The 72,089-nt window shown below is 37.2% G+C and overlaps 2 protein-coding genes across 3 annotated transcripts; one reads left to right on the forward strand and one right to left on the reverse strand.

Moving 5' to 3' along the window:
* Nucleotides 1-19,311: 19,311 nt before the first annotated feature.
* LOC126709884 (protein trichome birefringence-like 6) lies at nt 19,312-22,039 on the forward strand. The gene is made up of 5 exons (XM_050410249.1): nt 19,312-20,281; nt 20,442-20,634; nt 20,726-20,916; nt 21,288-21,446; nt 21,538-22,039. The coding sequence occupies exons 1-5, from the start codon at nt 19,572-19,574 to the stop codon at nt 21,848-21,850; spliced, it is 1,566 nt and encodes a 521-aa protein (XP_050266206.1). The 5' UTR covers nt 19,312-19,571; the 3' UTR covers nt 21,851-22,039.
* Nucleotides 22,040-22,179: 140 nt separating this feature from the next.
* Nucleotides 22,180-32,970, reverse strand: LOC126709883 (histone-lysine N-methyltransferase EZA1). 2 transcript variants are annotated; one of them, XM_050410247.1, is made up of 17 exons: nt 32,828-32,970; nt 32,310-32,411; nt 31,395-31,666; nt 30,896-31,057; nt 30,291-30,375; nt 30,016-30,162; nt 29,841-29,888; nt 29,684-29,755; nt 28,251-28,945; nt 26,421-26,574; nt 25,488-25,708; nt 24,548-24,679; nt 23,971-24,058; nt 23,836-23,883; nt 23,583-23,711; nt 22,809-22,886; nt 22,180-22,737 (listed from the first exon to the last, which is right to left on the reverse strand). In XM_050410247.1, exons 1-17 carry the CDS (start codon nt 32,864-32,866, stop codon nt 22,546-22,548), a joined length of 2,664 nt encoding a protein of 887 aa, XP_050266204.1. In that variant the 5' UTR covers nt 32,867-32,970; the 3' UTR covers nt 22,180-22,545. The 2 variants fall into 2 exon arrangements, with proteins under 2 accessions (XP_050266204.1, XP_050266205.1); XM_050410248.1 differs by lacking the exons at nt 32,310-32,411; nt 32,828-32,970 and having other exon boundaries at nt 30,896-31,062; nt 31,395-31,543.
* Between the last annotated feature and the right edge of the window lie 39,119 nt (nt 32,971-72,089).

Genomic DNA, 72,089 nt, shown 5'->3' on the forward strand with positions numbered 1-72,089 from the left:
TCTTGGTAAATGCACTTTGGTGTTCTGTAATGATCTGAGGTAAAATCCTTTTCAACCTGTTAGCCAAAACTTTGGAAAATATTTTATATAAGACGTTACAGAGACTTATAGGACGAAATTTAGAAGCCACTTTAGGGTTAGAGACTTTAGGAATTAGTGTAATGAAAGTGTGATTGAGGTGTGGTGGGAGAGTGGCTGAATTAAGAAAATAAAGGACAGCTTGTGTGATATCATTACCTATCAAGTCCTAGTAGTTTTGGTAGAATAATGGGGGCATTTCATCTGGACCAAGAACTTTAAGAGGTGCCATTTGACTTATTGTTAATTTGATCTCCCATTCCATGAAATCTGCATTCAACTGTATGTTCATATCTTCAGTAAAAACCTTTTGGATGGTGGACAATGCTTTTGCAGGTTGACAGGTGCCTGAAGAAGTGAATAAGTTTTTGTAGAAATCAACCAAACAATCAGCAATTTCCTTAGGCCGGGAACACCACTGGCCCTCTGAATTTTTTATTCCTTTAATTTTATTCTTTCAGTGGCGTTGAGTGGCTCTACTATGGAAAAACTTGGAGTTCTTGTCACCATGAACCGCCCAAAGAGCCCTGGAACGTTGAAGCCACAATCTGGTTTCTTTGTCAAGTAAGTCGTTCACCTCCATTCTTAATTCTCTAACCCGATAGTTGGCTCCATTGAGTCAATGCCTTACCGCATCGATTAATTTTCTGAGTGACACCAAACCCTGCAATATCATTATCTTCTCTACACCATTCTACCTTCACCATATCAGAACATCCTTTGTCTGCCAACCACATTTCCTTGAAGCGAAAAGGTTGGGCGCTTCGAGGAGGTTCAATACCATCAGGCATGATCCATAAGGGAGAGTGATCCGATGTTGTGCACTAGAGGTGATGAAGTTTTGAACCCCCAAACTTAAGAACCCAATCTGTGTTAGCCAACGCTCTGTCTAGTCTTTCCCAAACCGAATGTCCATCTTTGAAGTGCTTCTGCCACATGAAAGGAGACCCCATGTATCCTAAATCCATGAAGCCACAGGCATCCAACGCCTCCCTGAATCTTTGCATTTGTGCATGGCTTCTATTATTTCCTCCTTTCTTCTCTGAATTCCTTACTATCTCATTAAAATCCTAGCCACCAGCCAAGGCAAATTAAAACGCCTATTGAGTGATTGTAAGAGCTCCCAAGATTCGTGTCTCATATGAGTAATTGGTTCCCCATAAAACCCCGTGAACCTCCATGCACCTTCAGACCCTTCTCCAATAATCGAGTCAATATGATTCTTTGAAGAAGTTTTCACCGAGACCTTGATTGAATTTTTTCAAAACAACACAAGTACCCCACCTCTGTTAACTCTTGGAACAACAAACATGTCATCAAAAAGAAGAGTAGTTTTTAGAACCTTTAGCCTTGCTTTATCCGCCCATGTCTCGACTATAAACACGACGGAGGGATCTTTTGCTTGGACTAACTCACCAAGCTCCTTCCCTGTACATAGGTTCCCAAGCCCATGACAGTTCCAAACAAGGAGACTCATTATGGGTGGCGAGGTTGACTGACAGCCTCCACCAATGGATTGGAATTTTCTTTATCACTCTTTGAAACCTACAATCTCTTGCTAGGTAACTCCAAGTGATCACTTTCTTCATCTCTGTTTTTTACCCGAATTGTTAGCTTGCATGGACTGGTCTGCACCACCTCTGTTTTGTACTATTCTTCCAGGTCCTTAAGTTAGCAGTATTAGTTACATCCTCCATAGGGTTTCCCACATTGTGCCCACTTGGATTATTGGGTTTACTTTCTCCCAAAATAATGGCATTTGATATGGAAATTAAGGGATTGAGAGTAAGTGAGATTGGTTTACCTATGCTGTTACTATTCACCCTATCAACAGTTGTCAAACTCTCATCCTCCTCCCGAAGACCTTCAGTCACACCAAACCTCAAATTATAGGAAGCAGAAATTTTGGGACTTACGTTATCCGTTGGATTTGAAAGATTAGTGATGGGTGGGGATTTGGTGAACTGCTCTGTAACTCCTGGGTTTTCCATAATTGGTTTTCCACAATTGGGTGCTCTATAGAGATCTTGAATATTAAATTAACAACAATATACACCTCCAATTGCATTGTCAAACTCTTCTACCTAGAAGTGTCATGATTGCCCTTAGCACTGCTTTTGTTACTCTCAATCTTGGCACTGGCAATGGTCAATGGATCGGTATATGAGAAAAAGAAGATTCAATCGGTGAGAGAGAGTGTGTGTGTGTTAGAGAGATGGGGAATATATATATATATATATATATATATGGTTTCTATTGATGAGAAATGTCTTAATACTAGTATTGAGGCACTGTTCACAAAATAATTCGGTCTGTAAATTGAGACACATGCAAATTGATTTTAGATGAATTTAGCTTTATCTACTAACTATATAAAAAGAGGCAATGCCCCTACGGTGCCCCTTTTGGTTTATTGAGTCTTTATTTTTTTTTATTTTTTTTTTAATACTTTTTCAAGTTTTGAACAGTTGCTACAGTGCCACTTTGGTTTGTTTAAGTGGCACTGTAGCTACAGTAGCTACAGCTTTTTATTTTTATTTTTTAAGTCTTCCGAATAGGCTCATAAATAGTGTTATGAACAGTAATTTTGGTTGGATTTTGCTAATGTGTGTCCTAAGGGCACATAATAATGAAACTAGACCCTTTTTGGTTTAGTGACTTGCCTTTTTCCTTTTCTTTTTTTTTTTTCCAAGAATCTTTATATTTTTACTTTGTACTTATAATATAAGCTGTGGGGCTAGAGAACTTGTGACCCCGGCCCATTTTACTTTAGGGCCCAAGGCCCGAGCTAAGGAGGGATATAGCCGAGGACATACAGTGAAAGTCCAAGTGGCCTAGAGATATAGCCGAGGATGATTTTGTCCTCGGCATCCCAACGCGCTCCTGAAAGAAAGGGCAAGTACGGTATATGAACAGTTTAAGAAAAAGCTAAACACCACCACATTGATGGAGAAAGGACCTCTGGACAATATGGCGACAAAGGACAAAGGAAAGGCTGCCATTACTGTAATTAAATACTCTGCGTCAGACAGAGCAGTACTTTTCAGCTTTTACAACCACCTCCAACCATTTTGGGTATGGGCTGATGGGACAAGTATCAGTCCTGGAACGCTAAACCTACACGTGGACGTTGGAGGAAGGGTAAAGTCTAGTATAAAAAGGAAAGAGAAGCAATTCAGAGTGGGGGACAAATCGTCTCCCAGACCAGGAAGCCCTAAAAAAGGAGAATAATAAGAACATGAAGCTCTTCGGACGAGGTCTAAGGACCGGAGCCACTCAGGACGTATCAAAAAAAAGTATTATTGGACACGCCTGGTTCACCCCGGTGCAAATTGCTATGGAAACCATGACGAACTACCGTCCGGTGACCAAGACCTAGCCTTTCAAGCCCATGCTCTACAAATTATATTGTTTGGGCCCTTAACGTACGAACCCAAGACCGGTTTGGGATCGTTACAAATTGAGTCCTTACAATTGGCGCCGTCTGTGGGAAAGGCTTGTGTGTTGGCACGGGCAGTGGATCGAGCTCCTGTCAAACAAGGGTCTGCAAAAGCCCCTCCATCACTTCCAGCAGCCCGTTATTTTTGCCCTAATATAAAGCTCCACTAGGGGCTACGCTTCGAAGCGCCAGTGGCGCGAACAGTTCTAAGGGCTTCCAATGCCATGTCAACGCCCCACACCTTGGCCGAGGGGCTAATCCCCAAAACTTAAAGAAAATCTAAGTTTTGGACAGAATCAAGGTATTGCATGGTCTTCGGACTCAAACCAATGGAGAAACCAACTATTTAAAGAAAATCTAAGTTTTGGACAGAACCAAGGTATTGCATGGTCCTCGGACTCAAACCCATGGGGAAACCAACTACTTAAAGAAAATCTAAGTTTTGGACAAAACCAAGGTATTGCATGGTCCTTAGACTCAAACCTATGGGGAAACCAACTACTTAAAGAAAACCTAAGTTTTGGACAGAACCAAGGTATTGCATGGTCTTCAGACTCAAACCTATGGGGAAACCAACTACTTAAAAAAAATCTAAGTTTTGGACAGAACCAAGGTATTGCATGGTCCTCGGACTCAAACTTATGGGGAAACCAATTACTTAAAGAAAATCTAAGTTTTGGACAGAATCAAGGTATTGCATGGTCCTCGGACTCCAACCTATGGGGAAACCAACAACTTAAAGAAAATCTAAGTTTTGGACAGAACCAAGGTATTGCATGGTCCTCGGACTCAAACCTATGGGGAAACCAACTACTTAAAGAAAATCTAAATTTTGGACAAAACCAAGGTATTGCGTGGTCCTCGGACTCCAACCTATGGGGAAACCAATTACTTAAAGAAAATCTAAGTTTTGGACAGAACCAAGGTATTGCATGGTCCTCGGACTCAAACCTATGGGAAAACCAACTACTTAAAGAAAATCTAAGTTTTGGACAGAACCAAGGTATTGCATGGTCCTCGAACTCAAACCCATGAGGAAACCAATTACTTAAAGAAAATCTAAGTTTTGGACAGAACCAAGGTATTGCATGGTCCTCGGACTCAAACCTATGGGGAAACCAACTATTTAAAAAAAATCTAAGTTTTGGACAGAACCAAGGTATTGCATGGTCCTCAGACTCAAACCTATGGGAAAACCAACTACTTAAAGAAAATCTAAGTTTTGGACAGAACCAAGGTATTGCATGGTCCTCGGAGTCAAACCTATGGGGAAACCAACTAGTTAAAAAAAATCTAAGTTTTGGACAGAACCAAGGTATTGCATGGTCCTTAGACTCAAACCTATGGGGAAACCAACTACTTAAAGAAAATCTAAGTTTTGGACAGAATCAAGGTATTGCATGGTCATCGGACTCAAACCTATGGGGAAACCAACTACTTAAAGAGAATCCAAGATTAGCCATTAGAAAATGGATTAAGTCCTAGACAGAATGGATGTCCCGACCTATCCTCGGATCCCCAGCTCTAAAGGGAAACTAATGTAAACGCGTGTTTAGGTTTGGTACAGTCATACCTCGGTCCTCGGACTGGATGCCAAAAATGGTTAAGGCTATGAATGTTGTTAGGAACGAGGCAAAACACCCTAGTACTCGGCAATCCTCTCGGATAGTTCATTTTGGGTTACCCATCCTCGGATGATCACCTCATACGCAATACAGAGCATTCAGCTGTTATCTCGGTTAGTTTTATATCTATAACCTTTTCAAGTCGGCATTATTGTGCCTGTTAGTCTCAATAAGTTCTAAATAATCGCTTTTTGTTAACAAGGGTGTCGGCCCTAAGTATCGTTCAGAATAAAAAAATATATATAGCACATCCATTCACAATATAGCTATTGTAGAAACGAAAGAATACTTAGGATTAAATAAAGCCATCTTTTATTAATACAAAGAAATAGTACAGCGTACAATGAAGGGCTTAAGCAAGCCTATACCAGAAGCTAACTACAAAGTAAAAAGAAAAGCAAAAAGGAAAAAAAAAATACAAGGGAACGATAAATCCTCTAAAATTTTGCTTTTATGGCGACTAAGCGTGTCAGGATGACCCCATTGATGGAAGGGGAGAAGAGGCAGAAGAAGAAGCAGAAGCACTAGGATGCCCCTAGTGATGGAAGAGAAGAAGAAGCAGAGGCAAAAGGAGGCACCAGAGAAGGAGGAGAGGAGGAAGCGAGGATGCCTAGTCCCCGCGCCAGCTCTAACTCCCATCAGGCCAGTGCCATGTTAGCAGCGCTCGAGAGAGAGCAGATGGTACCGACGATGAGCAACCCTAGTGCTATCGCACCAAAAATTTGATGCGACCAGCACCTTCTTCAGATTTTGGCTAAAGGAAGAAGAGGCTTCTTTCCCGCCTTGTCAAAGGGGAGAAATGTTTGAGTCTCTGTCTCCCTTGCCCTGACCGGGCCATCTTGAGTCTCGGAGAGACCCAGTACTTCTGGAGAGGGTGTGGTCCCTTCACCCCCATCTTCGCCCCAACCATATCACTCCCTAAGGCTTAATCCCACTGGCAGTGAGGACTTTGAGCGCAGCAGGTGGTTTAGGAATTTGAAAAGATTAAGGGGTCTGTACATAAAGGAAATGACCTCTTACCTTGCTTCTTATATGGAAAGCAAGTTTGGTGGCATTTAATCTGTGCAAATTTCCAAGAAAAGCTACAAACGAGATAATTCCCACTCAACTCCCAACGCCGTCTACAATCGTTGTACTGGTGTTGCCTCGTGAAGGGAACTTAGTAAAGACGCGCCTCATGTAATGAAACGGCAAAAGCACGACGTGAGTAAAACTCAAGGAATGTCTCATAACCAAGAGCATTTCCCAGGCAAATGAAGAGACACCGACATTAATGAAAGACAAAGCTTGGCAAGCCGTGATATAGGCCCGACGTCACCAAAACCCTCCTCTCCGTCCGAGGGGCCGAACAACAGGATTTTGAGGGGCTATTGTGGGGCCAGAGAACTTGTGACCCCGGCCCACTTTGCTTTAGGGCCCAAGGCCCGAGCCGAGGAGGGATATAGCCGAGGACATACAATGAAAGTCCAAGTGGCCTAGAGATATAGCCGAGGATGTTTCTGTCCTCAGCATCCTAACGCGCTCTTGAAAGAAAGGGCAAGTACGGTATAGGAACAGTTTAAGAAAAAGCTAACACACCACCATATTGATGGAGAAAGGACCTCTGGACAATATGGCGACAAAGGACAAAGGAAAGGCTGCCATTACTATAATTAAATACTCTGCGCCAGACAGAGCAGTGCTTTTCAGCTTTTACAACCACCCCCAACCACTTTGGGTATGGGCTGATGGGACAAGTATCAGTCCTAGAACGCCAAACCTACACGTGAACGTTGGAGGAAGGGTAAAGTCTAGTATAAAAAGGAAAGAAAAGTAATTCAGAGGGGGGGACAAATCGTCTCCCAGACCAGGAAGCCCTAAAAAAGGAGAATAATAAGAACATGAAACTCTTCGGACGAGGTCTAAGGACCGGAGCCACTCAGGACGTATCAAAAAAAAGTATTATTGGACACGCCTGGTTCACCCCTGTGCAAATTGCTATGGAAACCATAACGAACCACTGTCCGATAACCAAGGCCTAGCCTTTCAAGCCCACGCTCTACAAATTATATTGTTTGGACCCTTAACGTATGAACCCAAGACCGGTTTGGGATCGTTACAAATTGAGTCCTTACATAAGCTTACATTGTATACACAGAAAAAGTAACAAATATTATGTACATTTAATAAGCTTTACAGTACACATTTGGTTTATTAAGTCTTTTTTTTTTTTTTTTGTTCAAGTTTTGAATAGTTGCTACAGTGCCACTTTGATTTGTTCAAGTGGCACTGTTGCAACAACGCTTTTTTTTTTTTTTTTTTAAGTCTTCCGTTTGTGCTTTTTAAAAAAAATATATATATTTATAAGAACCCACATATATATTGTTATATTTATACAAAAAAATTCACAATATTTTTACAATTATTAAGGTATCAATTTCTTATAAGTCAAAAATAAAATAATAAAATATGAAATTATGATCAACCACAACTGAAAATAAATATTTTGTAAAAATGTGTAAAAGCTATAGTACTTTTGGTTTGTTCAATATGTACTGTTCATTTTTTTTTAATCATCGATTTGTGCTCTTTTTTCTATATATAAAAAGAACGAATAGGCTCATGAATAGTGTTATGAACAGTATTTTTGGTTTAGTGACTTGCCTTTTTCCTTTTTTTTTTCCTTCTTCAAGTTCACCAACTTTGTTTGAGCTTTATTTTTTTAAGGGATCTTTATATGTTTACTTTATACTTGTAATGTAAACTTACATTATATACACACAAAAGGTAGCAAATATTATTTACATTTAATAAACTCATAAACAGTGTTATGAACAGTAATTTTGGTTTAGTGAGTTGCCTCTTTCCTTTTTTATTTTATTTTTTTTTTTATTTCTTCAAGTTGACCAACTTGGTTTGAGCTTGTTTTTTTTCTTTTAAAGGATCTTTATATGTTTACTTTCTACTTGTAATGTAAGCTTACATTGTATACACACAAAAAGTAGCAAATATTATATACATTTGCAAAAAAAATTGTACAAATTTTGCAAATGTGTACAACATTTGCCAATTTTTATGTGTTTACAATGTAAATTTACATTGTAAGTGCAATGTATAGTTCTATATATATATATATATATATATATAAAGAGTGAATGAGAAAAGTTACTGTAATTTAGCTACAATAGTTTTGGTTTGTTCAACTTTCACTGTTTTGCTGGCCCTTTTTTTTTTTGTGAATGCATAAAGTTATAATATATTTGCCATATTATTTTTGGTTTGTCCAATTCACGCTATTTCACATTATAATAAAATATTAACAACACAATATTTTCACAATTGTTAAGGTGTTTGTGGGGGTGAAAGGCCAAGGGCCCAGTCCGAGGAAGAACTCCTCCTCGGCCAGGCAAGGCTGAGGACAAAGGGAACAGTCTGCCGTTGAGAATGACAGTCCGGATCATTCCATAGAAGAGGATAAGTATTAAGAAAGAACAGGACAAAGAAATGCATGGAAATATCTAAGAGAAAGCTATTACTATTGCATTAAATGCTCTGCAACTAAACCATACTTTTCAGCCGTTACAACCACTCCTAAAGACTTTGGGGAAGAGCTGATAGGATAAGTATCAACACTATCAATCTAAATCTACACGTGGATAGTGGAAATGAGAGGAAGATAGTATAAAATAGAGAAGAAGGGAAAAAAGAAAGGGGTGGGGGGGGGGGGGGGGAACAAATCTGGAGACCAGACATGTAACAAAGTATTACGAACAATATATTAAGAATCAACCTCCTCGGATAAAATCCAAGGACGCCTCTCCCCAGTAAACCTATGTTATCTTTCTTTATCATCAAGACCTATTGGTCGATTGTCTGATTCGCTAAAGTACAAGTTTCTAACCCATTATCTACAAATTCATTGTATTGGGCTCATTGTACCAAGACTTGGACATTTTGGGCTTGGGCCCCAAAATTGTGACCCTACAATTGGCGCTGTTTGTGGGAACCTAGTATTTTAGCCAGTTGAACGCTTAACCTACTGAGGCGATGTAGCGATATATTGACCATTGGTGGAGGAGACCATTTTGGTCGTGGCGCATGCCACGCAGAGGATTGCTCCGTATGGAACAATATTGGGGGCTTTTAGTATCAAATATATATCTCATGCCCCCGTCAAGGGCCAGGTTCTCACGAACCTGGTGGCCGAGGTCACTGAACCCTCGCCAATTGAAATGACAGAAGCATAGCACATAGATGGAAAATTAGTTGACACAGTCTCGTTGCGTGGGATCCTTTGTCCAGAATGGTACATGTTGTTGGCACTACAAATCAAAGGTGATCCAAAGTGGGGCTAGTTCTAAATATCTCTTTAAAGTGCTTAAACAGAACCTAGCGCATGCTTGAGTCCTCGGACCAGATGCTTGGGGAAAATTAATACTACAATATCTCTTCAAAGTGCTTAAACAGAATCTAGCGCATGCCTGAGTCCTTAGACAGATGCTTGGGGGAAGTTAACACTACAATATCTCTCTAAAGTGCTTAAACAGAACCTAGCGCATGCCTGAGTTCTTGGACCAAATGCTTAGGGGAAATTAACACTACAATATCTCTCTAAAGTGCTTAAACAGAATCTAGCGCATGCCTGAGTCTTCGAACTAGATGCTTTGGGGAAATTAACACTACAATATCTCTCTAAAGTGCTTAAACAGAACTTAGCGCATGCCTGAGTCCTCGAACCAGATGCTTAGGAGAAATTGACATTAAAATATCTTTCTATAGTGCTTAAACAGAACCTAGCGCATGCCTGAGTCCTTGGACCAGATGCTTGGGGGGAAATTAACACTACAATATCTCTCTAAAGTGCTTAAACAGAACCTAGCGCATGCTTGAGTTCTCGGACAAGATGCTTGGGGGAAATTAACACTATAATATCTCTTTAAAATACTTAAACAGAACCTAGCGCATGCCTGAGTTGTCGGACTAGATGCTTGAGGGAAAATCTCTCTAAAGTGCTCAAACAAAACCTAGTGCATGCCTGAGTCCTCAGACCAGATGCTTGGGGGAAATTAACACTACAATATCTCTCTAAAGTGCTTAAACAGAACTTAGCGCATGCCTGAGTCCTCGGACCAGATGCTTAGGGGAAATTAATAGTACAATATCTCTTTAAAGTGCTTAAACAGAACCTAGCACATGCTTGAGTCCTTGAACCAGACACTTAGGGGAATTAACGTTATGACATCATCATAAATGTTGAACAGAACCTTAGTACACGATGGTTCCCTTGGATCATTTACTTAAAAGTCCACATTTTTTTATAATTGCACTGTTCATAGTATGGAGCACACAGTTATTTTCCTGATTATTTCTACATAGTTAACTTATTTAAAGTTAGCAGTCGAGTGCCACTGTCAGTTTTGATAAAGTTAGGGTGACAACTTTTCGTTACCATCAACAGCATCAATTCTAAGTCTCATTTGAGGGAAAAATACCAACACACCCATTCATGAAATAATTATTGCAGAAAAGGAAAGATTCATAAAGTAAAAGTGCAGCCCTTTTTTTTTTATTAAATAAAGGAAAAGTACATCATATACAAAGTGGCCTAGGCAGACTTGTTTCAAAAGCTAGCTATAAAAGATAAAGCTCATAGGAATGGTAGATCCACAATCTTGTTCTAGCAATAATCGAGCTAGTATGGATGGTACCGGTGATGAGAAAGAAGAAGAGGTGGAAATGCTTGATGGACCCCCCTTCTCCTAACTACAAGATGTTCTGCTATCAAGGCTGAGAAATAGGTGAGACCCAGACTTTGTCGCACCAAAATTTTGATGTGATCTACACCTGCTTTGGGTCTTGGCCGAAGGAGGAGGGATTTCTTTCTTGCTCGGTTGAAAGAAAGGAACATCTTTGGCCTCTGCTTCCCTTGCCTTAATTGCGTTATCCTGGATTTTGGTGGCATCCTTGGTTTCCGAGGAGGGCTTGGTTTCCTTGCCTTCACCTTTATCCTTAGCCACCTCATTCCCTAGACTTTGATCACCATCTTGGTGGGGTCCTTGGGAATGCCTGAAGGGTTAAGAACTTGAGGTTCCTACAGAACTCAAGGATCTGTAAATGAGGAAGAATGATTCCCCCAAAGGTGTCTTATATAGAAGGAAAAATCTGGTGGAAATTAATTCGCCCGAGTTTCAAAGAAAAAGTCACGAGCGAGGTAAATCCCGCTCAATTTCCAAAGAAATCCTCAACTGTTGGATCTGCGCCACTTCGTAAAGACATTAATGAAGGCGCACCTCGTGTACTGAAAACGTCAGGAACGCAATTTGGATAAACTAAAAGATATCTTGTAATCAAAAGTGGTGTAAAATGGGCGCGAAGGGGCTACTATCACATCGAGATCCTTCTTTCCTCCCATGGAGAAGAAAAGGAGAATCCCGAGGGGCTATTGTGGGGGTGAAAGACCAGGGAGTTCATACCTATGTATATGTTGGGCCAAGGGCCCAGTTTGAGAAAGAACTCCTCCTCAGCCAGGCAAGGCCGAGGACAAAGGGAACGATCTACCATTGAGAATGACACTCTGAACCATTCAATGGAAGATGATAAGTATTAAGAAAGAACAAGACAAAGGAAGGCATGGAAACATCTAAAAGAGAGCTGCTACTATTGCATTAAATGCTCTGTAATTAAACCATGCTTTTCAACCCTTACAACCACTCCTAAAGACTTTGGGGAGGGGCTGATGGGACAAGTATCAACATTATCAATCTAAATTTACACGTGGACGGTGGAAATGAGAGGAAGATAGTATAAAATAGAGGAAAAGGGAAAAAAGAAGGGGGGGGGGGAATCTGGAGACTAGACTCGTAACAAAGTATTACGAACAATATATTAAGAATCAACCTCCTCAGATAAAATCTAAGGATGCCTCTCCCTAGTAAACCTATGTTGTCTTTCTTTCTTTATCATCAAGACCTATTGGTCAATTGTTTGATTCGTTAAGGTCCAAGTTTCCAACTCATTCTCTACAAATTCATTGTATTGAGTTTATTGGACCAAGACTCCATACATTTTGGGCTTGGACCCCAAAATGTGACCCTACAGTGTTAATTCATTATAGGACAAAATAAAATAATAAAATATCATACTAGAACCAGTTACAACTAAAAATAAAAAATATTGTGAAAAAGAAGTGCTATATCCACAATAATTTTCACAACACTTTCATAACAAATCAAATATGGTATATTGTTATTGGTTCTAATTTAAACTTACCAATGAAATTACTTTTTTGCCCACTAATAACAACTTGTAGTAACCTACTACTTATGATTTGTTTTGAAAATGTCATGAACATAACATTTTTTTGTGTGAAAAATGTTAAGACATCTTGATGTTGTCATAATATTTTCAAAACTGCTGAGCTGTCAATTCTTTACAAGTTAAAATAAAATATAACAAAATTATAAAAGTATTATGAAAATGTTGCGTTATTCTATTGTGTTTTTAGAAATTTTTTGTTGGTTTAATCAACTTTGTTGAGCCAAAATTTATTATTCCACATACAATTTTCTTGGGTTGACTTTTTGTATTTTTTTTTTCTTTACACATTATTTTAAGTAAAAACACATAGTTTTACACACAAAAACAAAAACAAAAACTTAGGAAAAACATTTTTGATCCTTTATGTTTTGGGTAGTTTACAATTCTTCCTTAAACTTTAAAATCAAGCAATTTTTCCCTTAATATTTTGGAAAAGAGCAAATATGTCATATTGTTATTCTCTCAGTTAAATCCTAATGAAAGCTTATGATTCTTAAAATATTTTATTGTGTAATGTCTAAACTATTTCTGCTAAATTTTAACATCCTAAAAATTTTCTTTACGTATTTTGAGTTTTAAATAATAAAAATTCTTAGAAAGTTAGAATGATGATATTAGATGTTTTATTTGTTATCTAAACAACGTTGATTTTCTAGGTTTAAATTTTCAAAACTTATAATTTATCTAATGAAAAATTTGACGACACATGCCTTTTGTTATCTTTTTTTTTTTTAATTTTTTTTTTAATAATTTTTTTATAGCAAAACTCAATTGTTTATTGTTGGAAGATGATGATATTCGTTATTATTCTTAGAAGTTTTTAGAGAGTAGATATATTGTCTTTAACAAGTAAGTACTAAAAAAACTATTATAGTTAAATAAATATTTATATGTTAAATAGCTACCCTAACTTTGTGGTTGATCAAAATTTTTAAGTGAATGAGATTAACATTTTACGATATAATTATCAAAATTCTTAAAATTAATGTCTATTTTGATTAATGTAAATCTCTATATACTTTAAAAAATAAATGATTCATATTTTTGCTTTGTGATACAAATAAAATTTAGAATTAACCTTAATTACAACTTTTTTCTTCCACGGCAAGCATGTGCTGTCCTAACTAGTTTTTGTAAAATTTTGGTTTGTTGAGCATGATACAATGCTCACTAACCATCCTACAAAATAACTAATAAAGAATTAATAATTTACTGAACAAGGGCCCCACCAAAAATTCCTTTGAATAAATTGTGCCGTCCTACCCATCTTAGAGTTTGATTTATTTCCCTTTTTTTTAATCTATTTATTTTGTATTTATATCATGACTACTGATTTTTTTTTTTTCAAACTTTATTTAAAAAATGGAAAGAATGATTCTTTATTAATCAGATTTTTTAATAGACTTTATTAATTAGTTTGATCTCAAGTATTTATTAACACTCTATGAACATCAATGTTGAAACTTGAGATCCTTCCTCACTCTATGGTAAAAGTTTCTCACAAATAACAAAAAGAAAAATAAAGAGGTAAATCAAATAAATGCGGAAAAATGAGTAATGCTAATGTAAGGACTCAATTTGTAACGATCCCAAACCGGTCTTGGGTTCGTACATTAAGGGCCCAAACAATATAACTTGTAGAGCGTGGGCTTGAAAGGCTAGGTCTTGGTCACCAGATGGTGGTTCGTCATGGTTTCCATAGCAATTTGCACAGGGGTGAACCAGGCGTGTCCAATAATACTTTTTTTTGATACGTTCTGAGTGGCTCCGGTCCTTAGACCTTGTCCGAAGAGCTTCATGTTCTTATTATTCTCCTTTTTTAGGGCTTCCTGGTCTGGGAGACGATTTGTCCCCCCCTTTGAATTGCTTCTCTTTCCTTTTTATATTAGACTTTACCCTTTCTCCAACGTCCATGTGTAGGTTTAGCGTTCCAAGACTGATACTTGTCCCATCAGCCCATACTCAAAGTGGTTGGGGGTGGTTGTAAAAACTGAAAAGCACTACTCTGTTTGGCGCAGAGTATTTAATTACAGTAATGGCAGCCTTTCCTTTGTCCTTTGTCGCCATATTGTCCAGAGGTCCTTTCTCCATCAATGTGGTGGTGTTTAGCTTTTTCTTAAACTGTTCCTATACCGTACTTGCCCTTTCTTTCAGGAGCGCGTTGGGATGCCGAGGACAGAATCATCCTCGGCTATATCTCTAGACCACTTGGACTTTCACTGTATGTCCTCGGCTCGGGCCTTAGGCCCTAAAGCAAAGTGAGCTGGGGTCACAAGTTCTCTGGTGACGTCAGGCCTATATCATGGCTTGCCAAGCTTTGTCCTTCATTAATGTTGGTGTCTCTTCATTTGCCTGAGAAATGCTCTTGGTTATGAGACATTCCTTGAGTTTTACTCACGTCGTGCTTTTGCCGTTTCATTACACGAGGCGTGTCTTTACTAAGTTCCCTTCACGAGGCAACACCAGTCCAACGATTGTAGATGGCATTGGGAGTTGAGTGGGAATTATCTCGTTTGTAGCTTTTCTTGGAAATCTGTACAGATTAAATGCCACCAAACTTGCCTTCCATATAAGAAGCAAGCTAGGAGGTCATTTCCTTTACGCACAAACCCCTCAATCTTTTCAAATTCCCAAACCACCTGCTGCGCTTAAAGTCCTCACTGCCAGTGGGATTAAGCCTTAGGGAATGATATGGTTGGGGCGAAGGGACCACACCCTCTCTAGAAGTACTGGGTCTCTTCGAGACTCAAGATGGCCCGGTCAAGGTAAGGGAGACAGAGACTCAAAAAATTTCTCCCCCTTGACAAGGCGGGAAAGAAGCCTCTTCTTCCTTTAGCCAAAATCCGAAGCAGGTGCTGGTCGCATCAGATTTTTGGTGCGATAGCACTGGGGTTGCTCATCGTCGGTACCATCCGCTCTCTCTCGAGCGCTGCTAACATGGCACTGGCTTGATGGGAGTTAGAGCTGGCGCGGGGACTAGGCATCCCCGCTTCCTCCTCTCCTCCTTCTCTGGTACCTCCTTTTACCTCCGCTTCTTCTTCTCTTCCATCACTAGGGGCATCCTGATGCTTCTGCTTCTTCTTCTGCCTCTTTTCCCCTACCATTAATGGGGTCATCCTGACACGCTTAGTCGCCATAAAAGCAAAATTTTGGAGGATTTATCGTTCCCTTGTATTTTTTTTTTTTTTTCCTTTTTGCTTTTCTTTCTACTTTGTAGTTAGCTTCTGGTATAGGCTTACTTAAGCCCTTCATTGTACGCAGTACTATTTCTTTGTATTAATAAAAGATGGCTTTATTTAATCCTAAGTATTCTTTCGTTTCTGCAATAGTTATATTGTGAATGGATGTGCTATATATATTTTTTTTATTCTGAACGATACTTAGGGCCGAAACCCTTATTAACAAAAAGCGATTATTTTGAACTTATTGAGACTAACAGGCACAATAATGCCGACCTGAAAAGGTTATACATATAAAACTAACCGAGATAACAGCTGAATGCTCTGTATTGCATATGAGGTGATCATCCGAGGATGGGTAACCCAAAATGAACTATCCGAGAGGATTGTCGAGTACTAGGGTGCTTTGCCTCGTTTCTAACAACATTTATAGCCTTAACCATTTTTGGCATCCGGTTCGAGGATCGAGGTATGACTGTACCAGACCTAAACACCCGTTTAAATTAGTTTCCCTTTAGAGCTGGGGATCCGAGGATAGGTCGGGACTTCCATTTTGTCTAGGACTTAATCCAATTTCTAATGGCTAATCTTGGATTCTCTTTAAGTAGTTGGTTTCCCTATAGGTTTGAGTCCGAGGACCATGCAATACCTTGGTTCTGTCTAAAACTTAGATTTTCTTTAAGTAGTTAGTTTCCCCATAGATTTGAGTTCGAGGACCATGCAATACCTTGGTTCTGTCCAAAACTTAGATTTTCTTTAAGTAGTTGGTTTCCCCATAGGTTGGAGTCCGAAGACCATGCAATACCTTGGTTCTGTCCAAAACTTAGATGTTCTTTAAGTAGTTGGTTTCCCCATAGGTTTGAGTCTGAGGACCATGCAATACCTTGGTTCTGTCCAAAACTTAGATTTTCTTTAAGTAGTTGGTTTCCCCATAGGTTGAAGTCCAAGGACCATGCAATACCTTGGTTCTGTCCAAAACTTAGATTTTCTTTAAGTAGTTGATTTCCGCATAGGTTTGAGTTTGAGGACCATGCAATACCTTGGTTCTATTCAAAACTTAGATTTTCTTTAAGTAGTTGGTTTCCCCATAAGTTGGAGTCCAAGGACCATGCAATACCTTGATTCTGTCCAAAACTTAGATTTTCTTTAAGTAGTTGGTTTCCCCATAGGTTTGAGTTCGAGAACCATGCAATACCTTGGTTCTGTTCAAAACTTAGATTTTCTTTAAGTAGTTGGTTTCCCCATGGGTTTGAGTCTGAGGACCATGCAATACCTTGGTTCTGTCCAAATCTTAGATTTTCTTTAAGTAGTTGGTTTCCCCATAGGTTTGAGTCTGAGGACCATGCAATACCTTGGTTCTGTCCAAAACTTAGATTTTCTTTAAGTAGTTGGTTTCCCCATAGGTTTGAGTCCGAGAACCATGCAATACCTTGGTTCTGTTCAAAACTTAGATTTTCTTTAAGTAGTTGGTTTCCCCATGGGTTTGAGTCTGAGGACCATGCAATACCTTGGTTCTGTCCAAAACTTAGATTTTCTTTAAGTAGTTGGTTTCCCCATAGGTTTGAGTCTGAGGACCATGCAATACCTTGGTTCAGTCCAAAACTTAGATTTTCTTTAAGTAGTAGTTGGTTTCCCCATAGGTTTGAGTCCGAGAACCATGCAATACCTTGGTTCTATCCAAAACTTAGATTTTCTTTAAGTAGTTGGTTTCCCCATAGATTTGAGTTCGACCATGCAATACCTTGGTTCTGTCCAAAACTTAGATTTTCTTTAAGTAGTTGGTTTCCCCATAGGTTGGAGTCTGAGGACCATGCAGTACCTTGATTCTGTCAAAAACTTAGATTTTCTTTAAGTAGTTGGTTTCCGCATAGGTTTGAGTCCGAGAACCATGCAATACTTTGGTTCTGTCCAAAACTTAGATTTTCTTTAAATAGTTGGTTTCCCCATAGGTTGGAGTCCGAGGACCATGCAATACCTTGATTCTGTCCAAAACTTAGATTTTGTTTAAGTAGTTGGTTTCCCCATAGGTTTGAGTCTGAGAACCATGTAATACCTTGGTTCTGTCCAAAACTTAGATTTTCTTTAAGTAGTTAGTTTCCCCATGGGTTTGAGTCTGAGGACCATGCAATACCTTGGTTCTGTCCAAAACTTAAATTTTCTTTAAGTAGTTAGTTTCCCCATGGGTTTGAGTCCGAGGACCATGCAATACCTTGGTTCTTTCCAAAACTTAGATTTTCTTTAAATAGTTGGTTTCCCCATAGGTTTGAGTCCGAGGACCATGCAATACCTTGGTTCTGTCCAAAACTTAGATTTTCTTTAAGTTTGGGGGATTAGCCCCTCGGCCAAGGTGTGGGGTGTTGACATGACGTTGGAAGCCCTTAGAACTGTCCGTGCCACTGGCGCTTCGAAGCGTAGCCCATAGTGGAACTTTATATTAGGGCAAAAATTACGGGCTGCTGAAAGTGATGGAGGGGCTTTCGCAAGCCATTGTTTGACAGGAGCTTGATCCACCGCCCGTGCCAACACACAAGCCTTTCCCACAGACGGCGCCAATTGTAAGGACTCAATTTGTAACGATTCCAAATTGGTCTGGGTTCGTACGTTAAGGGCCCAAACAATATAATTTGTGGAGCGTGGGCTTAAAAGGCTAAGTCTTGGTCACCGGACGGTGGTTCGTCACTGTTTCCATAGCAATTTGCACAGGGGTGAACCAGGCGTGTCCAATAATACTTTTTTTTTATACGTCCTAAGTGGCTCTAGTCCTTAGACCTCGTCCGAAGAGTTTCATGTTCTTATTATTCTCCTTTTTTTGTGCTTCCTAGTCTGGGAGACGATTTGTCCCCCCCTCTGAATTGCTTCTCTTTCCTTTTTATACTAGACTTTACACTTCCTCCAACGTCCACGTGTAGGTTTAGCGTTCCAGGACTGATACTTGTCCCATCAGCCCATACCCAAAGTGGTTGGGGGTGGTTGTAAAAGCTGAAAAACACTGCTCTGTCTGGCGCAGAGTATTTAATTACAGTAATGACAGCCTTTCCTTTTTCCTTTGTTGCCATATTGTCCAGAGGTCATTTCTTCATCAATGTGGTGGTGTTCGGCTTTTTCTTAAATTGTTCCTATACCGTACTTGCCCTTTCTTTTAAGAGCGTATTAGGATGCCGATGACAGAATCATCCTCGGCTACATCTCTAGGCCACTTGGACTTTCATTGTATGTACTCGGCTCGGGCCTTGGGCCCTAAAGCAAAGTGGGCCGGGGTCACAAGTTCTCTGGCCCCACAGCTAGGATAACAACTTTTTTTACAACTTGTTCATTTGGTATGTTGTAACTAGTGGAATTGTAAACTTATTATTTCTCCTTCAATTACAATTTGTCACATGAGAAAATTATGGCAAAAATTGTCTTCTATCATTTTTCTTAAAAAAAATATAATACCTTTAGAAACAACAGTTGAACAAGAACGAATAGTCTGCTTTGATCAACTCGAGAGCAATGAATAATGATACTCGCACATCACCGTTAAGGCATATTAACCCAAAAGTCTTTGCTTAGGTAGCTTTTCCATTTCTATACTCTATGATCCACGTGGAAAGAACAGAACAACAAAATATAAAAGGAAAAAAGAAAATTAAAAAGCTGGAGGATATGTTGGTCCCACACTTATGTTGGTCTCACACTTTCCCTGTTTCGCATCACCTGCTTCATGCTCAACCGGCTTCTAGAGCAAACAGGTCCCGTATGTTTTGCTGGCTCTTGGTTTTTTTAATTTTTTTTTATTCCTTCTTCAGCATCAATCACATGCATGCGTCCTAGCACAACCAAACCCTAATGTCTTGTCCTAAAAAAGCATTCTTATCGATTCTAAAAAAAAAAGCATTCTTATCTACTGTATGTCTATAATCCTTATATCACTCCAAGGTGAGAAACTAAACTAAACTAAACTAAAAGGCATATATGGAAAAACAGAGAAGTTTCTCCTTTAAACCCACAAGACTATTGGTCTTTTCTTTCACTATCTCTACCTCTGTCATCTTCTTCACCTTTTTTACCCTTTGGGTCATCAAAGCCACCCCTTCATTTCGCCAAGAGATCCATTTCCAGTACAATAAATCCTCCCTCAGTTTGGGTCTCAGACCCATAACTGTTCAGTCTTTATCTTCTCTCAGTGGAAATTTTTCAGTAACTGGTGAGAAAGATTCAACTTTGATAGATACCCATTATAGTAGTCTTGAAAATGCCTCTGGGTTTGCTTCGACTTCGGTTTTTAGTGGGTTACAGAGAGAGGAAGATGGGCCTGGAGTTCTAGTAGATGGAGAAAGCAAAAGTGATGGTGTAGATGGTAATTTGACAACACTGCAAGAGAGTATACCTGAGACTATTTCTGAGAAAATTGAAGTTCCAAGTAGTCAGATGAGTGAAGAGAAGAGCACTGTTGCAATTTCATCTGATAACGATGGAGTTTCAATTAGAGAGAAGGTTGGACTGAAGAGAGTAAAAGATTGTGATTTGACAAAAGGGAGGTGGGTTTATGATGAGAGCTATCCTTTGTACACAAATGGTTCATGTCCTTTCATAGATGAAGGTTTTAACTGTGAGGGTAATGGAAGATTGGACAAAAACTACATGAAGTGGAGATGGCAACCGCACGATTGTGAAATTCCAAGGTACTAACTTGTTTCTTCTTTTTTAGCCTTAACTGCAATTGTAATTTAGATGTAAATGAAATTAGGGTCAAGTTTATGTTTTTATCTAGAGTAGATGTACTTAAGACAAAAATAACTCAATTTTGAGGTAGTGGGTTCCTGGTGTGGGCTTGTGCTATAGGTTCAATGCAACAAAAATGCTGGAATTGATAAGAGGGAAGAGGCTAGTTTTTGTGGGCGATTCGATCAATAGGAATCAATGGGAATCCATGCTGTGTATGCTAATGGGAGCTATTAAAGATCCAAAGAGGGTCTATGAGACCCGTCGGCGGAGAATTACCAAAGAGAAGGGAGATTATAGTATCAAATTTATGGTAATTCTTCAGAACTTCTTTGATCTCTTACCTTTCTATTTGTGAGAATTTGGAGTACTTGATTTGAGGGTTTTTTTTTTTTTTTGGGCAGGATTATAGGTGTACGGTTGAATACTATGCGACACATTTTTTAGTTCATGAGGCCAAGGCTAGATTAGGCCATAAGAGGATACAGACCTTGAGAATTGATAGTATCGATCGTGGTACATCCAGATGGAGAGGAGCTGATATATTGGTTTTCAATACTGCACATTGGTGGACACATTACAAAACAAAAACAGGGTAAGTGCCATTCTTGTATTATTAGCCTTTTAAGACCTAGGCTGATATGTGCTGCATTTCGAGATTCAACCTTTCTAGTCATATGTATATATGTTTAAGAACCATTCATTCTTATCTTTTTATTTTAAAGAAAGCATAACTATGGCTATGCTTCATCGTTGAGATGATTTTCATGTGCATTCAACATTTAAGGATGGTTTAAATGTAAGATGCTGTTAATGGACTTCCACTGAATTTCTTGAAATTTTGTTTTCTTTATAGTTCGTTTGTTTCACTAAACTGATGCAAGTTGTAATCATGCGCATGTGAATTATAGAGGATGCTGTTTTCATGTCTATCATTGTTTGTAACATCTGTAAGTCTTATAATAGGATCAATTACTACCAGGAAGGGAATCAAGTTCATCCTAGGCTTGATGTTTCAACCGCTTTTAGGAGAGCTCTGATGACTTGGGCATCATGGGTTGATAGGCACATCAATCATCGAAAAACCCAAGTTTTTTTTCGAAGTTCGGCACCTTCGCATTTCAGGTTTGCCCTTATACACAGCTAGTAACATTGATGTTAGTTTTTGGATTCCTTCATGCCAGTTGCTGAGTAGTGTATGAATCAATGCAAATAGGGGAGGTGAATGGAATTCAGGTGGGCATTGTATGGAAGCTACTCAACCTCTCAATGGAACTCCAAGCATCAGTTATTCAGAGAAGAATATTATTGTAGAGGAGGTCATAAAGAAGATGAAAACTCCTGTTACTTTCTTGAATATTACTAATTTGTCAGGATATAGGATAGATGGCCATCCATCTATATATGGAGGAAAATCAGGGAAGCGCTCCTCTTCAAACATTCAAGATTGCAGTCATTGGTGTCTTCCGGGTGTTCCTGATACATGGAATGAGATTTTGTATTTTCTTTTGCGATCTAATCGATACTAATCCTGTCTTTATTTCTTACAATTTTTTACCCGTTTGGTCTTTGTTGGCTAGCTTGTATATTTTATGTATTTTTTAAAATTCTTCTGGGGTGTATTGTAGAAATGCAAACTGTCTTCATTGAGATTCATGTTATTGGAACAACGAAAATATCATCATTATATATAGAGCTGATCCTCTGCAATTTTGGCATATCCAGCTTATGAACCGCCCAATAATTACCGTTCCAAATAGGTACTACACATATACTTTTGATTTTGATATATTCGCCTTTTTTACCTATTGTGACCGCAATTCAAATCTGGAAATATCAATGCAACTAAAATCTATGGTAAACTGCATAATCTATAATCAACTTTATATGATGATGATCTTGAATATTAAATTAACAATAAAATAGACCTCCAATAGAATTGTCAAACTCTACCTATTGCGTGTAATGCTTAAACTGCTAGATCAACTTTAGCTTATTACCCGGACAATAACAATTTATCCTTATTCCTATGAAATCTTATTGCCCGACCTATGTCGTGTCTAATTCTAGAGCACATTAATATGTATAAATGCTTGCATAATTTCTTGGAGCCTCCTCATGCAGAGATTCTCTTTTCTTGGTAAGTGTCACAGATATAAAGAGACCTTTGACTGGTAACCAGAAAGATGACCAGTGATATGTACATCCTGATCCAGGCCAATGGCTAATGAGATTGGTATTTCTTTGCTCTGCCTTGAGAAACTGATGATTCATCCCTCTTGGAGCCCTCCGGCTTACGAGCCCATGCAGGTGCTTGGTCTGGCCCATAACGATAATCATAGAAGAGCTCCTCACTAGCTTCAATATGCTCCTTCGCAAAAATGCCTACTCGATGATCTCCCGCGACCAACATTACCTGTAAAAGCCAATGTATAAGCAAATCCAGCCGGAACTAATTCAACAGGGAAGTCAATAGAAGTCACATACCTTTGCATAGCAATTAGGGTTTGATGAATGGTTTGCAAATTTCAGCTTGTCTCCTTTGCGGTAAGCATCAAGGACAAACTGTGAACAAAGAGCAACTGCTTTGAGATTTAAGACATTATAAATTAAGAGTTTCAAGCTACAATGTCTTATATTTTGCTACACATGGCAAGTTTGATTATGAAGACACCAAGCAAAGCAAATAGAGAAAGAGGGAATGAGAGAATGAAACAGTATAAGGGCAGCACTTCAATTTTAATTCAGAGCTAAGTTGTTTTTTGTGTAAGGGGCATCTCTTGCACAAACCTCCAATTGCATGACAGGATACCTGTGTTGTGATATAAAATTTTCCTTTGTAGATCCCAATATTTTATATTAATTTGAAAAACAGAAGCCTAATGTAATCTACAATCAACAGCCCTTCCAACATAGTCACTGAACAAAAGCAGGCAAGGGAAGTTGCAGGAAAAAGTCTGCATCAAAACTTTTCTGCTGAAGTCATTTTCTTTTAAAAATGACATCCAACAATAACAAATATTATCCAACCTGTTGATGACGGAAAAAGGGCCAGTAAGCTGTTATGAGGCAGAAATCAACTTTTGGGCCTGTTTGGTAGCCTTACTTGAGCAACATTTTTCACATTTCAAACACACTTACACACATTTCCACACACTTTTTCACCCACATGCATATCAAAAACACTCAAACAACATTATTCAAACTCCTCTACCAAACACCAGAGACTTGCAAAGATACTAAACAATAAAGGTAACTTGCTTGATCATTTAAGTCGAAAAGAAATGATGAATTTGCACGATCATAGATTTTCCCCCGCTTATCTGCTTCTCTATGGGAGATCAATTCACCAGTATACTCTCCAAGATAATCATTTTTGTTCACAGCATTCTGCAATTTCATCATCCAATACAGTGAGACTTGGCAAAAAAAGAAAGAAAGTCAAATTAGCTAGAAGTTACCGAAAAAAAAAAAAAAAAAAAAGAAGAAGAAGGAAGATGATTCATCTTTTCACCTTCAAAAATGCACCCCATCCAGCAACATCAGACTTTGCCAAGAGTATCTGGATATCAAAGAGGAGGAAAAGTAAGTTATGGTTCAGTATTCATTTTGATTATGAAGATGGTCCTAAACACTAGGAATTGCTCACTCTTTGCTGTTGCCTTAGAAGGAGCCTCATATTTCCACATTGGCCATCTCCTCGCTTGGCTGGCTCACCTAATGAACCATCTCCACAACTGCATCAAATATGTGATTTTAAAACGCCACAAAAGATACAAAAACTACATCAAATGAGACTAAATTTAGACAGGCAGAAATGGTTATTACAAAACCTAAATCTCATGCAACTCTATATGCAATTGTAAAAAAAAAAAAAGCATAGGAAACTCATCCAGACTGGCATCTGATACAGAGGTAAGAAGAATTGTAAACCAAGGAAACATGCTAAACTGGTTAACAGATACCAAAAAGGAATAAAGTAATTTATGAATTGCATAAATGAGATTCTAGAGTAGTTGAGATGTGCTAAAAGGTGAAAAAAAAAATTCATTTTCTGGCTTATTGAGAGGTTAAGAAAATTCCTTATATGTGTGTTTTTTTTTTTTTTTTTTTTTTTTTTTTTTTTTTCAGCTTTAACAGACATAAACCAAGTTCACAATGTTTAATGGAGAAAGGCCAATCCCACATCAGTGAAGTATCAACATCGAATATATGAAACTCATTACCTAACCCAGCAATTTCGGCAAACATCTGGGTCACATTCGCGTCCAGCAGCAAAGCATGGGCATTGCCGACTTCTGCACTGACTCTTTGCACAGTGACATCCCCTGAACCGATTTTTGCAGCTCTTTGAGCACCTGAAACATTTATAAAAATTCTATTTCATTTCATTTTTCAGGTTCATAAATACAACTAGTGAAACTTTAACTCAGCAGAGAATAAACCTACGCAATCAATACACATCAGGTAAATTTGAAATCAAACGCAACTAATGAAATTTTTAATAAGCACAATTTGAATCCTGATAAATGATTTACTGAAAACATTATACCTAGCATAAAAATATCTACTTGATGCGGGCTGCATGATATCTGTTTGACCATTCAAGTCATATAAGTAACTTTTTTGGGTCCAAGGGGAGAGTTGACATGTTCTTTTACAATTTATTAACAACTATGTAGTTACTTCACTTAAAAATCTATCCATCTGCACATGTTGTGTCATGTGTCTCATTCCAATCAACTTGTAAAACATGTATCACCTGCTGCTCTGCACATAGTTTACAATTTATTTGGAAGAACCCTCAAGAGACCTTCACCAGCAGGCTCTCTATTTTTGGTAAGCGAAACAATGTCTAGTTATTTCACCTAGAATATGTGTGGTGGTTCCAATTGTATCCTGCTAAGCTGGACATAATTTTAAAATTCATTTGTAATAACCACTTTGGCAACAGGGTTTTCTTTTGCAAAAAGGAAGAGAGGGCTTTGGGAGTGGTGGAGGGGCATAAGTTCAGCTGCTAGCTGAACCATCTATACATCACATATATTTTACTTGGAAAATTATTTGCCATGGTCCATGATAATAAAATGAAAAATCTCACTCACTGGTTTTATTGCTATAATTTGCTTTAACAGTTACATATGAAAAAAAAAAAAATCAACATACCCACAATATTTTTCACAGCAAGTTCCATTATGTAGACAAGAGCATTGCTTTCCACACATAGACTGGCATCCACACGGGGTATATTGCTTACAAGATTGGTTTTTTCCATCGGCAATTCTTTTCCAAATTGATGGGTGGCCAGCAGATTTCCAAGAATATTTAAGCTTCCGTGTCTTGCCCCTTCTACGAAGCAGCCGCGACCTTGCTGGAATATCTGGGTCCTAACACAAGAGAATACAAAATAAAAGAAATTAGGGTTCTATGTTGCAAAGCCATGATGTTGCAAAGCCATGAGGCTCCAATGGCTAAAGCCTAGAACCGATGATAACAGGTTCACAAGCAACTGCAGAATAAAATTCAAAAGAAAACTTGCAGCAATCAAGCTAGTTTGATCATCTGTCACCCATTCTTGTCAAGGGCAGCCTACTGTTCCAAATGATTCATCAATTAGAAGGTGTATAGACTAGATTACAAAAATAAATCCTGTAATTGAAGGAAAATAATAGTTACTATGGTAATCTCGAGGAAGTTGAAGCACATAATAGTCCTTTAAGCTTAACCCAAATCATTTGATGTTAAATCCACCAAGTTGTTAACTGCACATGGTTGAACCTTGATAGGTATGTGTTACAGTTGTGAAAAGCCAAGCCCCTTTGTGTTTAAAGAAATCTCCAAATGTTGAATACATGAGTAACTCACAGACTACACCATATATAGGGCATTTCTAATCCCTTTCTTCTACATAAGTCAATCAGAAGACATTGACAAAACAAGCCTAATATGATGGGAGAAGAATATCATTGTTGCTCAGCTAGTATGGCAGTGATGGTTCAACCTGTTTCTGAATCTCACCAGGGCTACAACAACTTCTTCACCTAGTAGCTATAAATCAAAATGAAAATAACAAGCAAGGAAAAGACATTGATTGCTTACAGTATATTCCATATCAGCTTTCGTGTTGTCTTCCATAAATGAACTTGGTGCAGTGATGGATCCGTGAGGCATTGAAGCTCCCCAATCATGCATATATTTGGATACCTCTATGCAAGTTTTTAAGCCAGAAAGTAAGTTTCTGGCTATGAGGCAACTGCAAAACATGAGTCTATTAAGTGCAAACTGATAGAAAAAGATAACAGTATCCCCCATGAAAAAAAATTAAAAAGAAAAAAAATATCCATAATTTTAAGAAAATCTAAATCTGTTTATTAAGTTGGACATCTGCAAGGGGGAAAAAATACAGAACCTTTGTAATCATCCAGGGAGTTTTTTAAGAAAGGTCTCCTTTTATTTCAGAAATTTATGTATTTATTTATTTTTTATTAGAAAGAAGGGTCGTTCAAATGGGAGCGAGCCATAAAAGAATTTACAAACAGACGCTCATTAGGTCCAAAAAATCAACAATGGAATTACATGACACCCCCCCCAATTGAAGTACAATATTCAAACAAAGTTTTAATATCTTGCATAGATTGCTCTTCATTCTCAAAAGTCCGGTGACTTCTGTTTGTTGAAATGGTCCACATAATGCATGCAGAGTAGTTTTCCATACAACCCGACGTCCAAACACCCCTCATCAGACAGTCATCAAATCAATCACCTTGCTTGGCATCACCCAAATTATCCCAATGTGCAAATGACCACAGCTCTCTAGCTATAGGACTGTGCAGTAACAGGTGCTCAACTGATTCACAATTACAATTACACATAATACACCTATTAACAACCTCTAGCTTCCATTTAACTTATCTATGGTCAATATGGAATTCAAGGCTGCTACCCAAACAAAAAAAAAAAATTATCTTACGTAGAGCTTTACTACCCAAACACCTTTTCAACGGAATGTAGATAAAGGTGCATGTCTCAAACATGCGTAATAGGATTGAACTCTAAACTGCACTTTCCCATCTGGATTCTAAAGTAAACAATCTGCATTCCCTTCTACAATCTGTTAGGAGTTAATTAAGTCCATCAGCTCATTCAACTCTTCTAGCTCCCAGTAAAGGAAATCCCTAAGGAATCTAAGATTCCAATGCCAATGTCCTTCGTACCCTTCAAATGCAATCAACAAGTGCAACGAGGCATCTTTCTCTACTGCAATGGATTTATTTCAGGATTTATACCACACAAATATCTAATATTGATGGTGCAGCATATATGAAAGTAAATTGTGTTTGCTGTGCTGTTATTTATGCCTGAAAAAGATATGCAAAGAGATTAGTCAATAATATTAACACTCTCCCCCCCTTCCAATAAAAAAAGAAAAAAGAAAAGAAGGGGAAGGGGATAAGTTAATCGCACGGGAATATCTGGCTCTGTCAGATTTAAGCAAAATTTTAAATTACTCAAGCAATAATTTATTTTACATGTGTCTGGTGATTTCCCCCCTCTCTTCAAAATTTAGTTCCAGAAAAAGATAATCAAGTAAGGGAAACTTCAGTCACAACACAATGATTTCATGACATATATTATTACTTCATATGCTGCACAAGAGACTGATATACTCCCTAAAATAAAAAACGCATCACAGAAAACCAGATGATAAAATAAAAGTAACCACAACATCCTGCACTATACATCACTGGTCAACCAAACATTGTGTTCTTCGAAGAAATTGTACAGGTAGTGAGGTAGTGACAATGAAGTGCCACTTATCACAAGCCAACATGGTGATTAAGATTGCAGTTACTAATCCCAAAGAAAGAGACTATTAATATCTTTATTCTATTTTATTATTATAGCATGTTGTAAACAGTATGCACATACCTGTTTCTCCCAAACATATCTATACCCTTTAAATACAGTTCTTTCTCAATAGGTTTCCACTCAGAGCCACCTAATCCTTCAGCGCTTCTCACAATGGAATCGGATGAATATTCTAGTTGAGGAGCTTTTCTGGTGTCTTTTGGTTCATCTCTGACAATGTCCTCTGACCTATCAAAGGAAGCACCACCAGAAGTAACAAATTTGATTGAATTATGTTCACCAGGTTCTTTTAGAGAGTTATTGGGGGTTGTTTGACTTTCACTTTGTTCGCTTGAAGTGTGATCCAGAGCTGGAGTAACTTCACTAGTTGCAATTACTACATCCAAAGCTGATAATTTCTTCTGTTTCTTATTGGAACCCTGGAAATCATCAGAAACCAATGTTGAGTCATGTAGTGCGGTGTCTGTATGCTTCATGACCTTGCGCTTTCCCACACTCTGGTTGTCTATTGCTGTGACAGACGTATCTGAAATCAAAGCAGCAGCTTCTGAACTACAAACAGCTTCAGCAGTAACACGCATTACTTTTTCAGAAGTACATCTTTCATCCTGAATAATTTTTGTGCCATCACGAGCACCTGTTTCTTCAGCATTAGAGGACACAGGAGTCCCAACCCTCAGTTCTGAAGTTGTACTTTCAGTCCTCTGCAATGCATTAATAGCCGAACCTTCTGGCAAGTCTTTGATAGCTCTAAACTGCAAGAATTTGACATGAAAATCAGACTTCGCAATTTTCCCACACAAGACTGGCAGAAGCCCACATAGAAAATATTAATCACATATGATAATTATGAAAACAAATAGGCTTCTAATAAACATAAATGACATGAAGGGGTTTCTGTAGCCAGCCCTCTGTTGAGTTGAGTTGGGCACAAAAATTTATTACAAATTCGTAATAGGCAGCTATCTTGATGGTAAACTTATTTTTTCTTTAAAATTTTTAAGCAATTTGATTGTAAACGTAGGATTATAATGGATGTTACACAGAAAAGTATGTGTCTCATATAAGAAACCTTGTTGTGTACACAATGACAACTTTTACACCTAATCAACCCTAGAAACAATAGTGCTTAGTAAAACCATGGCCTCCTATATTGAATAAAATTGCCATTGCATGTTGTTCCATTCAGGAGAAAAACTCCAGCCAAATTTGTTAAATATGTTTGCATATAAAATATACTCACAGATAAACATATATAACTGCAAAATATACAACAAATTGAACATGTTCTTATTAATAAACTACCTGTGGAGTCCATTCCTAACCATTTGCAAGGTGGCACCAAGTGTAAATTAGGTGGCCGCTATCTTTTGAGTGTAAAAGAAAATAAGATTATCCAATATTCACAAGAGAGAGAGAGAGAGAGAGAGAGGTCTCTCACACATGGACTAGTAGCTTACTAAAAACACTCAAAAAGGGAAAAAGATTCATACCAGAAGGTAACACTGAGCACTGCAAGGTGTCCTGTCTTCTTCATGTTCAGACCAGCATGACTGTTTTTCACTCTGTCAAGCAAAGCCTCTGGTCATATAAATGAATGTAACAAACTTCATAATTAGTGCAGAAGCAATGAATAATGCTGCTGCTTACAGGATAGATTAAAGGTTGAGAACAGCCATGCAGCCTGCAGTCAAATAGCTGTTGGATAGGTGCAAGCAGATCAGCATGTATGTTGAAGCAATTCAAGGCTTCTATCAGACACAGCAACACCAATGATTCTCTTTAGCAAATAATAAAGATGAGAAATGGTCTAAAGACCACATACCATACAGCGACGACAGAAAAGGTTATCAAAAGAATCTAAAGCAGCATTAAGGCTCTTGTCCAAACACATGGCCCTATCAGATTCCCCAAAGTCTTTGGAGTTTTGGTCATGTTTCTCTTGATACTTCTTGAGTGTGTCAAACCGTTCCTGCATTTTCAAACACAATTACAGCACTTAGAAATAGAAAGACGCTCGCTACAAATTCATATAGTGCTAATCATGTTTCAAATAAAGAATCAAGAAACTTCAACCATCCTCCAAAAATAATAATCAACCTGGATTTCCAAAGTGGTGCCTCCAATAAACTGGCTCACAATGTTCACTACTTCCTCACCTTGCCCATGCTCCTTCAAAGCCATCCTGCGAAATTGAACATTAAAAGATTAAAAAAAGAGTATAGTACAGAAAAAATTAAAACTCTTAACCGTATACTAAAAAAGTTGGAATTTTATGACTATACAAGCATGGCGAGTATATAGGAGCATGCATTAAAAATAGTTGATGGTCAATATATGCCTCTTCTGCCTGGGAGACTGCAGAAGCAAGTCAAAGATCTGAGTCCCATAAAGTAAATGTCAGCAAAAAATAGGAGTTTCAATGTCACAGTATGAAGGGACATTGACAACATGACATTTAGCCCTTCAATTTTCTTTTTTGGTCTCAATTCTAACTTTGATATATGTTTACACTCAAAACATTCTCTCCATGGGAGGACTGTCATTATCTGAAAAATTCCAAGAATATGACAAGAATGAACTCGCTTTGTACAAGGATGCCACGCTAAGACCTTTCTCTAACAAGATGGAACACCAAACTCTATTGATTTATATTTAGAAACAATGTATCTCCTTTGAAAGTCTAGCATCTCATTTATACTTACATCAGAATACGATCTTCACCCTCACAAAATTCATGCTTCTCTTCCTCAGGTTCTTGAGTGTCATCCTCACTGTCACTACAAACCAGTGCTTCGCCACCATGTTGATCATAGTAGATACGTCTTCTCCCAACCACTGACTGGTCTTCAGCCATTCTCTGATTTCTGCGCTGTGTGCAACAAGTTTAAGATAAGAGGAGCAGAAATTAAATCTTTGTATGAAAAAAATGATAGAAGAAATAGGTCATGAACCCATATCCTCACCCTCCAGTGCCTCCACCTTGCTCTTACTAGGGGAGGAGGTTCCATTTGAGCTAGAGGTCATTAGCAATAGAAGAAATCATATTTATTCTGTTCCCCATATGATTCCTTGTTTCTTACTTATAAAGATATTTATTTAAAAAAAAAAAAAAAAAGTCATAAAGAAGAGCACTAAACAAATATATGCAAATCAAATGTTCAATCCAGTAAACCCAAATGGAGAGGAATAACTTCCTCATACCTGTCCAAAAATATCCAAGTTGTATAAGGTGGTAACTTCTCAACATATGGAAGCTTGGTATTTGTTGATAATACCACTTCATGACCGTTAATATAGTCCTTATCTCCCACTCCATGTGCAAATCCATTAAACATATAGAGAGGGCGTTCGGTTCTTGAAGAAAGCATTTTATCAACCCCATTCTCCAAAAGTGAAACATCTTTTCTTGATGTTGCTAATACGATCTGAGCAACATGACTTTCTAGCTTCCTTCGATTCTTCTCAATTTTTTCCTACGCAAGAAATAAGTAGGAGTTAGTAGCAAATTGGCCAGCAACATGTGCAAAAGCGGGCTTCTAAGTCTCCATCAGTTAACTAATATGTAAACCTAAGCCAAAGACATACATGCTATTAATACAGTCAAAATGAGCAACAACATTTCCAATAAAAACTTACGATCCAAGGCACGATTCAAATCAATCATACTATGAAATATAAAAAATGGGTATAGTATACAAGTGAAAAAGATTGGAATTGGATATCGATTTTTCTAAATCAAAAAACAACTTCAAATAAAAATAAAAGGAAGATGAAATTTTTTTAAAGAAATTGAGTTTACACTTGCTAGTCCAAAATGTTACTAGAAAAAAGGTGGACTATTCTATGTGCAACAACAATACCAACAAAAATAATATTAATCAGGCAAGCAAAACAAGAGCATTATAATCTAGGAAGTGCGAAGAGGAAAATGAGTCATTTCTGAAAAATTATAACATGAAACGGACAGTACGACCCCAGCACGGACACGAGTAGGCACTTTAAATGAATTGTCAGTGCTTCCTAAATGAAGTGTTAGTGCTTCCTAGATTATAATAAGAAACTCATAGGACTTAAAAGTTAAAAAAAAAAAATAGCATGAATTATGAGACTACTTACTTTAATTGAATCAATTCGGTCCTCTTCAATTTTCTTCTTTAGCTGATTTATCTTAGAAGGCAAGGATCCAAGAGCTTCACTTGACTGTTCACCACTTGATTTCTGTCAATATATAAATGAAAAATTATTTAATTAAAAAAAATTTATCAAACAACAATGATCATATTACATGATATTTATTTGTACAGAAATTAGAGGAAGACAATTAATACAAGAATTTCACTTTTCAACTGGCTGTTATTGTTTTCCTAACGCTCTGTTTGGCTGCTGAGAAAGTTAATTTCTAGGCATACAAAACGGAGCTTGTACGAGCAGAATTACGATATAAGCAAAGCCCTACGATTAAACAAAATTTCGAAAATTTGAAATGATGGAGATTCGCGGAATTCAAGTAATTGAGGTCAAAACCGTGATTAAAAAAAAAAAAAAAAACTAATAAAAGGATTAGGAGTTTCAAGAAAAATCATCGGAATTGTGATTAATCATAGGGAGAGAGAGAGAGAGAGAGAGAGACTGACTCTGAGTTTGGTGGCAGAGTCGCTCGCTTTGGACACCATGGCTGCTCTGCTCTGAAACTCGCACGAGGAAGAGAGAGAAATTGAGAGAAATTAACGTTTGGGATTGACACGTGTCAAGATCCAGTGACGTGTACTACACGATGAGAGTGGAACTTTTTTATCATAGGGTGAATAAAGTAAAAAATAAAAATGTAGTTTTTTATTTTTATTTTTTTGGGTAGATAGATGAGGAAAAGGATTTTGAGCCGTTTGGAAACACCGAATAGGCTGCAAACAAGAAATGTCGGGTTCTAAACAAAAGAAAATTATATGGTTATGTTTGGTAGGATATAATTGATATTATAATGTAATAGATATTCCTATGATATAACTATTCGATTATTTCTTTCTCAAAAAATAAAAAATAAACTATTCGATTATTTGGTTATATTTTTATTACAATGAATGATTATTCCTTATGAATAGCTATTCTTCGAAATGAGGAATAATTATTCCTTATCAAAAGTACTGAATATTTATTCCTTCATCTTATATGATAACTTTTTAAAAAAATTTCCTAAAAAGCAATTACTTGCCACATCTTCTAAAGAAAAGAAAATAAATTTTCCTTCTTGTTAATTATCAGCTCTATTTTGAACACCCTAAAATAAGTGTATTTTAGGAAATTTGATTTAAAAATAATTTAATTACACCTTCCTTTTATACTCTACTAAATTGTGGATGCATATTCAGAATTCTATTCCTAAATGGTCATCAAATTAATAAATAGTAATACTTATTACATTTCAACTTATTATATTCCCTGTAATACTTATTCCTATTCCCATGTAATAATCATTACAATGTACCAAATGTACCCTAAGGACTGTGATGTAGCGTGACATTGAGAATGGTAGTATAAGATCTAAAAGCAGTTAACATTTTTTAGCATTTAACGCCCCTATTTTATTTATTTTAACACATAATTTCATAACACACGTTATATTAATAGTCTTATTTTTACCATAAGTCAAACATTATTCATTTTTTTATTAATATTTTCTCACTTTCTCTCTCTTCCTCTTTGCCACCAAGCCCAATTAAGTGATAAAGTAATAAATTTTTTTTATACCTTCTTGCTACAGTGAACTGCCACAGTGTACTGCTAGTCTCGGCAGTTCACTATAGCAAGAAGGAAAATTTTTTTGCCTATGACTCCACCAATGTTAGGCACTAAATTAGAATTTGTGGTGGTAACCAATGATGATACTCTAAGACATCAAGAAGATGATGACTCTTGGGTTTGGGATTTCGGTCCATTTTGTATTTGTAGTTTTTTCAGTAACTTATTTATTAAATACTAATTTCTGAGCACACGCGTAACGAAAAATTATTTGGGATTACTATATTTTTCAATCACAAAAAAACCTAAAAGTGTGATGAAAAATTATTTCACCTACAAACGAATTATACTCATCACACCACTATGTTAAATATTATTTTAGTTTATGAAATATAAATGTTTACTTAATTTTATTGAATACTTGCATATTTAAAAATTTCCATTGTTCACTTGCAAGGCATATGCTGAAGTTTTTATTTTTATTTTTATTTTATTTTATTTTTTTCATTGTGATTATTCGATATGCACATTAATATTTATATCAAAGCGTAACTAAATTATGATGGCTCCTTCTGACGTTACCACGGGTTGGGATTAAAAGTTTTATGTTCAAATCAGTATATATACAAAAACTATATATGAAAGATAAGTAGGAACATATCATGTAAAAATTGATGCTTAAGAGAATATGAATAGTACATAAATGGATAGATACAGAAATAATTAGGATCTTTCTTTTATAGAGCTAATTTTTAACAACAACGACTCCAATTTGTCCTCGAAGTCATATGGTAAAGTAATAGTCTCTCACCGGCACTCATCCTATTTGGCATTTATGCAAATCCAATAGATTTGTGAATAAGTCAACCTGGAAAAGAGAGATATGAAAAAAAAAAAAAAAAAAAAAAAAATTACAGCTATTCTATCTCATGCATTTTTATGAGAGTGTAAGATTTAGAAGCAGGGTACCCGACAACAATCACTGTACTCCTCTGGAAGCTCCACAGCAGCCAACAATGCATCAAGCATGCCAAAGTAAACCAGAGTTAGCATTTTGGTTAAAAAAAAAAAAAAAAAGCATTGAGTTGGTACAGAAAAGACAACAAAGAAAACCTTTGATAGATACTAAATTTAGGAAGTAAACCTTTGATTGATATTAAAACTATGATTTTCTTTAGTTACCATCTCTATAGCGCCTACATTGTTTTTGTCACAATGGTTCATGGGATTTCACAGGTGCAAATGTGAACCATTGCGATGGAGCACCAAAAGTTGCTGACAACCTAGAATTTCACAGTCAATATATAATGGGAACAAATTCTCTAATTGCAGGTTCTCTCCATTTCAAAAAGTTTTTATTTTCTAAAACAAATAATGTACTAACAGTTTACAAATTACTATGTCATTTAAAATTTTAAATAATTTACACTTTTAAATTTATAAAACCTAATTTGAACCATGAAATTGATGAAATAGATAATATTTGAAATTTTTTTTATTTTTATTTTATTTTTGTAGCCGCTTACTGAAGTAAACTCACATGCGTCTTGGAAAAGCATCGTGATCTTTTATGCATCGAGCCAAGTATGTGCTTAATGGATTTGAATCAGAATGCCAAAAAAAGAAAGAAAAGAAAGCAAGATAGACCAAAATGAAGTGGACATTTATGCTGTTAAAAGGAATTCGAAGCATATATACCCCTTACCCTTGTAGGTTCTTTAGAAACGATTGAGGTAGCGAATCAAAAAGAAAGGTAAAACATAATAAGGATAGGGAAATTGTCACTTATTTATTTTTTATTTTTTTTGAGAGAATTTCAACCTATGCGTCCGCTTCTGATGATACTTTTTATCATCAGACCAAGACACCAATCGGTTTTTAGTGTAGGCGGGGATTGAACCCCAGAAAAATTGTCACCTGGTACATGAAAACGCACCTTTAAGAATCTTTTTTTTCCCCACACAAAACACTATGCCTATGCAGAGTTGCTCAAACAATATTAGATTAACAAAGAGGTGAAAGTGAAAAAGAGAATTAGGCAAAATCGTAACATACAATAATGAGCCTTATTTATTGACACTGATGAGATACTAACTTGCTTATCCATTCACACTAACATATATTATATTTCTTTTGTTTAAATCTCAATTTTTTTTTCTTTTTTTACTTATCACAATTCTTATCCCAATCAATAAATTCCAATGTCGTATTAGGTTTCAACTTTTTATGGTTCTCTATTAGAATTCAAATAGAACAAATACAAATAGGTTAGACATTTTCTTCCCCCCCTTTTGTACATGAGAGGTAGTGGATTTTTTTTTTTTTTTTAAACATAAGCATTTGAAATCAAATAGATAAAAAATACAGATAGGAATCAGACATTTGAATACAAATGGATGGAAAGGAAAATTGTTTTTTTTTTTCCCTTGTGTACGTACATAATTGAAGTTTTTATTTATTTATTTATTTATTTTATTTTTATTTTTATAAAACATAATTGAAGTATTTGAATTCAAATAGATAAAAAAAAATATAGATAGGAATCAGACATTTGAATTCAAATGGGTGGAGAGGAAAAAATTTTTTTTTCCCTTGTGTACGTACATAGTTGATTTTTTTTTTTTTTGGATAAAACACAATTGAAGTATTTGAATTCAAATAGATAACAAATATAGACTTTTAAATTCAAATGAGTGGTGAGATTACTCTTTTAACATTTTTTGCTTTTTTGTAGGAAATAAAATTAAACTAAAGGGTATGTTATTTTAGAATTTGTATGAGTATATTTTGGTACGCCTATAGACACTCAATTTTGCACCCATGATTTAATCAAGGAGAATGACTTGAATGACCAATTCATGAACCCCCAAAACCATAATTGCATTACATGCATCAATTTGTTCTTGCATTACATGCTTTAGTTTGTCTTTGCATTACATGCATTAATTCATTCATTGCATATTATAAAAATGATCTTGAGATTCTAACGGTCGCAACTGCGTTTTCGGTTTTCAAATCGGACCATCAAATCGAAAGATATCACATGATCAAGTTTGCACGGTCAACATGCATTATGTCTAGTTAGAGTCGACCACACATGATTAGTTTAAATTAATTCTGATTGGTTAAAAAAATAAAATTTGATTAAATAATTTTGTGATTGGTTGATAATTAATGTTTAAAATAGGGATGCATGCATGAGAATAAAAAGGATGATTGGATAACAATAAAATTGTTGATAATCTGAACTTTATCAAGATTTATTTTAAGGTATTTGTCTTCAAGATAATTATTCTTATATAGCCTGAATTATCCAAAAAAAAGATAAAAAAATCATAGAAGGAGGATGAAAACACATCTAGGTACAAGGACGGCCAAAAAACCCTAGAAGAGGAATCCAAATGGCACCCGAACACGAAAGTGTGTTCGGAGCCATAGGGCCAATTCGGCACTTTTGGAGTGCCAAATGGCACACTAAAAGGGCCGAATTTCCATGATGTGGGTTTGGCCCAACGGCCTTTGGGTGACGATAAGGCACACCCTTTTCGACCTTCTCGCAAAAGGATGCGTCCGGATTCAAACCCTAATCGTCCGTACCTACTTTTTAGAGTCTTCTAACCTCTATAAATAGAGACTGAATCTCATAATTCAGTACCTTTTTTTTACGCTCTAAGAGGCATACATTTTGGAGACTTACAAATTGCTGAGATTAATTGATCCTCTCTGAGATTTGCTAGAAGAATTAGGGTTTTAAGGTTTCAAATATAGTTGAACAAGTTTCTTTGAACCCTAAAACATCCTCTCAAGTAGAAGAGTGCTCATGCAAGAGGTTGCTTTCTAACCTTTTTGTTCTTATGTTCTTTCATCATGATGATGTATGCTTTCTTGTTTTAAATATTCATGTTCTGATTTGTTAATTTAGATTATCAAAATATGTTCTTGATTCTTTTATCAATACTATAATCTGTTTCTTAGTTTTAGAGATCTGCATGGACTAAATTGATTTAAAAAAAAGAAAAAAAAGATCTACATCTTTCTTAGATTTAGATTTGAGTTTTTCATCAAAATAAAACGGATTACATCTTTCTTAGATGTAGATCTAAGTTTTTCATCAAAATAAATCAGATTACATTTTTTAGATGTAGATATGATTTTTTCATCAAAAAAACAAATCTACATCTTTTTTAAATATAGATCTGAATTTTTCTTAAAATAAAGAACGGATTTTGTATCTTCTTTAGATACAGATCTGATTTTTTAATGCATGCAGATTTTTGAAATAAAGAAAGAGATCATGAATTGTTGTTTTGTTTGAGTCATGTAACATGAAATTATTTTGTGAATGAGATCCTCTTCATAAAAAATGTCTTTTTTCAAATATAGAAACAAATTTGATTTTTTCTGTTACATTAAAAACCATTTTTTTTATCCTCATCAAAACAGATCTGATCTTTTACAAAACTCAAAACCATTTTTTTTTATCTCTTAAAAATAGTTATGAATTTTTTTAACAAACCAAAAGACTTTGTGTTTTATTAATAAAAATAGATTTGAATTTTCTCTTCAAAAACCATTTTTTTTCACACATATAAAAATAGATATGAATTTTTTTTATAAGTCAAAATCAATTTTTTTAATCATTAAAACAGAACTAAATTATTTTAAACAAAAGGAGGATACATTCATAAATGGTTTTGTGTGATTTATTTAACATTTTCAACATATCATTCATGACATGCATAAAATGATACATTGGTCACTAGAGTCTAGAAGACCAGACTCTGTCTAGGCGGAATGGGTGCCTAACACCTTCCCATTCCATAACCTAGCCTCTGGATTTAGGTTTTTGGTTAAGTAGATCTAGTCTTGTCTTTATTTATTTTGGGTAGAATGTAACTAGGACAAAAAGTCATGTAATTATTTGGTAGTTTGTAACTAGGACCCAAAGCTATGTAATTTTCAATTTTCTAGATATGTAATTTTTATTCAATCAATGAAGAGAACAATTCAATCATGTGTTTTTTTTTTTTTTTTTTTTTTGGTATGAAAAAATAAGTGGCGACTCCATACCACTTATCCAAAAGAGAGGTGCCCTAAAAGGTACCTGAATCTCTTTTTTGAGGGACGCTTTCGTCAAGGTCTCTCACAACGCCAAAAGTTGAAGACAAAACAGGGAAATTCTCTTATCAATAGTATAGATGAGATAGAAGATATAAGTTTTGATACATTTTATTTTAAGTTTGTGACAGTTTTTCCCTTGACAGACAAAAAGTAAAAAGCTTTTTGCCAAATGGACCTTAATTTACAGAGGTAGTTTTGTGGTAGGATACATTTGCAATTCATCATACTTACAAATTTAGGAGAAATTTTTCATATGTACCGAATATATGAGACATCTCTTTCATTGACATGTGAACCCCACATGTTAGTGAGAGAGATGTCTTATATGCTCAACACGCAAAATACCTTCCTTGAATTTGGGAGTTGTCGTGACTAAATCTAATTGACAAAGCCGTAAGTTAGGTGGTACAAACTTAACATAAATGGAAGGAAATGATTGTTCAACAACAAAAGAGGTTTGTGATCAAGAAAATTGTGTGTGTGGGTTCTTAAAGCTATTCGTATAGGACAAGTGTAATTAATGACCTACAGGTAGCAAATGGGTTGGGTCAAACGAATTCAATAAAAAAAAAATCATTTTAAACGGGTTACAAATGGATTGGATCAATCGAATTTAGGTTGACCCATATTTTTTCACTTGGGAACACAAATCCCAACTAACCAAAAACAACACAAACACAAATGAGTTAGTCTACCATTGTGTTCCCGATTGCATATTTTGATTTATACAGTTAGAGAACTCGCATCAATGCTTGTATAATAAAAAATGCTTATATTTTAGCCAATTAAGCTCAAAATTCACCAACATCAAACAATACAAAGTTGTGTAAAAATACATATATAGAGTGTGTTTGGCATAAGTTTTTAGCATTAGTTTTTAATTTTTAGCTTTTATGCACAATTTTTTAAAACCTCACTTTTTCCAGTTTTTTCTCACATTTTCATTTTTTTTAAGGTATAAGTATACTTTAACACACTTTCAGCAAAAAGTTAGATATGAAATCATAATTACCTACTTAAGTCCTCCGAGTGGGGAGTCTTGTCATCTGGTGTGCACTATGATTGTAATTTGTACTGGAGAGGCAGTACAAGTACACTTCCTTTGCTTTACTCTATCTCCAAGGTTGTGAAAGCGTGTAGAAAGGTGCAATAAAGGCTTTAGCTGAACACAATACATAACGCATCAGTATAAAAAGTAACTCTAGGCTCTTCACCTTGTTCACAAGCGCATACAATTTATGCTCTAAATAATATGGGTTTCCCTTGTAAACACTCAATTTTGCACCCATGATTTAATTAAGAAGAATGACTTGAATGATCATCCATGTACCCCAAAAAGCATGATTGCATTACATGCATCAATTTGTTCTCATATTACATGCATCAATTTTTCTTTGCATTACATGCATTAATTCATTCATTGCATGTCATAAAAATGATCTTGAGATTCTAACGGTCATAATGGTTGTCTGATTTCCAAATTAGACTATCGGATCGAAAGATATCGCATGATCAAGTTGCATGGTTAACATGCATTGTGTTTAGATAAAGTCAACCACACATGATCAATTTAAATTAATTCTGATTGGTTAAGCAATTAAAATCAATTAAATAATTTTGTGATTGGTTGATAATTAGTGTTTAAAATAGGGATGCATGCATAGGAATAAAAAGGGTGATTGGATAACAATAAAATTGTGGATAATCTGAACTTTATCAAGATTTATTTTAGGATATTTATCTACAAGATAATTGTTCCTGAAAAAGCCTGAATTATCCAGAAAAGAGATAATAATAATAAAAAAATCATAAACTAAGGATGAAACCATGTCTAGGTGCGGGGATCGGATCAAAAAACCCTAGAAGGAGAGTCTAAAACGCATCCGACCACGGAAGAACGTTCGGTGTCCAAGAGCCCATTTGGCACTTTAAAAGGGCCAAATTTCCCCCTTTTGGGCTTTGGCCCAATGCCCTTCGGGTGACAATAAAGCACACCCTTTTCGATCTTTTTGCAAAAGGATGAGTCCCAATTCACATTCTACACATTAGAGCTATTTTTTAGAGTCTTCTGGCCTCTATAAATAGAGGTTGGGTCTCATAATTTAGCACCTTTTTTTTCAATGCTCTGAGAGGCATACGTTTTGAGGCTATCAAATTGCTGATATTTGCTGATCCTTTCTGAGATTTGATGCTAAAATTAGGGTTTTTAGGTTTCAAAGATAATCGAATAAGTTTCTTTGAACCCTAAAATATCCTCTCAAGAACAAGGAGTGCTCATGCAAGAGGTTGTTTTCAATCACCTTTTCTTTTTATGCTTCTTGTTTATGATGATGAATGTTTTTCTTTATCCATGAATTATTATTTATTGTTTTGTTAAAGCATGATCTTGATTTTTATACAATTGTTATGATCTTTTTCTTAATTCCAATAATCTGCATGTGAATAATTCTTTTTCTTAAAACAAAAATAGATCTGCATCTTTGTTAGATGTAGATTGACTTTTTCTTAAAATAAAAATAGATCTGCTTCTTTGTTAGATGTAGATTTGACTTTTTCTTAAAATAAAAACAAATTTGCATCTTCATTAGATGTGGATCTGACTTTTTCTTAAAATAAAAACAGATCTGCATCTTTATCAGATGTAGATCTGACTTTTTCTTAAAATAAAAACCGATCTGCATCCTTATTAGATACAGATCTAAATTTTTCTCAAATTAAAAATTGATTTCTATCTTTTTTAGATACAGATCTGATTTTTCTTAAGCATATGCAGATTTTTGAAATAAAGAAAAAGATTAAACATGATTGTGTTTCTGTTTGTTTTATTTAATTCATGTTGCATAAATTTAAATAATGAGTGAAACTCTCTTCTTAAAAAAAAAAATCTTTTTCATTCTTTTAAAACATATAAAAAACATATCTAATTTTTCTGTTATCAAAAACCTTTTTTTTTTTTTTTTTTATCATAAAACGGATTTGATCTTTTATAAATCAAAAACCATTTTTTTAGTTCTTAAAAACAGATATGATAATTTTTCAAATCAAAAGACTTTATTTTATGTAATAAATACAGATCTAATTTTTTATCTCCAAAAACCACTTTTTTCTACATACTAGCAAACAAATCTAGTATTTTGACAAATCAAAATCAATTTTTTACCAACCAAAACAGATTTGATTATTTTCAAAAGAAGAGACTTCATTCACAAATAAATTTGTGTGATTTAATTTTTTTTCACATGTTCAATATATCATTCATGATATGCATAGAAAAGTGCATTGGTCATAAGAGTCTAGAAGACCAGTCTCTGTCTAGGCGGAATGGGTGCCTAACACCTTCCCATTCCATAACCTAGCCTCTGGATTTAGGTCTTTGGTTAAGTAGATCTAAGCCTTGTCTTTACTTTTTATTTTGGGTAGAATGTAACTAGGACAAAAAGCCATGTAATTATTTGGTAATTTGTAACTAGGACCCAAATCCATGTAATTTTTCAATTTTCCAAATATGTAATTTTTTATTCAATCAATGAAGAGAATAATTTAGTCAAGTATTTAGTTTAGTTTTTTTTTTTGGTATAAAAAATAAGTGCCGACTCCATACCGCTTACCCAAAAAGAGAGGTGCCCTAAAAAGCACTCCAAAAATCTCTCTTTTTTGAGAGGCTACTTTTGAGGTCTCTCATAGTGGCGACTCCACTGGCGATGTCGAGGGCTAAGTTTCGTATTAGACTTAAGTGACCAAATATGTACCCTTGTTTTGCATGATATAGTTGTTTGTTTGTTTATTTATGTTTGATGGGATGTTGTATAATATTTTTGTTGTATGATATTTTGTTGTTTGTATTGCTTGTTAAAATCTTTCCCTAACTATCATAATGTGTGCCATCCAAACAACAATGTATACACCCATTTTCAACAATTTTGTGGCGGTAGTAATTATGGATCACCAATCTTCATTAGATTAGGGTACTTAGTGGCGAACTCACCAACTCATAGCCTAAATCCACTGGATCATTTCCTGTTGACTGTAAGGGACAAACCATGTTGTTCGGACCAACGCAATGTCCATTACATTACAAGTTGGGAGGTGTAACGTCCTAGCTATGGGAAATAATGAAACAACAAACCCACCCTACAACTGTTAGGACATATGTGATTCACTTGTTAGGAACATATATCACTATTTTATGTAATTGGTTAATCCTTTGACAAAATGTACTTTACTTGTATTTGGGTAGATTTAGGATGTGTTTAATACTTCAAGAAATTGTGTTTCAAGATCAAGTGTTGAAGTCATGCAAGTCTGTCCAAGATTCAAGTATGAAAAGTGCTTGTCATTAAAGCTCGAAAGCTAGCCATCTATCAAGCTTGAAGAGCTGTTCCAGCCCCGTGGCTCGACAACTGCTCGACAGTAGCTCGACAGATAGGCATATGTCGCGAGGTTTATGAAAAACAGAATTTCAGTTCTATTTTGACTCTAATCCGTGATTATGTGTTTGAGCTTTCTTTTCTCATAACCCTAGACATATAAAAGGATTATTTTAAGGGTCGTCAAAGTGGACACAAGTTGCACAAGTGTTGGGCAAAGTTTGTTCAAGCAATTTGTGACCGGAGACATAGTTTTGCCCTAGTTCATCATTCTTGTGAAGAAGTTGCTGTGTTTGTGCACCATAGGGTTTTGTGACCAAGCATCTTCTTGATCTTCATCGTTGGGATGAACTGAAGAACTTTGTAGCTAACAACCTTCTTTAGTTGGTGATTGAAGTCGCGTACTAGGATCCGTGCAATTGGTTAGTCATGTACTGGGAGCCATGCATCAAAAAGAGAAATTGTCACTACAGAACAAGTCCAATTGGGTATTGGGGTAAGGGTTCAACTGTAGATTGGTATAAGGTATTGGGATTCCTTTACTTGTAACCGCTTGTTGTGATAATAGTGGAATTTTGGGAGTGGTGACCTTAAAATCACCCGGTGGGGTTTTTGCCGTATTAGTTTTCCCCATTCGTAAAAAAATCACCGGGTCAATTTATTTTCCGCTGCATACTTAGTTTAATTGGTGATTTGTTTGTGCTACCGCGCATTTGCATGTTAATTTGATTAATTAATAAACTTGACTAATTAATGAATTAATTCATCACAAGGGGTCAATACGTTTTTGGCCTATCAATAACATAATGACTTAAAGAACTCACCCTTAGGTCGGTCCCGGTTAAAATTTCATTGCATGTTGTGTGTGTTTGTTTTGGTTGATTGACGAATGTGGATAAGGTCTTGGCTTTGATTAACTTGACCAAGCCTGTCATTAGGGGAGAATCTGGTCAAGATCTGAAGGAAGGCTACAAAGAGAACCTAAGCCTGACACTCAAGCCAGTAGCTCCAATTTCAAGCCCATCACTCCTATCACAATACTGAAACCTTCAAGCATAGAAGAGACTCCATTGCTGCAACATCACAACCCCATCTTTGACCTCCAAGACAGTTCAAGCCACAAGAAGTTTGAAGCTCCTAGCAATATGGCGGAAGAGGGAGAACACCCAAACACAGAGGAACCCATGAACACCCAAGAGCTACTCAACACCATGGTAACTAGTTAGATTCAGCTGAGGGAAGGCATGAACCTTATGATGCAACAGTTTCAGAATTTGAAGAGTAATCAAAAGGAGGACAAGACTGATCATGATCCACTAGCCGTAGAGAGTGAGAAGAAGATTAACGAGAGGATGAATAAAATAGAGGAGATGATTAGAAAAGCCCGTAAGATGGAGGAACTTATGGACTACGATACCCTCTCACTTTTCCCTAATGCGAGGTTGCCACCCAAGTTCAAGATGCCAACCTTAGACAAGTTTGATGGGACAGGTTGCCAAAGTCCCATCTAAAGATGTATATGAGGGCTATGCAGCCCTTAGGCACGACTGAAGAAGTACTTGCTCAGATGTTCCAAAAAACACTGATCGGAGCTGCTCTTAGGTGGTTCCTCAATTTGGATGATGCAAGAGCAAGAAATTGGGAGGACATTTGTCGAAAGTTTCACAAGCAATACAAGTACAATATAGAAGTAGACATCACAAGAAGAGACCTCGAGACCACCAAGCAAGAATCGAAAGAATCCTTCTCTACTTTCATTATCAAATAGAGAGCCAAGGCCACACAGATGATGAATAGGCTGAGTGAGGAAGAACAGTTAGTCATAGTTGTAAAGAATTTATTGCCTGTATACCACAAGTATTTGTTTGCACAATATTTTCCCAATTTTAAAGCTTTAATTGCTGCTAGAACCCAAATTGAGGATGCTATAAACAATGGTACTATAAAGACTGATGACCTTCCATGGTTTAGAAAGAATGTAGGATCTAATTCCAAGGCTGTAGAAATTTCCAACATCCATAAAAATGATCCTTATCAATTGATTGCACTCATTGCACCTGTCCAAGTACCACAAGGGCCTAGGCCTAAAAAGGAATTTCATGAGTTGTACATGCCCATGACCCAAGTGTATGACAAGCTAAAAGCAACAGGGTTACTGAAGCCTTTAGACCCAAGACCAATTCCAAACCCCTTGCCCTTAAGGTTTAATGTGAATAAAAGATGTGCTTATCAGCAACGCCGTGGTCATGAAACGACCGTTGTTTCACCCTTCATCATGCAATTCAAGACCTAATAGACAATAAGGTGATTGCGCCGCCTACAAGGCCTAGCATCACTAACAATCCCTTTCCCAATCACAACTTTGGGAAAGGACCGAGAATTAATTGCTTGATGACCGAAGAAGAAAATAAGGAAGACCCGACGACAAGCTTGCCTTAGTGGCTTCAAGGAGTCTCCCTTTCCTTCTCCAGAGGCATCTGAGGATGAGGACAATGATGGCAACTCCGATGGTGATGATGATGATGAGGATGAGGATGAGGATGAGGATGAGGATGAGGATGCTAGCTCTTCCGGTGACGAGGAGATGACTGCTTGAGTGACTTACCCTTTGTCATTTGTGACAAAAAGGGGGAGTAGTTTTGGGTATGAGAGTAGTCATGTACTTAGGGGGAGAGTTAGTATAGGAGATTTTTGTTAGTTGAAGTGTTTATTTTTTATGAGGGATGTAGTGAGGACTTTTTGTATCTTTTCTTTTCTTTCTCTTTTAGATACTTTGTTTTTGTACATTAGTCTTGTGACCACCTAGTGATAGCAAACCTTGTATTTATTTGATATATATATATATATATATATATTTGATAAGGTTGTTATTACATTCTTTCACCTATCTCTTTGTGTGTTGTTTCTTTTCTCTTTTTATGCACATGCTTCTTATTTATTGTATACAATTTTTTATTTCTGCTTCACACTAAGATGCCGTGATGAGTTTTGTTTAAAGTGTTTCAAATATACAGGTTGTCAAAATCTTCCATGTCATGTACTCTCTTTTAGCAAAGTTTTTCAAGAGTTTGTGTTAGGATTAGATTTTATTGTATTCAACAATTGAGTATAAGTTAAGTGATTTATGACTTCTCTCATATGTTCATTTGTTTGTTGTTGTTTTGCCACGGATTGCCAAAGGGGGAGATTGTTAGGACATATGTGGAACATGTTTAGAACATATGTCATTCATAATTGGCTAATCCTTTGACAAAACACATTTTACTTGTAATTAGGTAGATCAAGGATGTGTTTAGTACTTCAACGAACAAGAGTTCAAGTCCAAGTATTAAAGTCATGCAAATCTGTCCAAGAATCAAGTGAAGAAGTGTTGTTCTTTAAAGCTTGACAGATAGCTCGATAGATGCATCTATTGAGATTTAAAAGGTGAAGCTTGATAGATAAGCTTGACAACTGTATCTATCGATAATTACGAAAATTTGTTTTTCAGATCTAATTTCACGCATATCCATGTGTATTTGTATAGGGTTTCTTTTCTCACAACCCTAGATATATATAAGGATTATTTTAAGGGTCGTCTCACAGGATGCAACTGGATGAAACTTGATGCAAAGGTTTTATGTAAGCTTATTGTGACCGAAGACATATGCCCTAGTTCATCTATCTTTTGAAGAAGCTGCTGCGTTTGTACGCTGTAGGGTTTTTTAACCAAGAAGCTTCTTGATCTTCATCGTGTGGATGAACTAAAGAACTTTGCAGCCAACATCCTTCTCAAGTTGGTGTGTTAGTCACGTACTTGGATCCGTGCATCAATTGGTTGGTCACGTACTGGGAGTCGTGCATTAAAAATGAAAGATTGTCACTACATTACAAGTCCAATTGTGTATTGGGGTAAGGGTTCAACTGTAGATTGGTATAAGGTATTAGGATTCCTTGTAACCGCTTGTTTTGATAATAGTGGATCTCAGGAGTGGTGACCTTAAATTCATCCAATGGGGTTTTGCTTCAGTGGTTTTCCCCATTCGTAAACAAATCACCCGTGTCAAATTTAATTTCTGCTGCATTTAGTTTATTTAGTGATTTGTTTATGCTACCACGCTTATTGCATGTAATTGAATCTAATTAATTAACTTGGCTAATTAATTAATTAATTTACCAAAGGGGTCAATACATTCTTGGCCTATCAACATTGTAAGGCTCTCTTGGATGCCTTGAATGGGAAAGAAGTACCTATAGAAACTACACCACAAGAAGTTTTGTCTCTCATGGGAGTCGAGGGTTCCTCACACTCTCTCTTTGCCTTTTCTAATGAAGATCTCCCTCCCAAAGGAGCTACTCATACTAGACCCTTACAAATCACCATTGAGTGCATGGGTGCTAAGGTTTCGATGGTACTTATTGACAATGGGTCCGCCTTGAATGTTTGTCATTTTAGGACCGCCCTCACTATTGGCCTAGATATGGAGACTATCATCCCTTCTCCCTTAACCATAAGGGCATATGACAACACTTCAAGGAAGGTCATGGGTACTTTCAAGGCTCCTTGCAAGATTGGGCTAGTAGAAACCATTGTGGAATTTCATGTCATGGATATCACCCCAAATTACAACGTTTTCTTGGGAAGACCTTGGCCTCACCCCAATGGGGCAATCCCCTCCTTATTACACCAAAAAATGAAGATCTCATGGAAATGAGGGATTACCATAGTGATTGGAGATGGTGATATTCTAACACCAGTTTGTGGACTCAAGGAAGGAGGGATTGAGCTTCAAATGAGTGGCTTTGAGTTCGTAAACATGGCTAACTATGGGTTAAAGGATGAAAGGTATGCTACCGACTTATTCCCTTATTGTAGCCATTAGGTGATTGCAATGATGAAGAACATGGGATACATGATTGGTATGGGCCTTGGAAAAAAATGAAAAGGGGTAGTCAAGTTCCCCAATGTCAAGACTCAGGTGACTAGGGAAGGTTTAGGATTCTTTGAAGGCTGCGACGAAATCAAGAAAAACCATGGCACTCTTAATGGGAACTTCATGAAGGAAGGGGGAAAATTTTCTTATTTTGGCTTCTTCGAACCTTAGGTAGGCAAGGATGGAAAGGTGTAACTAGGTTGAGAAATGTTCTTTAATGAAAAGCTTACCTTTAAGGAAAAGCCTTCTATGGTGATCAAAGAGATACAAGAAGAGGTCGATTGGGTGAACTACATGGATGTTGAAGCGATGAAGAGCATGGTAAAGACAAGTGGGGACGTGTTCGCCATCACCAATGAAGAGCCAAGTGATCCTTCCAAATTCATCATGCCTATTGTGGGGCCCATTAATAATTGGACTTGGGTTGGTTTTTTGAAAACATGGGGAAAAAGTTTTGTAATGCAAGTTCCAATGTACTTTTCAATATTTTCAATACAATGAATTCTGGTTTGGCTTACTTTGATGTGTCATTGAAATTCTACACTTAAATGATTCAAATGTGATAGTTTTTAGACCCCTTAAAACCACAATCAGATTAACCTAGGTAATTAGCCAAGTGATTACTTAGTCAAATTAACAGATCTAGATTAACACAAATATATCATATCAATGTATAGTAGTGGAAAATAAATAACACAATGATATGATAACCCAGGAAAACCAAACCGGTAAAAAACCTGGGGAGGATTTAACCTAGCTATCCTCAAGGTAAAAAGCAAATCCACTAGAAAGAATCGAAGTTCATACAATAAGACTTACAAGCCCCCACACTCGACTTCTTATTGCTAACCACCACTAGAACTTACTGACACGACCATGTGCAAGCTCCGAATCCACAGACTCTTTCTTTCTTTGGCCTTTGCAAACACAAACACCCCCGTTTGTGACTTTGAGATCCCACTCAAAGGTTTAGCAACACAGACTCTCCTGTTTGTGACTCCAAGACCACCCTTGAAGGTTTGGATCATCAACACCTTTGATGACAAGAGAAGGCAGCAACTTCTACAATACTAGATCTTGAGATTCTTCAAGTAATAACACCGGTAGAAGACATAAGAGAGCTTTTTAGGAACAAAACCCTAAATACAAAAGAGGCACACTCTTTGGGGTTTCCTTTATATACTGGGAGAAGTAGATTAGAAACCCTAATCTTAAATGGGCTTGAACTGCTATTTGGGCTTAATTAAAATTCTACAGATACGACTTTCGATTGATCAAGCCTGTCTTTTGATCGATCGAACCAGACAGATTATGAAATCTTCTTCCTGCAGCTTGTATGTTCTTGAATCTTGACTTGAATCATCTTGAGCATTGTCTAATAATACCTATAGACTCTAAGATCTATATCTAGACAAGTTTGTATTAACAATTTGTCAATTGTTCTTGTAAGGTTGAATTTATTCAACCATCTAATTGGCTTTATTCCGTGCCAAATTTGCTTGTAATTCAGCATTTAGTAACCCTGTATTTAGGTGGGATTGTTGTAAGGGTAGTGAGTGAGATAGAGTGAAGATTGCTCAAGAGTGTGCAAGAAAACAGAGTGTCGCGGCTGGGACTCGTGGGTGGACTCGCGGCTGCAAGTCGCCAGAAGCTGCACACGTGCCAAGCATGCTGGAAGATGAACAGTCATGCTAGCTGGAGCACTACAGGACAAAACAGGACAACTGGCCATACGATTAACTCGCGATTGGATCTCGCGACTTGGTCAAGCCGCGAGGTCAAGCCGCGAGCCACCCCTGTTTTGGAAAAACCTAACGTTTCACATTCCTCTTCACTCCAGTATAAATACCCTTTTAACCCACGATTGAAAGAGAGCTTCCGAGAGCTTCCGAGAGAATTTTGAGAGAGAAACCCTAAAGAAAAACAAGATTGTTTCACACACAATCCCTACCTTAGAGTCTCATCAAATTCCCTCACTCTCTTCCTCTCCATTGTCAAAACCTTGAGAGGCATTATACCAAACCTGGTTCTCACCATTATCATCTCTGTGAGACAGTCGTTTGGAGTTCTGGGAAGCAGTTAGGAAGGAGCCAATCTTCATTGGTTGATGCTACGGTGTAGTAGCGGAATCCGGGAAGCTAGAAAAGAAAAAGGTTCGGCGCAACCTCGTTGGAGCAAGAAGCTTGGAGGGCTTAGGTGCACTGGGTAGATTAGACTTGGAGGGTCTATTACTGTCCTTGTATCCCAACTGTATTTTCTAGTGGATTGATTACCGCTTGGAGGGCGGCGGAGAGGTTTTTCGCCGAGGTCTTCGGTTTCCTCTTCGATAACACATCGCGTGTTGTCTTTGTGTTTGCATCTTCCTTCCTCTCTATCTTTGCCTTTATATTATCTGCTGTGATTTTATTATGTTATGGCTTAGATAGTTTTTATCCTATTTCACATTATAGCATATGTTAAGTTTCCGCACACTTGTTGTTTAACATATTGCTTGTGTTGGTTAAGTTAATTTTTGGGGGTCTAAATGTTCAAAAGTGTATTGGTACACGTTTTTGAACTTTCAGTTCTAAACATTTAGAACCTAACAAAATGAATTTGAAAATGAAATTAATAAGCAATTGGTAAAGAAAATTAAACCTATGGAACCAACTCTTGAAACTATTAATTTGGGCAATAATAAGAACCCATCCTTAATTGAAATTGGCTAAACTCTAAATGAAAAAGAAAGAAAAGATCTTTAAGAACTCTTTATGGAATTTCAAGAGCTGTTTGCATGGTCCTATGAAGATATGCTTAAAATTGACCCCAAGTTAGCTCAACATCACATTGATACTCATGATCACACGGTACCTGTCAAAAAAAAAAAAATTGAGAAGAATGAGGACCTAATGGCTCTTAAAAATCAAGGAAGAAGTTAATAAGTAATTAAAGGTAGGGTTCATCAAACCCGTACACCAAACTAAATGGATAGCCAACGTCATGCCCATACCTAAGAAGGATGGGAATGTAAGGATGTGTGTGGATTTTAGGGACTTGAACAAGGCATGCCCCAATGATGACTTTCCTCTCACTCACATTGATGTCTTGGTGAATAACATGGCCGGAAGTGCCTTGATGTCTTTCATGGATGGTTTCTTAGGGTATAACCAAATCAAGATGGCTTCCAAAGATTTGACCAAACCACTTTCACTATCGAATGAGGAATCTTTTGTTACACAGTGATGCTATTTGGCCTTAAGAATGCTGGGGTAACTTACCAAAGGATTGATACAGCCTTGCTACATGATATGATGCATAATGAGGTAGAGGTGTATGTCAATGATATGATAGTGAAATCCAAGGATAGAGAGAGCCACACCATAAACTTGAGGAAGTTCTTCGGAAGGATTAAAGAGTATAGGCTAAGATTGAACCCACAAAAGAGTACCTTTGAAGTAACCACAAGAAAATTGCTAGGCTTCCTAGTAGGTGATAGAGGGATAGAAGTTGACCCATCCAAGATCAAAGCCATATTGGAGATGCCTCCACCCAGAAGTGAGAAAGAGATAAAGGGTTTCTTAGGTCGATTACAATACATTAGTCGATTCATTGCCAAACTCACCTCCACTTGTAAGCCTATCTTCAAACTTCTAAGGAAGAATGAACCACATACATGGAATGATGAGTGCCAAAAGGCCTTTAAACTTATCAAGGAATATCTCCTCCACCCACCTATCCTAGTACCTCCACAACATAGAAAACCCTTACTCCTATACCTCTCTATCATAGGGGATAACAGTTGGAAGTATGCTTGCACAAGAAGACGATGACAAGAATGAGAAGGCCATATACTATTTGAGCAAGAAGTTCCATTATTATGAAACTAGATACACTCCCATAGAAAAGTCGTGCTTTGCACTTGTTTGGACGGTACAAAAGTTGAGACATATCATCTTACCTTTCAAATGTGGGTGGTAGCAAGAATAGACACATTGAAGTATCTCTTTGAGAAGCCTACTTTGAATGGAAGATTGTCAAGATGGTTGATCTTATTGGTAGAACTCAATTTGAAGTATGTGGCTAGGAAAACTATCAAAGGGAGCATTGTGTTAGATTTTTGTGCCAAAAATCCTATAGAGGGGGAAGATGGTGACGAAGACTTTCAGGATGAGGACATTTTGGATGTTGAGTTACGGACATAGAAGATGTACTTTGACAGAGCCATAAACCAATATGGGAATGGGATAGGGATACTCTTAATCACTCCCGAGGGATCTCATATACTTTTTGGCAATCAAGTTGAACTTTGAAGTAATTAATAACATGGCTGAATATGAGGCTTTCATTGCCGGAATGGAAGCTCTTCGAGAATTAAGGGTAAAGGAGGCCAAAGTCTTTGGAGATTCAACTTTGGTTATGGCCCAAGCACAAAAATTGTGGAAGGTGAAGGAGGAACACTTGAAGCCTTATCAACCACACTTGGAGGACTTGAACAAGACCTTTGATAAGATTGAGTACACAATCAACCCTAGAGCTCAAAATCAATTTGTGGATGCCTTGGCTACCCTAGCCTCCATGGTTGTAATACCTGAGGGAGTATGTGTTGGAAAAACATATGTTTGTATTGCATACAAAACATACGCAGTGGAAAATTAACCGATCTACTTCATTCGCAATTGATAACATGTACTATGTAAATTTCAGATATAAGAAAAAGAGAGTGTACTTTGGTGTGGTGAAATTCAAAACCAAAGATTAGAAGTACTTGAGAACACTTTTAATTTTCACTCCAATTCCACTTGTGCCCAAGAAGTGTGGTCTCTCAATCAGTTTATATGTGTGTTCAAGAGAGAATAAGAGAGTGTCTAACACTCACATACAAACCATTTCATTCTCTTTTAAAATTTTGTATGTTTCTCTCCTTATAATTGATTATCTAATTGGGCTAGCCTTTTGAACCATTCAAATAAGAGAGTGTCTAACACTCACATACAAACCATTTCATTCTCTTTTAAAATTTTGTATGTTTCTCTCCCTATAACTGATTATCTAATTAGGCTAACCTTTTGGGCCATTCAAATTAAGCTTTAGTATGTGGCTTGGAGTGGGACCAAAAAGGAACAAATAAGACACTAGCTCCAATGAGCCTTGGGCTTTTCTGTTAACTCTTGACAAGTCTAAAGTTACCATTAATTATATTTAATACCACTATATAAATATAATTACACTTTAAGCCTCATTAATAAATTATATCCCATGACTTTATTATACATACAACCCCTTCATAAAATATTCATAGTAATACAAAGTAATAAATGTAGACTGACATTTTGAAGATTATTACATCTCAATCCTTGAGTACCCAGTTTAATCCTTTAAATTATTCATTATATATTTATGAAATCCAATTTCATAAATATATAGTTTAGTAACTCCTTTCTAAAGTAGTTAGGCCTAACATCCTGAATAACCAAATCCATTAAACTTACCTGAAATGAATATTTTATATCTCCATTAAGAGATTATGAATTCCATCTTGAGAGTATATATTATCAACACTAAATGTGGCTGCCCAACTTACTGAGGTTTTGACCGTTACTTTCGATCTCACTCCTGATATATCAAAGCAACCTACACTTCATGATCGGGTCCATTATTCTATCAGGATTAAAAGTTGATGTAAACAGTTGTTAGGAGAATAATAAATCTCATAGCGTTCCAGTTCAATATGTCTTAACTCTTAAAACATATCAACATATCAACTAGAAGTCTCCACTTCCATGATAATAAAAAAAAAAAAAAAAAATTCATCTTAGTGATATGTTATAGTCTTCGCAGATGAAATGCTTAATTTTATCACCAACTACGAACTAAAATTCTGAGTTTACAAAGAACTTGTGACTTATATCTTCTATGACTAAATCACATAAATCACATACTATGCATCTCATGGACTATATGATAATGTCCAAATATTCATGTTATCATTATTTTAGATAATAATAAAACAACTTTATTAATTATAACATTAAGTCATACATAATGTCATACATAATATCATACATAGCATTATACAGTAGGATTTATGGGCACTAATCCTAACAGTATGGACACGACCCTTGGAAATTGAGCAAAGTTATGAGGAAGTGCACAAAGGGAAGATCGAAGCTTTCGTAATGACCATAGAGGAAGAAGAAGTTTAGTGGTACTATGACATCATGAAGTTCTTGGAACTAGGGGCATATCAGGACAATGTTGACAAGAGAAAGCGTTGTTCCATTAGGATGGTGTACAATACATCCTATGTGGAGGACAACTCTGTAGAAGGTTCTATAATGGTATACGCCTTCATTGCTTGAAGAAGGAAGAAGTCAAGAGGGTAATGGAAAAAGTTCATCAAGGGATTTGTGGTCCTCGTGTGAATGGGAGAATGTTAGCCAAGAAAATCCAAATGATAAGATACTATTGGAATACGATGGAGATCAATTGTGTGGACTATGTGAAGAGTCGCTATGATTGTCAGACGCATGCCAATTTGAACCATGTACCATCTAGTGAGTTTTATAGCATGACTTCTCCATGGCAATTCTTGGTTTGGGGCATAGATGTGATCGAGAGGATAGCTCTTGAGGCTTCAAATGGGTATGAATACATCCTGGTAGCAATTAACTATTTCACCAAGTCGGTGGAAGCAGCCTCCTACTTCGTATTGAAGGCTATGCATGCAGCTCGGTTCTTAGAAAACAACATCATATGTCGGTTTGGGGTGTCCCAAGAGATCATCTCTAATAACGGTTTCCACTTTGAGGGCGAAGTTTAGAGAGTCATGGAAGAATATAGCATTGAGCATCACAAGTCTTCACCATATCGACCACAAGCTAATGGAGCCATAGAAGCAGCTAATAAGAATGTGAAGAACATCCTAGCCAAGATGGTAGTGACATACCTATTTGGCCCAGAAGCTTCCGTTTGCCTTATGGGGTTATAGAACTTCTATCCGTGCATCGCCTAGGGCAACACCTTACTCTTTGGTTTATAGTAGTGAGGCGGTGCTTCCTATTAAGGTGGAGATACAATCTTTGAAGGTATTGGTGGAAACAAGGGACCTAGAAGAGGATTGGGCTAAGGCGAGATATGAACAATTGGTTTTGATAGATGAGAAGAGGGCTAGGGCATAATATCATGCACAAGGGTACCAAAAAAGGATTGTTAGAGCATTCAACAAGAAAGTGAAATCGAGAAATCTTAAACAAGGGGACTTGGTCCTAAAGGTGCTTAGAGATGAGACTTTGGATCTTAAAGGAAAGATAAAGCTGTGGTGGTTTGGGCCTTTTATCATTAAGAAGATCATGTCTAGAGGTGTTACAAGAACCATAGATTTGGATGGGAAGAGATGCTTCACCCAATTAACATGGATAGACTCTGGAAATACAACATTTAAAAGAAAAAGAAAAAAACCTGCTAGGTTGAAAACCCGAAAGGGCAGCCTAGGGAAAAATTAAGGTAAAAGAACCCCGCTAGATTGAAACCCAAAAAGGTGGTCTAGGCAAAAGTTAGGGGAAAAGACCATGGGCATGGCGAAAATTCCCCGAAGGGACATCATGGGCAAAAATTATATGGCAAGGGAAAAGAAAAAAAAAAAAAAAGGAATAAGATGACAATAAGTAGAGGTAATAAAAATGTGATTCCCTTATTGCTTAAATTAAAAAGATAACAAGATTGTTTTTATAGGAGATTTGGAACATTCCAATCCTTTATTAAATTCTAAAACAAAAACATGAAAATCATAAAATGCAGAAAAGTAAAATATGGGGCATATTAAGGTGGTCACTTAGCCCTTTTTGCTATCTTACTGGTTTTCATGTAAGTTTTCTCATCCCTCATAATCCACTTCATGTCAACCTCTAACCATTGCTTGTACCTAGCAAGGAGGAGCAATGCCTCTAATCACCCTATAGCGCAGCCAAGCCTCACGAAGCCTACCCAAGATCCTGTCAGTAAACACCTTGGTATGGAAGGCACCTTCATCATTAGGAGCTGTTTGACGTTCTCCAAATTGCCTTAAGAAACGACAAGTGGGGTAGTATAAGTAGAAACGAAGTCCAACTAAAGGCACATAGTAGTCCTTGCAACAACTAGGAACCATGCTTGTGATATGCCACCACTCCACAACCCATTGAATGTCGGTTTCCTTGATGTGACCCATAAGCTCGATGAACGCCTCAAAGTTCATGTCATTTTGATGAGGCCAGTTGTCCCAAAAATGCCTAGGGAGGTATGTGCTAGGGGGTACGGTAGGAGGTTGAAGCAACAAAAGCCTCTTTTATAACCATATCTAGAAAAAAAAAGAAAAAAAAGGATGGAGTAAAAGAGAGAGAGAGAGAGAGAGAGAGAGAGAGGGAAAACAAAAAAAGAAAAAAGAGAGAAAAGTAAAAAAGGAAGATGTTAGGACATATGTGAATCATGTTAGAAACATATGTCAATATAGAATTGGCTAATCCTTTGACAAAATGCACTGTATTTGTATTTGGATAGATCTATGATATGTTTAATACTTCAAGAAACAAGGTTTCAAGTCCAAGTATTAAAACTATGCAAGTTTGTCCAAGAAACAAGTGAAAAGGTACTGGATTTTAAATCTCGATAGCTATCTCAACAGATAGCATCTATCGAGGTTTAAAAGGAAGTTTAGCCTGATGCTTGACAGCTGCTCGATAGATACCCTATTTATCAAGATTTATGAACAATTAGATTTTCAAACAATCCGTGTATAGATGGTTGGAGTTTCTTTTCTCATAACTGAAAGTTCAAAAACGTGTACAAAACACTTTTGAACGTTTAGACCCCCAAAAATTAACTTAACCAACACAAGCAATATGTTAAACAACAAGTGTGCGGAAACTTAACATATGCTATAATGTGAAATAGGATAAAAACTATCTAAGCCATAACATAATAAAATCACAGCAGATAATATAAAGGCAGAGATAGAGAGGAAGGAAGATGCAAACACAAAGATAACACCCGATGTGTTATCGAAGAGGAAACCGAAGACCTCGGCGAAAAACCTCTCCGCCGCCCTCCAAGCGGTAATCAATCCACTAGAAAATACAGTTGGGATACAAGGACAGCAATAGACCCTCCAAGCCTAATCTACCCAATGCACCTAAGCCCTCCAAGCTTCTTGCTCCAACGAGGTTGCGCCGAACCTTTTTCTTTTCTAGCTTTCCGGATTCCGCTACTACACCGTAGCATCAACCAATGAATATTGGCTCCTTCCTAACTGCTTCCCAGAACTCCAAACGTCTGTCTCACAGAGATGATAATGGTGAGAACCAGGTTTGGTATAATGCCTCTCAAGGATTTGACAATGGAGAGGAAGAGAGTGAGGGAATTTGATGAGACTCTAAGGTAGAGATTGTGGGTGAAACAATCTGGTTTTTCTTTAGGGTTTCTTTCTCAAAATTCTCTCTGGAAGCTCTCTTTCAATCGTGGGTTAAAAGGGTATTTATACTGGAGTGAAGAGGAATGCGAAACGTCAGGTTTTTCCAAAACAGGGGTGGCTCGCGGCTTGACCTCGCGGCTTGACTAAATCGCGAGTTAACTGTATGGCCAGTTGTCCTGTTTTGTCCTGTAGTGCTCCAGCTAGCATGACTGTTCATCTTCCAGCATGCTTGGCAAGTGTGCATCTTCTGGCGGGTTGAAGCCGCGAGTCCACCCGCGAGTCCCAGCCGCGACACTCTGTTTTCCTGCACACTCTTGAGCAAACTTCACTCTATCTCACTCACTACCCTTACAACAATCCCACCTAAATACAGGGTTACTAAATGCTGAATTACAAGCAAATTTGGCACGGAATAAAGCCAATTAGATGGTTGAATAAATTCAACCTTACAATCTCCCCCTTTGGCTATTCCGTGACAAAACCTTAAAACAGACTCTAGACTTAACATGTGAGTTAGGAACAGTTGAACAAAACTCACTCACACCTAACTCTAGAAGCTGTGAAGCACTTGAATCATATGAACATAAACTCCTGAAACACAACAATACACCATGATCATTGTAAGCAGAAAATTATAAATGCATATGAAACAGGCAATATGTGATCAAGCAAAGATGGAGTTAATAAACAAACCATGGCTTGATCAACCAAGTGAACACCACAAGGTAGTGATCACAGTGCTCATTCACACTTGGAATGAACACAAGGACATACAAGTTAACAAGCACAAGGCAAAACACTTGTATGCTCAACACTCAACCAATGCATAGCACACAAGGCATATGCATCTAGGAACAATCCTACAAGGGCACAAGAGTGACAGTACACAAACCAAAATGCAGAACATTTAGATTAAAGTACTGATTTCAACATAGCATAAAGGCTGCACTTAAGCATGGTACATACCATAAAGCCTACAAACTATGCATAAAACAATAACCCTAAAAGCTTACATAAGCATATGGGTACAAAAACATTATATTGAATAAAAACTTAAACAATATAAACTAAAAGTGCATAAAGTTTCTCCCCTTCAAAGTGATTAAAGTTTCTCCCCTTCAAAGTGATGAGAAGCTGTGATGCACTTGGAACATATTTATACTTGTACCCTGAAACACTTGCACAAACCACATTAGACCCTCAAGGTAAAGCAAGTAATAAATGACAAGTATAGAAATGACTACAATGATCACATAGCAAAGCAAATGATCATCTGAACATGCATTCAATGAAGTATAATAACATAGGGATATATGCATGTCCAAAGCACAAACATGATGCAATGAGAACACCAAAGCATAACACAAAGCACCATAAAGCCAACAAGAAAACAAACAGAACAAGGTTTTCTAGTTAACACAATGTCTTCTCCCCCTTGGTATATGCATCTCCCTTATGGAATATCTCTCCCCCTACAAATGTGCATGAGAAATAGAATTTCTCCCCCTAAGGATGTGCACAAGAGTCATATAGAAAAGACAAAATACTCCGAAACATTCTCTAGAGTATACTCTCCCCCTTTTTGTCAGGAATAGACAAAGGGTCAAGAAGAAACGAGGGCAAGAGATGAAGGTATGAACAATGCTAATGATGCATGAGGGGTGCAAGATGAATGAGAAAATGAAGCTCAAACCTAAGACAAAGTAACATGTTACAAAGCATAAGGTAAGCATGACATGCTAGGATGAAACAGCAAGGTCAAGACCAATGCATGACAAGGGTAGCAAATGTGTGTGCAAGAGGTGGCTAAGTGCAATGCATGATCAATGCATGAAAAATGCACATGTGGGGCAAAGTGTGTTAAAATACACAACCAATGAACCAAACATGTTCCTAATGAGGAAACATGAGAAACCCCAAATTTTGGTACTCATCGGGGTCCAAACAAGCGAGAAAATGTCTAAGAAGCATTTTATCAAACACCTAGCATGCACACTATAAACAAAAATGTGAAACAATGCATGAACATCATGAAAACCACCCTTAATACATGTTCTTACTGCCACAAGGGGCCAACATCCAATGCATATCAACAAAAGAAACCAATCCCATGAAGAAAATTGACAAAAAAATAAGTTTTCCCAACCCCTATGATGAAAATCCCAACCAAGAGCACAAAACTCTCCAAAACATAATCTAAGGATCAAAATCAAAGAAAAGAGTTTATAATTACCTTAGAGATGTTAATGGATTGAAAAACCATTCAAATTGGTTGGGTTTTGATGTAAAAATATTGAAAGAGGGGTTTTAGAGAGGATGGGAGAGGTTTAAAACAAGTTTCCCACGAAAAAGCTCTTTAAAAAGCTGATTCTGGGCGACTCGCGACTGGCGAGTCGCGAGCCAAGTCGCGAGTGAGCTGCGAAACCTCTCTGTCTAAACTCGCGGCTTAGACTCGCGGCTTGCAAGCCGCCAAACCGACCAGCCAAAACTGGCAGCTTGCTGGCAGCTCACGCAAGTAGCCAAAATGAGTGGCCAAAAAATCTGACACTTGTTTTTCAAACCAGAACATGTTTAAACATTGAAAAACAAAGTAAGCACTGAACATAAACTCAAAGAGTGATAAAAATCACTTCCAAAAACATATAAAATGATCAAAAATCTTTTTGGATTGAACCATATATGATTGAGCACACACACATCACATTTAGACAAGTACAATCTAACAAATGAATAAGACATTCATTGAACATAAGGCAAGTGTGTTATGTGTGTGTATCAAATGTGGAATAGTCCTTAGTCTAGAATGAAGCTTCAATGATCAATTCAATCAAGTCATACACAACTAGTACTAAGTCAAGTGGTATATCTCAATTATAGAAGTGAACATATATGACCTCCCACAAGAAAATGATTACATAAGATTGAAGCTTTTCATTTGGCTTCTTACAATTCATATCATTTGATCATTTTGAATCAATACAACTCATTTTGAGCAATACATCTCATTTTTGAGATTGATGCCTGAAATTTTTGATATTTCAATTTGATGAACAAGCCTTTGGCTTTTTGGGCATCATACATTTTCATATAAGTCGCTTTCCCTTTTTCCTAGTCGAATACTAGTATGTGCGACGGCTTTTGCAGCTCATTATCTCTTTTCATTTTGAGATTTACATTTATTGAGCTCTTTAAGTAATAAAGATAAAAGAGTGGGAAGAGATATAAGCACAAGTCTACGCATGTATCAAAACCAACATGACTATTGACAAATCATTCATGACAAGCTTGAAGATCGATTTACAACAATCACACAAAGATGTCAAGATTTTTCCCACAAAGATATAAGTGCAAAAATAACAAGCTAACCTCGAAAATGCACAAAGCCATTTGTACAAAGGTACAAGGCCAAACTCACATGTGATAAGTGCTCAAACATATACGATCAAACTTTTTGAATTTTTCACTTTTTATGTGGTTTTGGATTTTTACTCACACAAAATAGAAACATAAAAGTAAGATAAAAAACGAAACAATGCATACAAATAAATGCAAGATGCACAAAATGCATGAAGATATGACATTTAATGCATGAAGGGTCCTACAAAGATCGAAAGAATTAGATCAAGGACCAAAAGAGCAAAAGCTCAACCATAGGAACCCTTCCTCATCCAAACGGAACGATTGTTTGGAATGAGTGTCTCAAGAGAAGCGAGACGAGGGTTGGAAGAATGAGAACCGAAGATGCACATAGTCAAGGAGTTAAGAGCATTAAACATTTTCTTTAACAACATGCTATTTTCACTCAAATCCAGTTTACTCTTTTTAGCACAACTTCCAAAAAACTCAAGTTTCTCTTTTCTTTTGATTCTCTTAAGAGCTTGAAACTTAGAGCAATGAGGTCTTAGATGACCAAAGGCACCACAATGGTGACAAATAATGTGTTTAGGTCCACTAGGCTTTTTGGGAATGGATCTAGCAACATGGTTTTGTTCCCTCTTCAACTTATGACATTGAGGTCTTATATGACCAATCACACCACAATGGTGGCAAGTTGGAACAAACTTAGATCCATCCAAAGCCTTAGGTTGAAACCTAAACGAAGGCTTTGACTTAACAGCCTTTCTCTCCACCTTTTGATTTCTTTTATGTGGAGGAATGTACACCGATTTGTCCTTTAAGGTAGAACACATACTAGGCACAAAATCGGGTACCACAACATGATTGCAACAAACATTATCATCCTTTTTAACAATAGGTTCAGCAATCAAACACTTGGCATGCATCTTAAGAGATTCATTTTCACATTTAAGATCATCAACAAGTTTGTTAGACAAAACAAGTTTAGCATCCAAGTCCATATTCAAACATTCAAACTCTTTCAGCTTTTCAAGAGAAATTTCAGCAAGTTTTTTATATTTCTCAATCAATTTGTTGGATTCATTGAGCTTAGCAATCAAATCATCCTTTTCACAAAATAACTTGCTCAAATTCTTTTGAAACTTCTTAGCATTTTTCTTGAAGAGTTTGTCAACAACACCCATAGATTCAAATAACATGTCATCACACTTATGAGGATTAACACTCATAGAGGTATTTTCACAAACACGTGGCATGTTACATTCATCACCAACCAAATCATGCAAAGAGTCATACAAAGCACAATCCATGGCAAATAAACACAAGGGGTCAAGGATCACACTTAGGTATTTAAACCACAACAAGTGTACCCGCTCTGATACCAATTGAAAGTTCAAAAACGTGTACAAAACACTTTTGAACGTTTAGACCCCCAAAAATTAACTTAACCAACACAAGCAATATGTTAAACAACAAGTGTGCGGAAACTTAACATATGCTATAATGTGAAATAGGATAAAAACTATCTAAGCCATAACATAATAAAATCACAGCAGATAATATAAAGGCAGAGATAGAGAGGAAGGAAGATGCAAACACAAAGATAACACCCGATGTGTTATCGAAGAGGAAACCGAAGACCTTGGCGAAAAACCTCTCCGCCGCCCTCCAAGCGGTAATCAATCCACTAGAAAATACAGTTGGGATACAAGGACAGCAATAGACCCTCCAAGCCTAATCTACCCAATGCACCTAAGCCCTCCAAGCTTCTTGCTCCAACGAGGTTGCGCCGAACCTTTTTCTTTTCTAGCTTTCCGGATTCCGCTACTACACCGTAGCATCAACCAATGAATATTGGCTCCTTCCTAACTGCTTCCCAGAACTCCAAACGTCTGTCTCACAGAGATGATAATGGTGAGAACCAGGTTTGGTATAATGCCTCTCAAGGATTTGACAATGGAGAGGAAGAGAGTGAGGGAATTTGATGAGACTCTAAGGTAGAGATTGTGGGTGAAACAATCTGGTTTTTCTTTAGGGTTTCTCTCTGGAAGCTCTCTTTCAATCGTGGGTTAAAAGGGTATTTATACTGGAGTGAAGAGGAATGCGAAACGTCAGGTTTTTCCAAAACAGGGGTGGCTCGCGGCTTGACCTCGCGGCTTGACTAAGTCACGAGTTCCAGTCGCGAGTTAACCGTATGGCCAGTTGTCCTGTTTTGTCCTGTAGTGCTCCAGCTAGCATGACTGTTCATCTTCCAGCATGCTTGGCACGTGTGCATCTTCTGGCGGGTTGAAGCCGCGAGTCCACCCGCGAGTCCCAGCCGCGACACTCTGTTTTCTTGCACACTCTTGAGCAAACTTCACTCTATCTCACTCACTACCCTTACAATAATCCCACCTAAATACAGGGTTACTAAATGCTGAATTACAAGCAAATTTGGCACGGAATAAAGCCAATTAGATGGTTGAATAAATTCAGCCTTACAATAACCCTAAACATATAGAAGGATTATTTTAAGGGTCATCATAGCTGATGCAAGTGAGTACAACTTGATGCAAAGGTTTTAGACAAGCAAATTGTGACCGGAGACAATTTGCCCTAGTTCATCTTTCTCTTCAAGAAGCTGCTCCATTTGTACGTCGTAGGGTTTTGTAACTAAGAAAGCTTCGTGATCTTCATCGTGTGGATGGACTGAAGAACTTTGTAGCCAACATCTTTCTCAAGTTGGTGTGTAAGCCGCATATTGGGATCCGCGCATTGATTGGTTAGTCATGTAATAAGAGCCGTGCATTAAAAGGAGAGATTGTCACTACAAAACAAGTCCAATTGGGTATTGGGTAAGGGTTTAACTGTAAATTGGTGTAAGGTACTGGGATTTCTTTACTTGTAACTACTTGGTGTGATAATAGTGAATTCTTGGGAGTGGTGACCTTAAAATCACTCGGTTGGGTTTTTGCCTTGGAGGTTTTTCCCATTTGAAAACAAATCACCGTGTCAACTTTATTTTTCACTGCATATTAATTTAGTTGGTGATTTTTTTGTACTACCACGCGTATTGCATGTTAATTAACTTAATTAATTCATATGGCTAATAAATTGGTTAATTTATCATAAGGGGTCAATACATTCTTGGCCTATCAAAAGAGAAAGCATGAGTGGAAAAAATAAATGATAATGAAAGACGATATAAGGTGCCTCGATGGGTTGAAAATGAAAAGGAAATCCATGCAAAATTAGAGGAATCCCGCTAGGTTGAGAACCTAGGAAAAAGCTAGGGATTATACCTAGAGAAGAAGAGGACTTCCTCAAAAAAGCTTGCTTGCTTCCTATAAAAGACATCCAAACTGTTAGGACATATGTAATTTGATGTTAGGAACATATGTCAAGTTAGAATTGGCCAATCTTTGACAAAACGCACTTTACTTGTAATTGGGTAGATTTAAGATGTGTATAATGCTTCAAGGAACAAGGTTTCAAGTTCAAGTGTTAAAGCCATGCAAGTCTGTCCAAGAAACATGTGAGAAAGTGCTGAATTTTAAAGCTCGATAGCTAGCATCTATCGAGGTTTAAAAAGCTGCTGAAGCTCGAAGCTCGACAGCTAGATCGATAGATACCTTATCTGTCGAGGTTTATGAAATTCAGTTTTTCAGAGCTGATTTCACTCTAATCCGTGAGTATGTGTTTCAGCTTTCTTTTCTCACAATCCTAAACATATATAAGAATTATTTTAAGGGCCGTCAAAGGTTACACAAGTGTGAAGCAAAGTTGTGTTCATACAAATTGTGACCGGAGACAGAATTTGCCCTAGTTCATCTTTCTCTTGAAGAAGCTACTGTGTTTGTATACCTTAGGGTTTTGTGACCAAGGAGTTTCGTGATCTTCATCGTGTGATGAACTGAAGAACTTTGCAGCCAACAGCCTTCTCAAGTTGGTGATCAAGTCACGTACTGGGATCCGCGCATCTATTGGTTAGTCACGTACTGGGAGCCGTGCATTAAAAAGGAGAGATTGTCACTATAGAACAAGTCCAATTGGGTATTGGGGTAAGGGTTCAACTATAAGTTGGTATAAGGTACTGGTATTCCTTTACCTGTAACCGCTTGTTTTGATAATAGTGGATTCTTGGGAGTGGTGACCTTAAAATCACCCGGTAGGGTTTTTGTCGTGTAGGTTTTCTCCATTAGTAAACAAATCACTGTGTCAATTTAATTTCCACTGCATTTTAGTTAATTGGTGATTTGTTTGTGCTATCATGCATTTTGCATGTTAATTGAATTAATTAATAAACTTGGCTAAATTAATTGGTTAATTTATCATAAGGGGTCAATATATTCTTGGCCTATTAAGTGGTATCAGAGCAGGCACACTCTAATTAGGTGGTAATCTTTGCTGTGTGATCCATTGACCCTTGTTTGTCATGGATAAGGGACAGTCTCTTATTATACCTTCTTTATTTGATGGCACTAACTATGCGTACTGGAAAGTACGCATAAGAGCTTTCTTGCAGTCATTGGATGAAAAAGTGTGGCAAGCTATGGAGATAGGTTGGACCAAGCCTATGGAATTGTAGGTCGACTGGGATGATGCCAAGATCAAGGCGACAAACTTCAACAGCAGAGCATTGAATGCTCTATTCAGTGTAGTCACGAATGAGGAATTCAAGAAGATATCCTTTACTAAAATTGGTAAGGAAGAATGGACCATTCTCCAAACAACCTATGAAGGAACCAAGGCTGTTAAGGATTCAAAGCTTCAAAGGCTTACTATGAGCTTGAAAGAGATTAAGATGGAGGAGGATGAGTCATTCGATGAGTTCTATGCCAAGCTCAAGGACATAGTGAACCCAGCCTTTAATCTTGGGGAAACCATTTTCAAACCCAAGATTGTGAGAAAGGTGCTCAGACCTCTACTCGAGAGATTTCATGCCAAGATCACCGCGATTGAGGAATTAAAAGATATTGACAAAATTCCTTTGACAAAGTTAGTTGGCAATCTGCAAACCTATAAGTTGGGGTTGACAAGGATCGGGAAAACAAACAAGAGCAAAAGTGTGGCATTGAAGGCCAAGAGTAGTGACACTGACGAGTTTTCAGACGATGAAGATTCTAAGATGAAATCCTATATCACAAGGCAGGTCAAGAAGTTCATGAAGAATGCCAACGTGAAAGGATTTGACAAGGACCAAAAGCAATCCAGTTCTTCGCTGTTCAAGAGTCAAGATAAAGGGAAGAAGGATGCTAGGGATAGTGGTCAGTACACTATTCCCTCAGGACCAAAATGCTTTGGGTGTCAGGGTTTTGGTCACGTGAAACAAGAGTGCCCTACATATCTCAAGATTATTGGGAAGAGCAAGGCACTTGCTACTACGTTGAGCGACACTGAGCCTGAGGATGATTCTGATAATGAGGATGATGGAATCCTAAATCCCTTCATTACCACCGTAAATCCTACTTAAGGGATTGTTGAAGATGTGGATGAAGAAGAGGAATTGGTGGAATCTAAGTTTGAAAAGATGGATGAGAAAGATGACGTCCACACAGCCTATGCAAAGTTATACAAGGTCTTAGAAAAGTATGAGAAGTTGTATAGGTTGGCCACTAAGAAGCTTAGTGAAGTGGAGCTTGAACTAGAAGAAATTTCCACTAAGTTTGATGAAGCAAATCAGACCATTGGAGCACCGAGATTTGAGAATAATTTCTTGGCTGAGAAGACCAAGAAGCTTAAGGCAGAACTGTTCCAAGTCAGAGCCCAGTTGGAAAGGACTTCAAGTGAAAAGCTCGATGAGATACTCAGTCTTCAGAAATTTACTTCCGATTGAACTGGTTTAGGGTATGATTTCTCTTCTCCCAGTATTGCTTCTACTAGTAGTACTGTTTTTGTTCCTCCTGTTGATAATATTGAAACTGAGAACAATGATGTTAAAAATGAATTAAATAGTGAGAAAATAGACAAGGTAAATCTATCTTAGGAGCACCCCCTAAACTTGATAAAAAAGAGATCAAGAACCCTAGGGCTAAGAAAGGAAATACTCAAAAGCCCAAATAGAAAAAACAGCATTTCTGTCATCACTGTGGCACAGCTAGACATACTCGACCTAATTGCTATAAGTGGTTAGCCACTCAACAGAGCAACAGCATGATCGTGTCAGGAAACCAGAATCAGTTTCCATCCTCCTTTGCTCTTCTTGGAGATCTTCTTAAAGCCCTCATGTTCCATTCAAACTTAAATGTTTTCTATTCTTCTTCCTCACCACTGGATCAAGGGTTTGCTAAACGGAAAGGTTCGTCCAAGGTGTGGAAGGAAAAGGGCTCCAAGTTATTCTATCGTTTATTCTCTCTCTCCCCTTCTTGTTTTTGTTTTTGCATTACTTGTGTGTTTTGCTTTCATGTTTTGATCCAGTCTAGTTTTATACATTGCTTTGTTAACATGTTTTTGTTTGATTACTTTTCAGTTTTGTTTTATTTTTTTTTTCCAATAAAATAAAAAAATAATTGAAAAATCAGAAAAATACAAAAACAATGTGTGTTTGCGTACATTGGTACATGTGTACCTTGGATGGCCATTGAAGCAAAGTTTTCTAAACTTTGTATCTTTTGTAACTTAGATGAGCATCTTTATGCACAACTAAGCAAGTGAGCTTTGTGTCTTGTGTTTGTGATGAGTAAGATTAAGTAATCTCTCTTGTACTTAACACTCGTATCACTCTTTTTGACGGGAAGGATTGGAAAATCCTAAGAGAAAGACATAAATAACCATCTCACCACTGTTGCCCGCCAATAATGAAATGACATCTATATGCTTCGGTATAGCAAAAGTGGAATGTCAAATGTTTAACATCATTGGGTATTTCTTTTCTATCTCTTATATGCCTATGCATGATTTGCTTAAAAGAAAAATATGCAAAGAAAAATAAAGGAGGATGCAGTGATGTTCAGATACTTAACATCATTGGGTATTTCTTTTCTATTTCTTTTCACACTAAGATGTCTTGATGAGTTTTGTTTAAAGTGTTTCATAAATACAAGTTGTCAAATTCTACTTGCCATAAACTCTCTTCTTGCCAAGTTTTTCAAGAGATTGTGCCAAGATAGATTTTATTGTATTCAACAAGTGAATATGAGTTGAGTGATTTATGACTTCTCTCATATGTTCATTTGTTTGTTGTGGTTTTGTTTCGGATTGCCAAAAGGGGAGATTGTTAGGACATATGTGATTTGATGTTAGGAACATATGTCAAGTTACAATTGGCTAATCCTTTGACAAAACGTACTTTACTTGTAATTGGGTTGATCTAGGATGTGTTTAATGTTTCAAGGAACAAGGTTTCAAGTTCAAGTGTTAAAGCCATGCAAGTCTGTCCAAGAAACAAGTAAGAAAGTGCTGGATTTTAAAGCTCGACAGCTAGCATCTATCGAGGTTTAAAAAGTCGCTGAAGCCCGAAACTCAACAGCTAGCTCGATAGATACCCTATTTGTCGAGGTTTATGAAATTCAGTTTTTCAGAATTGATTTCACTCCAATTCGTGAGTATGTGTTTAGACTTTCTTTTCTCACAACCTTAAACATATATAAGAATTATTTTTAGGGCTGTCAAAGGTTGCATTATTGTGAAGCAAAGTTGTGTTCATGCAAATTGTGACTGGGGACAGAATTTGCCCTAGTTCATCTTTCTCTTGAAGAAGTTGCTGTGTTTGTACACCTTAGGGTTTTTTGACCAAGGAGTTTTGTGATTTTCATCGTGTGATGAACTGAAGAACTTTGTAGCTAACATCCTTCTCAAGTTGGTGATTAAGTCGTGTATTGGAATCCGCGTATCTATTGGTTAGTCACGTACTGTGAGCCGTTCATTGAAAAAGAGAGATTGTCACTATAGAACAAGTCCAATTGAGTATTGGAGTAAGGGTTCAACTATAGGTTGGTATAAGGTACTGAGATTCCTTTACTTATAATTGCTTGTTTTGGTAATAGTGGATTCTTAGGAGTGGTGACCTGAAAATCATTCGGTGGGGTTTTTGCCGTGTTGGTTTTCCCCATTCGTAAACAAATCATCGTGTCAATTTAATTTCCATTGCACTTTAGTTAATTGGTGATTTATTTGTGCTACCACGTATTTTGCATGTTAATTGAGTTAATTAATTAACTTGGCTAAATCAATTGGTTAATTTATCACAAGGGGTCAATGCATTCTTAAGTGCAAGACATCAAGCATCAAAGAAGCAATGTTGTATAGATACATACAATTAACCATATATCTTGTAAATTAAGTACCAGTCCCATTTAAAAGCATAAGTGTAAAAAGATGTTCTTAAGCACAACCCTTTGTCTCAAACTAAATTCAAACGTTTCTTAAAGGAAAATAAATAAATAAAAGCAATAGAAAAGAAAGATGTGTGTTGTATGCCTATATATCTTGACTACAGGTAATCAATGGTGTCGCCTTTTCCTTGGTTGGTAGCTAAAAGTCGCCTCCAAGTCCTCCTCATCACCACCACCATCATCATCATCATCATCACCATTGCCCGAGCGGGCCATCCCTCTAGGACCATACAAGCTCCTTGAATAGTTGGTCACCTTCAGCTTGAGATTCCCAGCCAACCATACCAACTCCTCATGCTCTTGGATGGTGGGCTGCAATTCAAAGAAAGAAAGGTCAGTGACAAAAAAAAAAAAAAAAAAAAAAAAAAAAAAAAAAAAAAAAAAGGAGAAGAAAGACTCACCACCCGGGTGTTTGGAGGAAAATGGTAGCCTATAACATTGAGATTATAGGGCATGGCACGCTCCCAAGCAAAGCCATTAGGGCCATAAGCATAGACTGTCTAAGGGAGATGTGGAGGTCAATGAGTTCACCAGCAGGAGGCTCCTCTTGTTACAAGTTTTCCACTGTTAGAAGCCATGACAAACAAGGTAAGGGAAAAGGAAAAGAAGAAGAAGGGATTGAGCATATACCTGAACAGTAAGGGATGGCATGAGGCAGGGGATGCTGAATTCCTCATAGTCTAATTCCTCAAGGATCCACTCAACGTAGGGAAGCCACTCTCACATGAGTTGTACTCGGCATCAGTCATGGAGTATGGGGCAAGCATGAACTCTGTAGGATCTATCGGAATCTGTGGGTCATCTCTACCCACCAGTTGACACTGCACCCTTTCCGCGAAGTAGAAAGTGCCTTCAAGCCTGCTCTTTCAAAGGGCCAGGTAATCTCCAAAGCAATAACGACGACGGCTTCCAAGTCCAGAGAAGCGGGAATGGGCTGGCCGGCCCATGGAGTCCAACTAACCTATAATGATACAAGATTAGAAGAAGATTATCCTAGAGGAAATGCATGAAAAAGCATAAAAATTGGAACTCATAAACTTACCTCATCTGAAGTTAACCTGGCATGGTAGGTCCTCACTCGAGGGAATTCTCTCAAACATAGATTGTTGCTCAGAGTTATGACACCAGACCTAACAATCCACTGCTGCAAAAGAAAGCACAAGCCACAGGTTAGATGTAAGATGACAATTTGCAAGATGACACAGTTTGCAAGACTACAAGCTACAAATGGAAATACAAGAAATGGAAAGAGAACTAAACTTGAGGAGCTTCCAAGGTCTCACAAGCTACCACAGGGTGTCGCTGCTAAGAGTGTTGATGGTAGAGTAAAGATAGGTAAAACATGCCTGCCCCCAGTTGGCCCTCCGTGCCTCTGCAAAGTCTTGAAAGAGTGTCAGCCACCGTAAGGACAATGTTTGCCCACAATTAGTGAAGAGATAAACTCCTAACAAGTGTAGAAGGAAGGCCCTAGCCATACGGGTGCGCTCCTCTATAGTCCTTTGTGGGAGAAGCATGTAATCTGACAACAAGTCAAAGTAGCGAATGGTATTGGTGGAGTACTTCCTCCCCAAATGCCAAGACCTAACTAGATGCCCGACATGCCATCCAAGTTGATGATGGCCCCTTCCAAGCTAAGGCCGATCATGTGGTAGAAGTCGTAGGGAGTCACTGTCATCTCCTGCTCAGCAATATAAAAGGTGTGAGTAGTATCCCACTACCTCTCGATAAGGCGTTGCACCAAGGTAGCACTTGCAGACCTTTTCGGAAGATGGCCAATGATAGGCTCAAAGCTTGCTTCCCAAATATAAGCCCTAGTCTCAAGAATGAGAAGGTTGTACCACTCCACCACCTTGTTGGTGCTTCCCCTACCAGCATAAGGGGATAAGGACTACAAAAGAAGAAGATAACATTAGATTCTTAATTCAAGCAAAAACGATGAGAAATGATGTTTCTGATGCAAAAATAAAGATAAAAAGGAGGATGAAGTGATGTTCAGATGCAAAAATGACAAAAAGGGATGTTAAGATTGCATATAGAAGTGAAATAGTTGAAAAAGAAGTGGAAATGGGCTAAGTAAGGCCTCTGCAAACGTGTCACGTATGCGGGTCAAAGCCCACGTACGTAGATAGGTTCTTGCATATGCAAGTCCATCCTCATGTACATAGAGCCTCAAGAATAGAGCTGTGTATGCATGAGTGCAAGCTGCGTATGCAAGCTCGAGCGCATGCATGCAGAAGCATAGATAGGAAGAGTCCTATGGCATTTTCTAGCATATATCACCCAAAATCATTCCCAAACATGTTCCTCCCTCTTCTAATGTGTCAGGTTTTCATCTAAACCCATCCCACAGCAAAACCTAGGCATTTACATGGCCAAAAACACATCAAAACAGAAGATTAAAGAGAAACCTGATAATGAGAAAAGTTTGAAAAACTTACAGATTCAGCCATGAGAATGTGATTCTCTAGCCGTTATGCCAATGGAGGAGGCCTCATCAATCTCACTACCCCACTCCAGCGGGTGAGGCGGAATGCATTAGAGGAAAGGACGTAGCCTTGGGTGCCATTAGAGGAGATAAAGAGAGTTTAGAGAGAAAATGAGAAAATGAGGGAGTTTAAGAGAATGAGAGGATTAGATGGTGTGAGGAAAAGAGAGAAGAGGGAAGT

Source organism: Quercus robur, chromosome 12 (assembly GCF_932294415.1).
Source record: "Quercus robur chromosome 12, dhQueRobu3.1, whole genome shotgun sequence".
Taxonomy (NCBI): domain Eukaryota; kingdom Viridiplantae; phylum Streptophyta; class Magnoliopsida; order Fagales; family Fagaceae; genus Quercus; species Quercus robur.

Excerpts from the sequence above, each read along its gene's own strand:
- LOC126709884 (XM_050410249.1), top strand. The coding sequence starts at position 19,572 with ATGGAAAAACAGAGAAGTTTCTCCTTTAAACCCACAAGACTATTGGTC. Across the intron at positions 20,282-20,441 it reads CACGATTGTGAAATTCCAAG|GTTCAATGCAACAAAAATGC; the intron begins GTACTAACTTGT and ends CTTGTGCTATAG. Across the intron at positions 20,917-21,287 it reads CATTACAAAACAAAAACAGG|GATCAATTACTACCAGGAAG; the intron begins GTAAGTGCCATT and ends GTCTTATAATAG.
- LOC126709883 (XM_050410247.1), bottom strand. The coding sequence starts at position 32,866 with ATGGTGTCCAAAGCGAGCGACTCTGCCACCAAACTCAGA. Across the intron at positions 29,889-30,015 it reads TTTTCTGTCGTCGCTGTATG|CTATTTGACTGCAGGCTGCA; the intron begins GTATGTGGTCTT and ends CCTATCCAACAG. Across the intron at positions 24,059-24,547 it reads TGCCGAAATTGCTGGGTTAG|TTGTGGAGATGGTTCATTAG; the intron begins GTAATGAGTTTC and ends TATTTGATGCAG.